General features: G+C 34.1%; 7 protein-coding genes and 2 pseudogenes across 9 annotated transcripts; 7 read left to right on the top strand and 2 right to left on the bottom strand.

Annotated features, from left to right (window-relative positions):
- Positions 1-2941: 2941 nt before the first annotated feature.
- LOC114732260 (DDB1- and CUL4-associated factor 8-like) lies at positions 2942-9570 on the bottom strand (annotated as a pseudogene).
- On the bottom strand, positions 6681-9544 carry LOC114732256 (pentatricopeptide repeat-containing protein At1g62260, mitochondrial-like). Its single transcript, XM_028919554.1, has 2 exons — positions 9460-9544; positions 6681-9016 (listed from the first exon to the last, which is right to left on the bottom strand). Exon 2 carries the CDS (start codon positions 8911-8913, stop codon positions 6913-6915), a length of 2001 nt encoding a protein of 666 aa, XP_028775387.1. The 5' UTR covers positions 8914-9016; positions 9460-9544; the 3' UTR covers positions 6681-6912.
- A 3762-nt stretch (positions 9571-13332) lies between the features above and the next one.
- On the top strand, positions 13333-17637 carry LOC114732257 (xylose isomerase-like). The gene is made up of 20 exons (XM_028919556.1): positions 13333-13389; positions 13503-13601; positions 13773-13847; positions 13929-14058; positions 14144-14235; positions 14785-14835; positions 15022-15095; positions 15168-15222; positions 15318-15419; positions 15697-15748; positions 15923-15968; positions 16052-16107; positions 16208-16259; positions 16348-16427; positions 16533-16603; positions 16718-16758; positions 16888-16987; positions 17101-17172; positions 17263-17340; positions 17584-17637. Exons 1-20 carry the CDS (start codon positions 13333-13335, stop codon positions 17617-17619), a joined length of 1419 nt encoding a protein of 472 aa, XP_028775389.1. The 3' UTR covers positions 17620-17637.
- A 1183-nt stretch (positions 17638-18820) lies between these two features.
- On the top strand, positions 18821-19762 carry LOC114732259 (uncharacterized protein At4g14100-like). The gene is made up of 2 exons (XM_028919557.1): positions 18821-19320; positions 19560-19762. The coding sequence occupies exons 1-2, from the start codon at positions 18852-18854 to the stop codon at positions 19706-19708; spliced, it is 618 nt and encodes a 205-aa protein (XP_028775390.1). The 5' UTR covers positions 18821-18851; the 3' UTR covers positions 19709-19762.
- A 5001-nt stretch (positions 19763-24763) lies between these two features.
- On the top strand, positions 24764-26255 carry LOC114732264 (uncharacterized protein At4g14100-like). The gene is made up of 3 exons (XM_028919561.1): positions 24764-25304; positions 25448-25556; positions 26214-26255. The coding sequence occupies exons 1-3, from the start codon at positions 24836-24838 to the stop codon at positions 26215-26217; spliced, it is 582 nt and encodes a 193-aa protein (XP_028775394.1). The 5' UTR covers positions 24764-24835; the 3' UTR covers positions 26218-26255.
- A 3416-nt stretch (positions 26256-29671) lies between these two features.
- Positions 29672-37547, top strand: LOC114732265 (ADP-ribosylation factor 1-like). Of its 3 annotated transcripts, none has more exons than XM_028919563.1 (9): positions 29672-29872; positions 29949-30090; positions 30192-30230; positions 30631-30693; positions 31454-31472; positions 33147-33258; positions 35804-35851; positions 36020-36150; positions 37095-37547. In XM_028919563.1, the coding sequence occupies exons 2-9, from the start codon at positions 29988-29990 to the stop codon at positions 37126-37128; spliced, it is 549 nt and encodes a 182-aa protein (XP_028775396.1). In that variant the 5' UTR covers positions 29672-29872; positions 29949-29987; the 3' UTR covers positions 37129-37547. The 3 variants fall into 3 exon arrangements, with proteins under 3 accessions (XP_028775396.1, XP_028775397.1, XP_028775395.1); XM_028919564.1 differs by having other exon boundaries at positions 29672-29866; XM_028919562.1 differs by lacking the exon at positions 29672-29872 and having other exon boundaries at positions 29882-30090.
- A 10299-nt stretch (positions 37548-47846) lies between these two features.
- LOC114732263 (probable 1-deoxy-D-xylulose-5-phosphate synthase 2, chloroplastic) lies at positions 47847-50674 on the top strand. Its single transcript, XM_028919560.1, has 8 exons — positions 47847-47928; positions 48024-48339; positions 48437-48708; positions 48878-49151; positions 49257-49564; positions 49669-49950; positions 50115-50399; positions 50495-50674. Exons 1-8 carry the CDS (start codon positions 47908-47910, stop codon positions 50651-50653), a joined length of 1917 nt encoding a protein of 638 aa, XP_028775393.1. The 5' UTR covers positions 47847-47907; the 3' UTR covers positions 50654-50674.
- Positions 50675-56903: 6229 nt separating this feature from the next.
- Positions 56904-57248, top strand: LOC114732261 (zinc finger CCHC-type and RNA-binding motif-containing protein 1-like). The gene has a single exon (XM_028919558.1). It carries the CDS (start codon positions 56904-56906, stop codon positions 57246-57248), a length of 345 nt encoding a protein of 114 aa, XP_028775391.1.
- A 5619-nt stretch (positions 57249-62867) lies between these two features.
- Positions 62868-65753, top strand: LOC114732262 (probable 1-deoxy-D-xylulose-5-phosphate synthase 2, chloroplastic; annotated as a pseudogene).
- Positions 65754-66362: the final 609 nt, after the last annotated feature.

Genomic DNA, 66362 nt, shown 5'->3' on the forward strand with positions numbered 1-66362 from the left:
TTTGATCTTAAATATAAGACTCTAATCCACTTTTGTCTCTTATATTTGTATGTATTTTTTCTCAATGTAATTTTTCTAACAATTATAGTTCTCGCCAATACATTTGATTAGTAAGGATATTTAAGAAAAACAACACCTATTGTTACAAATAACTAACTTAAATTCTTTTCTTTCTTAATCTTTTCAAATTAGTCAACTAGCTCTTATAATTAGGATTGAGGGTTGTAGTAGTAATGGTATTGTTTATCGGCATTGCAAGTTGAGGGACAAAATACGTGTTTGGATGTAGATTCAGAAATTATGGGTTCCAAATGATCCAACAAAATAAGCTTATTTTTCATGTATTATACAGCGGAAAAATAAGTTTATTGTTAATGACTTGTTGATAATCAACCACCTTACTAGAAAAAGAAAAATTAAAACTATGAATTATACCTTAAAAAACAAAAAGGAAAATTTGCATCAACTTTTATATAGGGATAATATTGAAAAAGTATAATTAACCTTTCATCTTATACTCCGTCTGGTCCTATTTATAAATCTTAATTTTTGAATTAGTTTGGTTTTTTTTTTAAGGTCTAATATGCATGGGACTATCAGAACGTCAAATACGTTATCCTCTTTCATTTTTTTTGACACTATTCTCTCTCTCTCTTTTACATATTCTCTTAACACGTGGCATCAGACTAGGGCAATTGAGACAACATGGGATAAGACTCTCGATTAATGCCCGCATAACGTCACAACCCATAATTAAAGCACGAACGTTCCAACTTGCCATTGGAAGACGATTCCTCAGGAAAGAGACACTGCGTCGCAGGTTTATTTGGAACAGGCTTCTTCATCCATGAAAGCACTTTTAAGTTCTTGCGTACACGTTTCTGGTTTCGCATTTACTATTACTTTTCAAACGCAGTCGTCCATCATCGTGTTTTGCTGCTCGTGGATGCATTAATCACTTTTAAAGTTTGAATCAAAGTTGGATTCCCCACACTGGGAAGTAATATTCTTCTCATCTTTAATATAAAACATATTTAACTAATCTGATTAGATTAAAAAAGTTAAGTAAGTTAGTGAGTTATAAGAAATATGACATGTTTTTTTTTTCTAAAATACTATAATTATCTTCCTTAATATCCTCATTCCCTTTTTTTCTTGCTTGATTATGGTTGATAAGTCTTATATTTAGGATCAAAATTAACTCAACAATTAAGTTCTATATTAAAGGCCGGACGAGTATATAAGTATTATGCTTAATTGTCAAGCCAGGATGAACGGATGTTGTATATTTACATCTCTCTTAAATCGAGAGGTCACATCACATTTCGTATTTTGATTTGTCCGAAGGAATTGTTCATAGATTTTAACAGGTTAGATTGCAAGTTCGTAACTAGATGCTCAGTCAACAAAATTGATGACGATAATGAGAGCAATAATTAATAAAATAATACTTTCAAATTATAAGCATTCGTTCAGAGATTTATCTTGATTTTAAATGTAATTTCTTAGCCTATTATATTTAAAAAGACTGCACATATTGAAAGGATGCTCTCATCTATAGGGATAATTTATAATGTAATTGTCTAATTGGTTAATGGGTATTTTGGGGAAATAAAAAAAATTCTTTTATAAATAATTGTTTACTTTTATTTAAAAATTTATTGCTTATCTATAAGGAACAAATCAAAGTATAATTTTGTGGTTTCTAATGTAATTGATTAATGAACTACTTCTTTCGTTCCTTTTCATAAGAAGCAAATTAGTCAAAGACTAATTACTTCGATGCTAATGCCACCCGTTATGTTTGAATGAAGTCCTGAGTTTGAATTCATTATTGACATGTTTATGCGCACACATGTTTAATTGTATTATATATTAAAAAAGGAACAAATTAGAATATAATTACGTTCTTTATTATAAAAAACAGTTTGTTTTTATTTAAAACATTTACTGCTGTTTCTTTTATTGATGCCCTTATTAAAGAGAGGAGACGTTCTCTCATATTACCAACGCAAGAGCTACTAGGATTAGAGAAGGGAGATTTTCTTAAAGGAATTATTGGGAAAAAATTTTTTTGCACAGCTACACATTTGGATCTTATAACTAAATTAACATATTTTATGGCATTGAGAAGGTAGGAGTATGTATTAGTGGAAAGGAAGAGACTGAGTATTATTATAACAATAGCATTAGCAAACCAAGCTTATGTAATAAAGAACAGAAATTAATACATATATGACCTTGATCAAAAAATCACTTTCAATATATTTCAGACAAACCAAAAAAATTTTTAAATTGCATTAACTCTTCTTTAAAATATAACAACTTTTTAATTTTACCTCTATTGAACATATATACCTTTGGGAAAAAAAATAACTATTATAAATGGAGAGCAAAATAGTATATTCATACTAAAATTTAATTAGATGACTTATAAATAGAACTAAGAAAAGCTCTCTTTCTACCTTATAAATAGTATCAGAGAAGTAGATTATTAGAGTATCCAAGTTATAGCAATAAAAAAAAGGGAAGAAATACCAATGATACTCATGAAGGACATTCTTCAGTTACAATTTTTTAAAAGCACCCACCCAAATGGCCCAATACCTTTTACGGCCCAGGACGAGAGGCAGTTGTCTGCCATGACTACAAAGGGTATTCTTGTTCACTCAAATACATTTTTACAACGTAAAAGAACCTTGCGTCTTTAGAAGTATCTTAAAAACCAACCACTGCCTTTAATTGATCACGTTCCCCCACCCCCCCCCCCCCGGGGGGGGTGAGCAATCGCTGATATTTGCCCTGCTATTTGGCCAACACTTCAAGCAATGGAAAACCACCATTTAAGAAGGCGAGGCATATATTTTTGTGTAAATCACTTCACTTTTCATGCCACAAAAAGTGCCGTACTCAGGTCAGAGGATGAACACACATCTGCCTCTAAAAGGCTCACAAATAACCCTGAAATAAGTGTGCACAAATATCAGAGATCGTAAACAAATAAGATAATCTGGAATAAATGTTTAAGAAAACTAGTATATATTATTATGATTTGGCACAAATGTGCAAGATTCCACTCAATCGTTCATGTTAGTCTATGTTAGATTTCAGAAAAGTTTTGATCCTGTGAGCCTCAACTGAGAAAGCCTCTTGGCTGGCTGTGCCACCCCCACCTTCGTCATCAAAACCACCATTGTTAGCATTCAATGTCCGTATCAACTCCCGAGGACCCTGACCTATGGCTGAGTTTTCTTCCATCACACTCTGTGCTTAGTTCTCTTCCTTGGAAGTCAAAACAGATGCAACATCAGATATTGAGGAGACCCTATCTGCTATACCCAGCCCTTTGCCGACGGGTTCTGTTGGACACAAACTATCACCCACAGCATCATTAAAACCACCAGCAAAGTTTCATTGTTGCCTTTGTCAACATTAACACCAGCATCATTGTAAGTATCACCGCTTTCCATTACCATTGTTGATGTGATCATCACTATTGCCGCCGCCGCCGCCGTCATCACACCCACTGTCCTCATCAGAGAAGATATCGTAGAAATCATCATGGTCATTTGGTCAAATATGGGAACCCTTAGAAATCAGTTCCCTCCTGCCGAAGCAGTCCCTAGAACCTGATAAACCATACTTATCGTATCAACAATTCACGCGATACAATTGCTGTTAAATTCATGTTTTTCTCCAAACCTACTGCTAGCCTGTCTAACAGAAGCATCGCCATTCATAAATGCACTCATGTAAAGTAGAGGTTTTCCAACGCCATGAAGCACACTTTTTTATTATTTCCCAAGCACTCCAATTCAATATTAATTATCACTCTTTAAATTGCAGGATTTTATATTCTCACTTTACAAAATGTTCTTGGACAATTCTTGAACTTCACATTGCATTTCACCAAAAAACCATTAGCTCCTCTAAATTTTTAATTGGATCTATTATAGATAGTTTCTTTTAATTTAGTCTTTCCTTCGATGAAATCCTGTGGTCATTATAGATGTATGAAAAATGACATTCCATAACTTTTATTAAAAAAATATGTAATTATTTTTTCTTTTGGATTTTAAAAACAAATTTTATTCAATAAAAAAAAAAGAGAGAGAATACGACTCTTAATAACTAACGCATTTCACATTACTTCTAAATGTATATGTTTTTGCTTGTATCAATGCAATTATATTTAGTTGGCACTATTTTGATTTCATATTTTTTTAATTATTTTTTATCCTTGTTTTTAATAAATATTATCAAACTAATTTAATGAACAACTAAAATTTTACTATTATATTAATCTAATAAATATTTGAATATATAATTTAACAGATATTAATATAAGGTATCAATGGGCCCCCCTCCCCAAAAAAAAGAAAAAAGAGACAAAACACAATTTTCCTGCTTTTGCCCCTGTCCCCCATCATAGAAAATTTTGGGTCTTACGTCCAAAAGAATGACTTTCTTAAAACGGTCCCATATCATTTTTAACTTCAAGGATTTACCTAAACAGTTTTTTCTACACAATGTAGTGTTTCACACACATAACAGGCATTATGCCGCATAAAATCATATCTTGGTGTGCTTAACTTGAAATAATTAGCTCAAGAAGATATTTCATACCTGCTCAATGTTTTTGGGTAAACTAGCTTTCTCAAAGGCCTATGGTGTCCATATCTTGACGTCATGATCATATCCACTGCTCGCAAGAACCATTTTATGAGGATGAGATTCAATGCAGTCTGCCAAATGCTTATCAGTTTTCATGACACGAATAAGCTTTCCACCTTTCTTTCTCCAGATGAAAATCTGGCCACAGTCTGAGCCACTAGCCACATACTCACATTTAGGCCCCAAAAAAGTAACATCCTTCACTGTCTTCGAATTTGTATGGCCCATATAAACTTGAGGAGTCATTTTCTCGCGCATATCCATGTTTGATAGAGATTCTGCAGAGCAATGCTCAACTCCCATTTTACTTGCATAACTGCTCATAGAAACCAGGGACTGAGGAGCTGGGTTGAGTCCCAAGCCCATATCGTGGGTAAAAAGATAGATGAACTCATCATTGTAGGACACGAGCAACTCACTCTTTTTGGAAAAGGCTAAGCTCGATATTTGAACTCCCACATCACCAATCAAGTGTGAAGGGCAAAATAAGTCAATAGGTTGACCAAAATCAGGTGATCCATCCCATTTGTACTTGCGAATGTGATAAAGTTGAGTATACTCATCTGACCCAGCAACCACCAAGTGGTATGGATTCCTTGGATCAATTGCAATTGCAGTTAGATTGATGACTGGCATGAAACTCCTTCTATCTTAATCAACTGGCTGGCAAGTAAAAAGTTGTGTTGCAGCCCCACTTCTCAGATCAAACTGTAATGTTTCCAAGAGCCACTTGAATATGCAAATTCAATTCTAAAATTAAAATTTCAAAAAGCCTACCCACAGCAAGATATAGGCGTCAACAGTGGACTTTCCATTTAAAACAGTACATGCATCTTAGAGATAAGAATCAACCAGTCATCCGATTTACAAGTTTAGGATTTTCATCTAAAACAACAGAAAAGGAAATAGCACCGAGGGCTTCCCAATTGAAGCCCATACTGAATGAAATAAAAGATAAAAAATTAAAATAAGAAAGGGCAAAGAAGATAAATAACTCACATGTTGTACTAATCCATCTTCACCACAAGTATATAATATATGCGGGCTACCAAGGTCAATTGCCAACTTATAAGCCCATCCTTCATGTTCGCCTAGTAGCTTAGTTTTGACTACTCCACACTCCTGAATTAGTGCATGTATCACCTAAAATTGAGTATCCACTCATAAGGAATCAACCTTTTCAAATGAATAACATAAAAAGATTCATAAATATTAATAACAGCATAGAACATCATAGCCATCTCAATTTTCAAGTGGATAAACAAATACGGTCACACACAAACCCCCGGTCCTGTAAGGCTGTAACCATATCATACTTTTCTGGTGCGTAAAGATGAAATACATGCATAAGTTAGGGATACCTGCTAACCATTATAAGATAGTGCTCCTGATATGGCCTGTTCAAATGGAAATAGCCTGGTCTTTTTCAAAATGTAACAGATATGACAGAAAGGACAGAATGGAAATGTTCACACGCATAAATCGGATGCTAGTCTTTCCACAATGTCACAGAATATGAAAGGGAATACCTGTCCATCAGCACCACAAGTCACAATGCTTAGATCATCTGAGTGGGGCATAAACTTTGCTTGGAAAACATTTCTCGTGTGACCAGAATGAAAAGACAACTTCATATGCCCAATCTCCCAGTCCCAGAGGATAACTCTCCCGTCATCAGATCCTGACACCAATATGTCACCATCTTCATTGAAGGCCACACTGCTAACAGAACGTCTCTGCTTTTCCAGCTTGCTGTGTAAATCAAGTTGAAGGACAAGACTCTAAAACATGACATTGATTAGTTCAGAGCTTTGACTCTCTGAGTTTCTGAAATTAGAAGCGTATTCTTTTTCATCCCCCACCTCTCTCAAGGGGGCTCTTATTTGAACGGATAAGTAGGAAGGTAAAATTCAGTGTCACAACAAAAGTGAAAGGAACTGCATGGTGACACAAATTTTATATGGTAATAACATAAAAAGGTTTAGAGTCATATGAGAGGGAAAAAGGAAGAAATAACTGTCATTAAAATTAAAATGTTAATTTCAAACGGTAATAACATTGAAAATTTGCCAGTCAAATGACTAGATAGAGAAAGAAAGATCTGTCATTAGAATTGTCAAGTCTATTGTGACGCAACATCACAATAGTTAGTCCACAAATCTCAATCAGAATGGAGGACCTGATAGCCCACTGATGAGGCATTTCGACAAAATGGAGTCTTCCTGCAATAAAGAACTATCATTGACAATTGGAAGAATCTACCCAACTATAACCTGTTTGCTTCTTGATTGATCTTCTTTCCATTGACACTCTCACTTTCTCTGCATCATCCCATTGTCCTAAATCAGCATACATATTATATAACAATACAAAAGGAGCTGAACTTTTTGGTTCAAGCCTGATCAAAGCTTCAGCTGCTACTTGGGCTAATTCTACATTATTGTGGACTCTACAAGCACCTAGGAGTGCACCCCACACGGCGTTATCTGGTTCAAATGGCATATTATTTATCAAATCTAAAGCTTCCTCAAGTTGCCCATGCCGACCCACAACGTCCACAAGGGAGGCAAAGTGCTCGACTCGTGGTGCAATACCATATTCATTAATCATGGAATGGAATTGCCTCTTCCCTTCTTCAACCAAACCTACATGGGCACATGCATTCAAAACAGAAACAAATGATATATACGTAGGGTGAACTTTAGACCTCTTCATTAATTCAAAAAGCTCTAGAGCCTCTGCAGCAAAGCCATGGGATGCATAGCCTCCGATCATTGCATTCCAAGAGATTACATCCTTCTTTAGCTCCATGTCATTAAATACATTACGTGCCTCAATAATTGCTCCACATCTTGAGTACATGGTGATTAGGGAATTGTTTATTGGCACATCTGGAATAAAAGTCTTTGTGACAAGCTGGTGTACCTGCTTACCAAGGTAAAGATCCACCAAACCAGTAGAGACGCTAAGGACTGAAGATAACGTGTGTCTATCTGGTCTGTGTCCTTCAAGTTTCATCTGTGAGAAGAGCTTAATGGCACCCTTATAGTCTTCATTTTTCTCATAGCCTGCTATTATTGAGTTCCATGAGATCAGGTTTTTGTGAGGCATCCTGTCAAAGAAATCTTTTGCAAGTTTTAAATCACCTATCTGCGCAAACCCAGATATTATTGAATTCCATGAAAATGTGTCAGGATTTGGCATCTTACTAAAAAGGGTTGAAGCCTCTTCCATAGCTGAAATTTGAACATAGCCATTGATCATGGTGTTCCAAGAGAAGGTATCTCGCTCTACCATTTGATCAAAGAGATCCCTAGCAGAAAGAATATCACCCACTTTCACATAGCACATCATCATGGAATTCCAAGAAACCATATTTCGTTTAAATTTATTTTTACCTGCATCTGTTTGACCTTGATAATTTGGTATATGATCAAATAGGCGTCGAGCTTCTTCCACCCTCCCTTTTTGGCCATAGCCAGCGATCAGGGTGTTATAGGCATGTACCAAATCTTCTTTTCCTTCATCAATATTGCCATATTCATGCAGAATTCTAGCAGCCACATCCAATTCACCATTTTGAATGAGTCCTGATATAAGTGCACTAAGAGATGCTGAATCACGCCTAGGCATCTTCTTGAAAAATTCAATTGCCAGAGCCACATTACGATTCAATAAAAACCCAGTAATAATAGCATTCCATGACACAATGTTACGTTCAGGCATTCTATTAAATAGCTTCAAAGCCTCGTCAATCCTCCCATTTTTTGCATATCCACTAATCATGGTATTCCATGAAACACAATCTCTTTCCGGCATTTGATCAAACAATTTTCTTCCCTCCTCAATGTACCGACTAACGTGACATGATATGTAGCCTGATATCATCAAATTCCAAGACACAATATCCCTCTCAGGCATTTCATCGAACAGCTGACGTGCCTTAGCCATCTCTCTCCGTTGAACATATCCAGTAATCATTGAGTTCCAAGTAATGATTTTCCGCTCACTCATGGAATCAAACAAAGCTCTCGCTTCATTTAATCTGCCAGATCGAATTAAATGGGATATTTTTTTGTTTAACTGGTATATTTTTGGTGTTTGGGAAAAGCTCCTGATTAAGGAAGGTAAGCCACAATAACAGAGGAATATATTGTCATGGTTAAGCCTATTTCTTAGGGTAGGCATACAAGGAAGCAGAGGTAATTTGCTCAGTTTCATTACAACCCTAAATAACATTGCCACAATGCTCGGCAAGCACCAAGGTAGGCAGCGAGCAGCAATGCAGGTATATCCAATCTAAGTGAAGATGAAGTAGAAGTACAACAGATGTGCGCTACACCTACAGCAAATAAGGTAAGACAATGCGAGTCCAGTACTATCAATATATTAATACATCAAGGGACAAACTGTCATTAAAAGTGGCACGTCTATTGTGGCACAATTTCAAAATAAATTAGTTCAAAAATCTCAACCAGCTCTTGAAGTGACAAAATTGCTTCTAATCCAAGTTCACTGCCCAATGAGAACGGAGCAACTGCATGAATTTTCCCAAAACCAAAATTTGGTATCTTTATATAAGATAGCTTGTTAATGGAGAAGAGAAATGAACTTATAATACTGATACATAAGAGATACTACTAGTTGAAATAGTTTTATCGTTTTAAAACTACTTTTTTATCTCTTCTAGAGGATATTCGATTCACAAGCAAATAACTAACAAGAAAAAATGCGAGCATGATAGTAAAAGGGAAGCCAACACTAGAGAATTATGGATAGTCAGACCTCAGAGACGCCGAGACTGTAAACGAAATTCCTGCCGGATAGTTCGCCGACCTCTCGCTGCCAGACATCGACCACTGCGTTGCCGATGCTCGTCCTCGGCATCCTATTCATCCTCTGCACCATAAGACAAGTTGAGTAAGGAATTTTTGCCATTAATGCAGTAACCGATTTTATGTATCAATGAAATTACAACCAAGAAAAAAGGAGGAAACTGAAGCGGAAAAGACGAACCAACCCAATGGATATGGGATGTCAGAGGTCGATTAGTTGAAGGTACTATAGAGAGACATCTACAAGGTGAAATCGAAAAATCGAATTATTGTGAGATCTCCACAAATGAATAAGTTTCTACAGAGTTGAATTACAGCCAACAACACGAGCAACACAGCCGTGGCCCTTATGACGTTCTCTAATATCTATCTTTCTGTAGTAAGAAGTAAGAACAAAGAACTCAAGCTGCTGGGTGTGACAGGAGGAGAAGCGGCATCGGGAGGGAAGAGGTACAAACTATAGTACTATGTGCAAAGTGGTTAACGCGAGAACTGTCGGGTAGAGTAAGATAGTTATAGGAAAAATCACAATTAAATATCCTAGAATTTGAAAAATACAGACAGAAACACGTGATAATTTCACTCTGGCTTTTGATAAGACTGCACATGGATAGGGCTGAGCAGGACAGGACCCTTACTCGATGCCCAACCCGAAAAATGAATGGGCTGGAGCCCGTTGCTGGCCCTATCCATGAAAAGCCCTAATAAATTTGGGCTGGGCAGGACAGGCTTCTATACCTAACAAGTCAATATACCATATTAATTAACTAATTATTTATGTCCCTCTAAATAATGTAATGTAACTTTATATTAAAATGGAAACTTGGCTTTAATTTTGTTATTACTAATTAATATACTATGAAATTACTTTTTGTAGTAGCTAAGAAGAGTGGACTATGACAAAAAAAACGTTATTAGTATATTTTATTAAACTTAATTATTTTTTTAGTTTCTAACTCTCAAAATCATTAAAAAATAAATAACTATAATGAATACTGAATATTGATACAACAATGTATTTGATTTAGGAAATAAATATGAGGCAAATAAAATATATATAAATAAAATTATATATATTTTGCGGAAGGGCCAAATGGGCATAGCAACATACCATACCCGATGCCCAGCCCTGTCCAACAGTTTGCTCAACTCAAATATGCCCAATAGTTCTTTTGGGCCATTTTTTGAGGACGGTCTGGGTATTTTTTTGCGGGCTTGGGCGGGCATAGCAAGTAACTGGGCTTCATGAACACCCCTAGCTTTTGGCAATAATATTGCTATAGTGAAACTATCATGGATCCTTATCTACGTTTTTTAAATTCTAGAGTCTTTTTTTGTGATTTTCCCATAGTTATATGCAATAAATAAATACAATTCTTAATATAGGTTTTAATTATTGAGTTTATTTTGATTTTAAATATAAGATCTATTTTTTATATTTATCAATTTTTTAAAATTATCTTTATGGATCTCCCTCAACAATAATCAAGTAGAAGAAGGAGAGAGAATATTAAGGAAGATGATTATGATATTTTAGAAAAACTATGTTATATTTCTTATAATTAACTAATTTGTCTTACTTTCTTAATCTAATCAAATTAGTTAAATAAGTTTTATATTAAGGACCGGATAAGTATTATTTTTTTAATAATATTTTTGCTAATTATATATATTAGATAGAAATATTATCTGATATATGCAACTACTATAAAAATTATTTAAAAAATAAATAAATATAAAAAATAAAGTAAATTAACGTGTTATATTTAAGATTAAATTTAATATCAAACTAATTCTTATAGTATTTTATTTAACCGGAAAACAACACATTCCAGTGTCTTTCTTTCTCATTCTTGCCTATCCCAAAAAGAATTAAATTAATAAAACTTTTTACACTTATGTAAAAGTTGAAAAAATGTTATACATTTCCTCTTATTTATTTTTTTATATTCAATAGGAGTAAAATTAAAAAAAACTAATTATTTATAATTAACTTATATTTAAGAACAATATTTTTCCAATAATTGACTTACATAAAAAATGCATTAAATTAATAAACTTTTTTTACACTTGGGATGTTGAAAAATAATAAATGGTATATATTCTCCTATCTGTTTTTATTATATTCTTAGAAGTAAAAATTAAAAAATACCATTCATTACTTTACAAATGAGTTAAATAAGTGAGTTACACATAATAATATAATACTAGTCCTAATTATAAGAGTTAGTTGACTAATTTGAGGAAGGAAATAAGTTAAGTTAGTTATTTATAATGAATAAGTATTATCTTTCTTAAAATATCCTTACTAATTAAGTATATTAGCTAGAACTATCATTGTTAGAAGGAATTTTTTGGAAAAAAATGTATAAATATGAGAAACAAAGTGAATTAAGGTCTTATATTTAAGACCAAAATAAAAATCAAACAAAGTCTTATATTAAGAACCGGAGGTAGTAGTATAACAATACTAGCCCACAAAGTCAAAAGCAACATCTAGAAAAAGCAACACAAATCAACCCACTCCTAACTCCTAAGGTCACTTCTATAGTTGAAGCACCTAAACAGCATAACAAAATTTTAATGGTGCACGTGCACCAACAATTTTTTCCATAAACATAGGTATTGTCTTATTAAATATAATCCTGTTTGAAATATTATCAAACACTAAATGTAAGTATTTTTTTTAATAAGAATTTGAACCTTAATTCATCATATTGTGAGAAATATACTCTAACATTTAATACATAGCAACGGTCTTTAAAATATTATAACCCCAAGTTAATGAGGAATAAAACTTAAACAAAAATATAATTCAATTCTGACCAATATTAGAAGTGTAAATTATTGGTTATTTTCTGGGATTATTAGATTTTATTGAAGTAAATAATAAGATGGAAAAGTTAGGAAAATATAATAAGATGGAAAAGCAAGATTAGAAATATTAAATCATGCTTAGATTTGATGATAATATTAGATCTCAAATAGTCATATACGTAATTCTTTAATTTCTTTTGAGAGAAAAAGCATCATCTATCTAATATATATGACAATATTTCGAATAAGATTACTTTTAATAAGAAATAAGAAAAATTACAGTTAAAGATCCTGAAATTTAAAAAACACAGATAAGGACCTGTGATAACTTCATTATGGGTTTTCACAATTTCATAACATATTATTATTGTCAAAAGTCATAGTAAAGTTATCATGGGTCCCTATCTGTGTTTTTCAAATTCTAGAGTCTTTTTCTGCGATTTCTCCTAAGAAATGTATATACTCGGTAAAAAATATATGAAAAACTATTTATGTATATAGCATTATTAATGATCCTTAAACATTACAAATGGATATTCAAATTAGATTCAGATTACTTTATCCAACCAAAAAAACTCAAATCCAACCGTATATATCAATATCATGAACATATCAATAATCAAGATCTAACATATAAAGAGGTTCACATTTTATCAACACCAAACCATATGTAGACTATTAACATAATGAATATAAAAAATTTAACCGACATATTATCCTTTATTAATTAATAACTTATAGGAGTACTTTTCATGGATTATGGTCAATATCATGTAACATATACTATTAAACTTAAGTACCTATATAAATATATATATATATATATATATATATAAAGAGATACTGTTTAGATTTTGCAGTCGATATAACTGAAGGTGCATAACTATATATAGCTTCAATCCTGGAGTGGTCATGTTTTCCATCCTCGTTTTTCCTTCTTATCCTCCATTTTGTTAGCTTTCTTCGTACTCTGTATCGCTTTGGTGGATATCCTAAAACTAGGAAGATGAAAGCTCTGAAAATTTTATTGCTTCTTTCTCTGCAAGTCTTTGCGTGTGCCGTGGTATAATAGCTGTCCCTTTTGCTTTTCATGGTCAAATTTGTGCATTTGCACGTTTGGTTTCTGGACCTAATGTGCGAAATCTTTTTCTTTCCTGTTCTTTGTTTCGCGAGCAGATTGCCGATTCGCAGACTTGCCCTGCCATGAATAGTGATAGCTGCGGCGATGGATGGGAAGGGGAATTCTTTCCCGGCATTCCCCAAATTAAATATGAGGTAACCTTAATTACTTATGATCTATTATGATAATAACTTATCAATTTATGTACTCGTTAAATGTAGCTCCTTTGATCTTCTCATAAAAAAATACTCTCCCACACTACAGTTTCTGTATTTTACACCCTAATGGAATTATCGATGTGTCTTTTTGCATATATTGAATAACAGGGCCCCTCCAGCAAGAAGCCACTTGCATTTAAATATTATAATTCGGAGGAAGAAATTCTTGGGAAGAAAATGAAGGTTGGTTTCCCCATAATTTCAACTTTTTTCAATAATCCAGTAGATATTGGCCTCGAACTGAAATCACTGTTATATCTGCAGGATTGGTTTAGATTCAGTGTTGCATTTTGGCATACATTCCGGGGAACAGGTGGTGATCCATTTGGTGCGGCTACAAAGTTTTGGCCCTGGGAAGATGGTACCAATTCATTAAAAATTGCCAAAAGAAGAAGTATGTTAACCCTGATTGATTCTACAAATAATACTCTTCAAATTATAAAAGTTTAACACTGAGGGTATTCTTCTGATTGATCCAGTGAGAGCCAACTTTGAGTTCATAAATAAACTTGGAGTGGATTATTGGTGCTTCCATGATAGAGATATTGCCCCTGATGGTAAAACTGTGGAGGTGAGTCAACCTTGGGTTTCTGTATGGTCATTTACATGAATTCATTGGATGCTAATATTTTTGAATTTTGCAAATTCTGATTCTACAACTTCAATAAGAGACTTTGTTATTGTAATTTGTTCTGAAATAATGGTTGACTTTTTTTTTTTTAATTAAAAATGGGGTTATAACCTATAGCCAACCTTGTGGGACTGAATCCACGACCACCCTATTTGTTTAACACACAAATTAAGATATATGATTAACATGCCAGAATATTTTCAAATTTTCTAATATGCCCTTAATTCATTTTATCTATTCTCTCCATAATTATCTTTTCTTTTACTTTATAATTGAATTTGGTGAAGATAAGAATAAAATTGAAAATAATAATAATGTTGTCTTAAACTTTTAAAATGATAGCTAAATAGGGGGAAAAAAAAAGTTTCTTCAAAAGCAATAGTTAAAAAAGAATGGAGGCAGTAGCTTATTGATGGGAATATAGATTTTTCAGTGATCTTTAAATCCACTTGCTCATCCTTTGGATGGCATATCCTGTGTTCGTTACAGGAAACTAATGCAAACTTGGATGAAGTGGTGGCCCTTGCTAAAGAGCTTCAGGTAATAAGACATAATAAACCAGTTTATATTTTTTTAACTTTTAGCACAAAATCCCAGAGAATACTGGTCTTGTTTCAAGATCATGTTCTTGTTGGTCAAGTATAACCCCAATCAGTTTGAATAAATAAAGTAGCTTTCTAGAAGCACTCCTGATGTATGTAAAATCTGTGTTATATGACTAAACAGGGAAACAAGAAAGTTCTATGGGGAACAGCTCAGTTGTTCATGCATCCTCGCTATATGCATGGCGGTGCTACAAGGTAATTTATATTTGAACTGCGGTATATAATTTTTATGCATCATGCTGTTAACAATTTCATTTTTCCTTACAGCTCTGAATTAGGAGTGTATGCTTATGCTGCTGCTCAAGTCAAGAAAGCCATGGAGGTACTTAGTACATTTCTGTGTGAGCATTAATTAGCACGCGAGTTCAGTTCGCTTCTGGAAACTTTTTAAATTTCTCTGATGTTTACGCACTGCAGGTCACACACTATTTGGGGGGAGAAAATTATGTTTTCTGGGGTGGCCGTGAAGGTTATCAATCTCTCTTGAATACAGATATGGAAAGAGAGCTTAATCATTTGGTTAGCCTATTCTGCCTTTCAACTATTTTGATTATACTACCTTTTCCTTTTCTTGTTTGAGTAAATTGTTTGTCCTTAAAAGTAGAAAAACTTTTTATTCATATATAAAGAAATCCCTTGAAATAAAGTGGTCCACATAAAACAAAGCAATATATATTTTAAAGTTACTAGTTCTTGGTATTCATGTGCTTCTACCAGACATTCAATAGTATTTTATCTATAATAATTGGTTGCGTTTTTTTTTTTTTAAAACAACTATTTGTTTATATGCTTACAGGCTAGGTTTCTTGAATCTGCTGTTGCATACAAAAAGAAAATTGGGTTCAATGGTAAGTTAATATATGAAATACTCAATCACAAGTTGTGATTGGAATCGTATATGAGTAAATAAATTCTACAAACGGTGCTGTTAAAAAATGAGACTTTTATACTCATATTAATTCCTTCTCTGTTTTCTTAAGAAATGGCCCTTGATTAGTGATTTTGTTTTTTTATTGTTTAAGGCACACTGCTGATTGAACCCAAGCCACAAGAGCCTACAAAACACCAGTATGCTTTTCGCTTTTGTAATTAATTATTTTATTTTATTTTTGTTACATCTTCTCTGATATCTGGATTATGTATTCTTTCAGGTATGATTGGGATGCTGCAACCACAGCTAATTTCTTGCGAAAATATGGACTTATAGGTAATAATTAATATTATCCTCTTTTTAACTGCATTGTGCATGAACCTGAACTGACGTAATACAACTTGACTGCATAACTCTGTTTCTTTTCCTTCTGCAGATGAATTTAAACTAAACATCGAGTGCAATCATGCTACCCTATCTGGCCATAGGTGAATGAAACATTGTATTTTGAACTTATAGTAAGGTTTCTTCTCCTTTGCAAGTGTTACTAACTTTTGATGCCTTTCTAAATGGAAGCTGTCATCATGAGCTCGAAACCGCAAGAATCAATGGATTGTTGGGAAATATCGATGCAAATACTGGTGATCCTCAAGTTGGTACGTGTGTTTCTTTCTTATACAGTGGAACTTTCAACGTTGAAAAACAGACATCACGTTGAGATGTGCCAGGATAGCAAGTTAAAAGTTGTTCTATTTACACAGGTTGGGACACGGATCAGTTTCTCATAGATATTGGAGAGGCAACAAACATTATGCTCACTGTGATCAGAAATGTATGATATTCCTGCCTTTTAACCTGCATCACAATGTCCAACATACCTTGTAATTGGTAGTAATGAAATCTCATACCTCTGGTTCATAAATTTTGCCTGTTCTATCTTTGTCAGGGAGGAATTGCACCTGGCGGTTTCAACTTTGATGCAAAATTGTAAGCAGAGTTGGTCTATATTTTAAATATTTTGAAATTGATTGTGGTTATACACATGTAGTGTATAATAATGGTGGCTCTTTCATCCTTGTTTTGCTCAATCTCTTCATGGAACGTACAATATTGCAGGAGGAGAGAGAGTACTGATGTTGAAGATTTGTTCATTGGACATATAATTGGAATGGATACATTGGCCCGTGGCCTCAGAAATGCTGCCAAAATAATTGAGGTAATACATTGTTACTTACCTTGCACCTCTTTGAATTCTTTCAAGTCTTTGTTGAAACTCATCTTCAATTTTTCTGACAAATAATGAACCTTTTCTGTCATATTCGACTCTAGGATGGTTCCTTGGATGAGCTTGTCCGCAAGAGATACCAGAGTTTTGACTCTGAAATCGGTAGTATGATCGAGGTAATAACATCCAACTTTTCTTTCTTCCTCTCAGCATGAAATGTTTTCTGTCGTTAACCCAGTGATGATAAAACGTGTTGCCATATACAGGCCGGTAAAGCTGACTTTGAGTTCCTGGAGAAGAAAGTCAAGGAATGGGGAGAGCCAAAGGTTCCTTCTGCCAAACAGGTAATGCATAATAGCCAAAACTACTTTCTTTGCTTATGACTTACGAGTTGATCTGTACTAGCATTCTTCGTAGACCTGAGACAATAGTAAGAACAGTAAACAAGTTACTGGTCCTATGTTTGGGCAGGTCTAGCTACTCTGTTTAAATTTATTGATTCTTCTTTTGACAGTACTAAACTGTAACTGAGTTTATTTCATAATCTAACTAGCAAATGTCTGATATGTCTTTCTGCAATGTTGCAGGAGCTTGCGGAGTTGATCTTTCAGTCCGCTTTGTAGGAAGCCGTAGCATCATTCTTTCTTTCTTTCTTTTTTTTAATGGTTATTTTTCTAATATTTACGAGCAGTATGGGTGTATATGTCTTTCTAATAAGGACATTATGTGGTTGACAGTTTGTTTCTATCTTCCGCCATTGAGTAAAGAGTTATAACGAGTTTTTTTGTCCTCCTTGTGCTGGCCTATGTGAAACTCGTGTCTTGTAACTTCTATAAATATAATAGTAATATATAGATAGCACGGTATCATTGAGTTCTATCTAAAATCAAATTTTTAAATGTATTTTGAATTGAAAGGACTCCCCTCTACCTCTTTTTAGAGGGCTCTATGCCTCCATGCTTCTCACTGACGTATTCAAAAGCTTTTTGTAAATATACTAATAATAATATTCTTTTTAGTCTTATTAAAGTTTGAGACATTTATGATGATTCTAACTATAAAATCTTAATTTATTTGATTTTCTAAATTTATAATATTTTTAAACTATTCATATTGATTTCACGTGAGATTTTATTATTCACTTTAAAACATACCATACTCAAATATTTTCTAGAACAGATAAGTTCAAGTGAAAAAAAAATTAGTTTTTATTATTGTTTTGCTTGAATTAAAATATGATAAAGTGCACAATTTACTTTGATAACAAAATAATAAATATATATTTTATATAAATAAGATATATTTCAAATCAAACTATTGTGAAATAAATTATTGTAATAATAAAATTACTATAAATTAACCTTAAATCAATTTTCATCAAGCAAATGATCACCAGTACTGTTAATTAATTAATATAGAGCATAAGAAATTACAAGAGGTCGAAAATAATTATAAAAAATAAGAATATATTAGTACCTCCTATCTCTAATCTTAATATAAGAGTTAGTTTGACATTCAATTTAATTTTATATATAAAACTCTAATTTATTTTATCTCTTATATTTATTTATTTTTTTAAGGTAGTTGTTTTAGTAATTGCACATATTAAAAATTTTATAAAATGATAATTTTAATTAATATATATAATTAGTATTTATTATAAATTTATAAATACCAGGGACGCAGTATTAAAATGTTGTGATGGAGAGAGCCCCTTGCACTGTTGTACCCGTAGATATCTGCGATGGAGAACCAAACCAGGTGGCAGCCGCAGATGCGCTAGCCAGCAAATAAAACATCATGCGAAGGAGTTGCTAGACAGAAAAAAACAGAGCCAGGACTCTTCCACAGAGACATGAAATTGGACTTCAAATCGCTATGCTTAACCTCTCTGATCCTCTTGCTCATGAGCTGCCCTGCAAGTTCAACTTCAACCCCAACTCCGACGCCTTGGCCGGAGCAATTCCACGCGCTTCTGTACATGAACCTAAGCGACGCCCGCCTTCAACTCACTGACCTCTGGTACGATTGGCCCAAGGGTCGTAACGTCAACATAATCCGGAGGCAGCTAGTCGGCCACATCCTGTACGACGTCGAGTGGGACAACGGCACGTCGTATTACTTCACGCTGGGGCCAAACCCTACGTGCAGAGTGGTGGATTTCGAGGTTGGGATTCCGAGGCCAAATTTTCTGGACGACGCTAATTACCTTGGAACTCAGGTCACCGACGGCTTCCTCTGCCACGTGTGGGAGAAGGTCGACTTCATTTGGTACTACGAAGATGTTCTCACCGGAAGGCCCGTTCGCTGGGACTTCTACGACGGTATCGTTCGGAATTCCAACTTCACACAACCTCTTCTGGTTTTTTTTTTTTTTTTCTCTTGAAAGAAATAAAAAAAGAGTAATGTGGATTTATACAAAGGAATCACAGAAAAATACATTTCCTTTTTCAAGTTTCAAACAAGTTTTGTTTAAAAAGCCAATAATAGCGTATTGATTTGAGATTTTGAACTTTAGAGGTGTTTTTCTGAGATTTTTACTGGTATAAATGTGATTTTGCAGGAATATCGTCGCACGTTATAACCTATGAGGTTGGTGCCGTTTTGCCAGATTCAGTTACCCAAGCGCCTGCTCATTGTTTCAACCAGGACAAGCTTAAGTCCAAAACCACGTCGTTTAATAAGTTTGGGCGCCCTGATTTTGATTCATAGTGTAGAACGCAGATCATGGAATTCCATGTTCTTTGCCAGAACTTTTAAATGTAAGCAGACATGTTATATTTTTCAGCATATTATATGTAGATGCGGACGTACCAAAGGAGACTAATTTAGGAGTGGTAAACCAAATTCTCCCTATTCGTCCTCCGGGGAAAAAAACAGGAAACATGTTTTTGATTTGGATAGTTGCTGAATTGAACCTGAAATTTGTCTAGAAAATTAGTTACAATTTATTTTCATATATAAAAAATTGAATCTAATATGGTTTTAATCATGTTTAAAATTAAAAATACTTATATATAATTAAAGATATGTTGTGTGTAATTTAAAAAATTATATTTGCTGGAAATGATTCACTCAATTTAATTTGCGGGGAAAAAAATCATTTTAGGTAGGTTCTTCTGATTAATAATCATGAGCTTGGCATTGAAAGGTGAGAACCCATGGTGAAGGGCTCAATGACCGTAGAAACGAGTTGTGTGGGGATTAATCTGCTGGTACCTGCCACATGTCAGAGCTGTTAAGCTACGTTTGTGTGATTTGCTTGACTTGTATTTGGTTGGAACTTGGAAGTGAATGAAGCGATTGCGATGAGATTTTAATTAGATTAATTTAAGAACATAAATAAATAAATTTATAAAGTTTTTAAGGGAAAAACGTTTAATAAAATAATGATAAAAATTAATTAGAAAGCATTTTTTTCCATATTTTTAAAATTGAACTTCTTAAATTTTTTTTTTTTGGTCTTCATTTTTCTCCAACCAAATATATTTAAGAAACAATGGCGAACTATGAAAGGAGCAAAGAAGAAAAATCAAACCAAACTGAAACTTGCTCCCATCACTAACGTTATTAACATCATTACTTAAAAGACACGATCCCTTCTTGGATAATTTGTTTTTCCCCCCCCCCCTTCATATGTATTACGAGTATATAATGACACTCAATACCGTGCCATCCATGTTGATTCTATTTAGTAGGGTAAGATTTTGCTGTTATTAATTGCATATTAATAGCTAGATGACTGATTTAAGGATATAAAAAAATTAGTTAAGTTAGTTATTTGTAATAAATGACTATTATTTTTTCTAAATACTTTATTAATTATGTATGCAGAAACTACCTTTTAGTGAAAATTTCTTAATATGTGTAGTCATTATAAAATTTATATATAGGCAAAATGGATAAATATTATTGGGGTCTTATATTTAAAATAAAATTCAATCCATAACTAGTTTTTATTATATCAATTGCTAGAGATAACATATAATACCGCACACAAGCAATTTACTTATATATAAAGTGATGGGATTGTTGGCGAACTTTTATTCCAAGAGGAAAAACAAAGTCACTGGATAGAGAATAATTTTTTTTAATTTATCCTTGCATCATCGCAGTGAAAATAGCAAGAACAGTGATATTTCATTGATTCTTCTGAGTTTTGACACTGCTAACTCTAATTGAGCTTAATCGTTTGCAAAGTTGATCTTTCAGTCTGTTTTGTAGGAAGCCGAAGCATCATCATTTTTATAAAAAAAAAAACTATTTTAATAGTGATTTTCTTGTATTTACGAACAATACGGCAATCGAATACGCGCCACCTCCCCACTCCTTGGTCTCCTTCAAAGCAGATGTCATTATCTTTTCCTTAATCCAGGTACTCTCTCTTTCTCCACCATCATCAAACCAACCGACGTAATGAATAGGAAACCTGTTCTATTCAGGACACCAAGCTGTGCTCACTCTTCCTCCTCCATTCTTGCTAACCTCCCATGGAGATCCATCTATCTCTATGCAACTTCTGTGGCTTCTCCTTTTCCAATCTACCAATATACTTTTTTCATATGCAAACTAATCAATTCCATTCTTGTGCAGTATCGCGGTTTGCACTGGACCACACTCTTACTTCTAGTGTCATCGAGTGTGAAAACCTAATCAATTGACTTTTTTTTTTTGGTTGAAAAAACGAAACCCTATTCTACCTAAATAATCAATTCCCAACTATGACGTTGTACTTTGAATTATGCATCTCTTCTCCCCTCACCATCGTCATTAATCTACGTATGAACATTACAAAAAAACAGCGGATTAGCGACGGAAATTCCGTCGCTAATTTTTTTGACGGAATTGCGACGGACTTGTCACGGAATTTAGCGACGGAAACATTCCGTCACAAATTCGGTCGCTAAATGACGAATACTGACAGAATTTGGGACGGAATGTTTCCGTCGCTGGAAAAGAGAAAAATAAGAAGTCATAGAAGTTACGAAAACATCGATCGCAATGGGAGGTAAGCTGAACAAAAATGGAAGAGGAGAATGAGGATGCTATTACAACTACAAGAAGGAAATGGTGAGTCTGAACCAAAGTAAATATTCATGATGGTGGTCGAGATAACAATGGTGTTCACTTTGAAGGTGACGCATGGGAAGGAGGTGGTTTTTTTTTTTTTGGAATGACATATGAAAATCATTACCTCAAGGGAGAGGAAATAAACAAAATTACAGCAAGAAAGGAAAAACTTTTGAGAAAATCCCATATAAATACCATTTGAATTCTAAAATTTCATATTAGTCATTCTAATTTCACAAAGGACAAATAGGTCTAGAGATATTAAATTGGGATTTACAAATTTTAGCAAATTACCTCAATATCCTTTCTCTCATCCTTTTTTTCCTCTCTCTCACTTCATGTTCAGATAGCTCTTCTCTCTCTCTTTAGATCCTCTTCTTCTTTAAAGGGCAGCTGAATTGAAAGGCTAGTCATAAATTGTCAAAAGGTTCAGTGAAGAAGAAGAAGATGTGGTTTCTCCTACAGCGTTCTGGTATATTTCTAATGAATATTTCATAATGTTTGGGGTTTGAGACTTGGTATCTCCTGTCTTTTGTCTTGCCTTCTCAATCTCATCACCAACACTATGAGAGAGAGAGAGAGGGAAATAAATAAAGTTCAAAGAAGAAGTAGAGAAAAAACGAGGAAGAGAGAAAGGAAGAAGAAGCACCCATAGAATCAGGATATATATTTTTATGCAAGGTTTGAAAGTATATTGATTAACTTTTTATTATCTTCTAATAAAATTTGTTCTTAAAATCTGCTATTTTGTTAGTTTTTATTTTCTGCTATGTTCTATTAAATCAGGAATGAGTAATAAATTTTATTACTTAAGTGGCAAATTTCGATACTTAAGTAATAAATAGTTCTAGTTGGTTTGTGGTGAAATGACAACACTTATGATGTGAATCACTACATTTGTATTAGTAGTAATAACTTTTCCGTAAAGCCAAGAAGATTAACTGGTTATTGAAATTGAACTCATTTGTTAATAGAACTAATCAGATTTGTTATGATAATAACTACATTGTTGTAAAGCAAATTAAATTAAGTGGATTGTGGGATTTACTACACTTTGCAATGGAATTGACTATGTTTCTTTTGATAATGATTAGATTATTATGAAGAAAATATAGTATAGTAGATCACTATAAAGTCGTGTTTTTGCAAGAGGGAAAAATGGTATTAGTAGGAGAGTCAAGCAAAGAAGTGAAGAGTGGACGCATATTGTTTCGAAAAGAATTTCCTAGGCCAAAGAAGAAGTTTAAGAAGAGTTTTGTATACACAAATACATTATCCAACTATTGTTATGATATTTAAGTTATGATTGTAGATAGAATCTGTTTACAAAAATATATTTAATCACTATTATAGATAGAATTTGTTTACAAAAATATATTTAATCACTATTATTGCACATTTATTGATAACAAGTACAAATTATGTTTACCTTGGGGTGTCGTTATAATGAAAGTAGCTTTTAACAGCATTTGCAAAGTGATTGACAACTTTTAAAATAAATATACCAATTTCCATATTGTGTTTCATAATCTCTTTATTTGTAACCATTTCTAATTCATTTACACACAATTTTACTAAATATATAACGAGAATAACAACTTGTGAAATAAAAATGACTATTTGTATAAAGAGTTTTACAATCTGTTATAAGCTATTTGCAGATAGTTTTACAAAACAAGTAAAAAGAATCACAATTTGTGTAATGAAAGCTGCCATTTACATTAGAGGATTTGCAACTTGTTTATTTATAACTATTTTTAATGCTTTTGCTGACAATTTTACTAAATATGTAACGAGAATAACAATTTACGAAATAAAAGTAGCTATTAACGTAATGAGTTTTGCAATCTATTTTAATCAACGTATTAGTATGTGAAAGTATTCAATTGCCTTTTCTTTTTCTTACTCCAAAGGCGTATTAGTCATTCTATCAAAATCTACACATCCCAAATTCATACCTCTTGTCTATTTGGTTATTTCATTTATTTGGATCACTTCTTATCTTTTTTAATCTCAGTAAGTATTTTTTTTGTCATCTTTCCAAAGCTTTTTTTATCACCGTCCATCTTAAAATTAGAGGAAAAACAGGGTGTGATTAAAAATGCAGTACTTCCTTTCAAAATTGTGAGACATTTTGACAAGGTAGTTGGCCTAGGCTATAGGTTATGTTTGATAGGAAGCATTGAAAATGAGGGATTCGGATTGTGATTACAATTAAAAAAATCTATTAAAAAAGTGTTTAGTATAAGAGATTGTTTGTTATATGGAATTAACCAAACCCATGTATGTGAGATTAGAGAATACTATGGGGGGAAGTAGTATTCCCCAATCTCACCTCTATGGATTTGTCTAATATTATATAATAAGTAATTACTCATGCTAAATACTATTTTAATGATTTTTTTCAATTCTAATTCCAATCTCAATCTCTCATTTTCAATGCTTTATACTAAACGGGACTATAGAGTTTTCAACTCTAAGTCCATAGAGTTTTCAACCAGGTGGTGAATTTAAAATTTGGTAAAATTATAAGGATTGATAAATTAATTATCCCTGATAATTATACAGATAATTATAACTTTAAAATATATTAAAATCCTGTAACGGAGAGATTGGGCAACGTAGATATTTGTGATAGAAAATCAAACCAGGTGGCAGATGCGCGCTAGAAAAGAAGAAAACATTATCTGAAGGAATTTGCTCACTGACGAGAGAAGAACTCCGTCCCAGCAATACACAGAAAAACAGAGCAAGGCCTGTTCCAGAGACATGAAAATGAACCTCAAACCGCTGTGCTTAATCTTTCTGATCCTCTTCCTCATGAACTGCCCGACAAGTTCAACTTCAACCCCAACTCCGACGCCTTGGCCGGAACAATTCCACGCGCTTCTGTACATGAACATTAGCGGCAAGCCCCTTCATGTCGCTGACCTCTGGTACGACTGGCCCAAGCGTCGTAGCTTCTACATACACCGGCGGCAACTAGTCGATGACCTCCTGTACAACGCGGAGTGGGGCAACGGCACGTCGTATTACTTCACGCTGGGGCCAAACCCTACGTGCAGAGTGGTGGACTACGGGGTTGGGATTCCGAGGCCCGATTTTCTGGTCGACGCTAATTACCTTGGAACTCGGGTCAGCGACGGCTTCCTCTGCCACGTGTGGGAGAAGGTCGGCTTCATTTGGTACTACGAAGATGTTCTCACCAGAAGGCCCGTTCACTGGGACTTCTCCGACGGTATTCTTCTTAATTCCTACTTCACACAAATTCTTCTTCTTCTTTTTTAATTAAATTCAAAAAACAGTAATGTGGATTTATATAAATGTGAATTTGCAGGAATATCGACACACGTTATAACCTATGCGGTGGTGTTTTGCCAGATTCAGTGGTTCAAGCACCTGCGCCGTGTTTCAACCAGGACAGGCTTCAGTCCAAGACCACGTCGTTTAATAAGTTTGGCTGCCCTGACTTCGATTTGAATTTGATTAAGGGTATGATTAGATTGGCGTTGGGTAAAACTGACTTCTAACCCAACTGACTTTTATAACTGAAGTTAGAGTAAAAATCAGTTAGTATAATGCAATTTATGTTTGGATAGATGCTTTTAAAAAGTCAGTTGAAAAAGTTAAAAGTTGTTTGAATGATTAATAAAAAAGTTAGTTTAGTTGTAAAATGACTGAAAAGGATATGGAGTAGTGTTTGAAATTTTATATTTTTAATGTGATAATAATTTAAAAAACACGTGAAATTATTATGATAAAATATAAATAATTTATTTGTAAAATTATAAAATAAAAATATTTGTTACGGAGAAAAATTTGAAAATATATTGTAGATAATTAATTAAATATACATAATGAACAAACATGAATATAAATTAAAATTTATTTGGTCTCTAATTAAAGTAAATAGAATCACATAACTAATTAGATCGTAAGCTTTGCACAATTTTTTCATAAGTCAGTTAGAAAAGTTGATCTAGATTGCGTTGGATAAGTCAGTTAGAAAAGTTACTTTTTTTCATAAGTCAGTTAGAAACGAAGCTTAATCCAAACAATCTTCTAAGCTGCAATAAGCCACAAACCTCAGTTTCATGCTTTTCCGTGTGCTTTTGACATTCCAAATGGCAATCCAAACGAGCCCTAAATAGGGTAGATCATAGAATTCTATGTTCCTGGCCAGAACTTTCAAAACCATGGTTTTGGGAAAAGCAGAAATTTTTTGCTTTTGGAAAAAAAAAAGGAGAGTGTGAGAGCCTATAGGATATGTATCTTTTTTTTTTTATAAACGTATTTTTTTATAAATATATTTAATCTTATATCTTATAAATATATATACATTTAATTAATTATTAATTATATTATCTTATGTATTATTAATTATGTTAATAAAAATATATTATTAACAATTTTATTCTTTCAAATTAAAATATATCATAAAATATATTTTTTCTGTAATTATCATATTAACTTATGTTTTTTTTAGTAATTTGTACATGTAAAAAGTGTTTCTGGTAACAACTATCCAAATACTCTCACTTCTCAGAATCACTTTTTCACAAAATCTATTCTTCAAAAAACTATTCTCCAGAAGCTATTCTCCAAATCATGGTTTAATTATATCCAAACATCCCTTAATTAAGGAGCGGTGAACCCATATCTCTTTGAACGATTGTATTTATATGCATCATACTTGTGAGGAAAAAAATAAAAAGAAGAGGAAACATGTTTTTGATTAATCATGTGATCGGCGCGCAGTAAAAGATGCGAGAACCCGTGATGGTCTCTGCCCATAGAAACGACTCCCATGTGAATTAGCCTGCGGGAACCTGCCATATGTGAAAGCTGATAGGTGGTGTTTGGATTAGGTTGGCTTATAAGATCTGTTTGGATCAGCGATTAGAAAAGTAACTTATTAGAAAAGTAATTTTTAAAAAAGTGAAATTGGATAAAATTAAATTGGATAAACTGAATTGTATTTGGATTGGAGTTTAGAAAAGTTAGTTTGTAAAAGTGAGATTGGTAAAAAGTTATTTGGATTATGATTAAGTAAAAATAAACTTGTTTATAAAATTATCAAATGACTATGAGTTTTAATAAATAATAAAACATTATTAAAAAAAATAATTTTACCAAATTTGTTTATATTTTCTTTTATTTTTATTATTTATTATAAGGACATATTTGAAAATAAAAGTATATTTCTAGGAGCATATTTAAAAACAAAAGTATATTTCTAACTTATTTATTACTTTCAACTAATTTTAACTGATTTTTTATCTACAAATTAGTTATTTGAGATTTATAATAAGAATCAAATAAGATAATAAATTTCTTAGTTTTTCTCTTTTCATGTTTCAAAAGCTATAAGCCATAAGCTATAAGTTATAGACCTCGTTTAGGATCACGTTTGGACCTCCCAATGTGCATTCCCACCTGACTTTTAACAGGCTGCGTTTTTCAGCATGTTTGGATCCATATTGAGGCAATCTGACTTCTGAGGTGTAGATGGACTTTTAAGAAAAGCTCTTTTTCGGTGCTTTTTTTTGCATGCCGCTGGCGTTGAGAAAACCGTTAGAATATTTATTAGGGTGTTAAAATTTTTTACCTACCTGACCCTGCATAATTAAATTTTTCTTATTTTAATAATTTTATTTTCATTACTTCATTTAAAATAGTCACATTATATATATAATTTCTTTCTAATAATAAATTAAATTTCTTTACTTTTAATAATTTTATTTTCCTTACTTCTTAAAAAATAGTCACATTATATATATATATATATCTAATATTAGATATGTACTATTTAATAAAATTTATGTCCTTTTAAGTCATTTTATATTCAAATTTACTTTTACATTTATCATTCAAACAAGTTTTAGCTTCTCAAACTGACTTTTTTCCAAAATCCAATTCAAACATAAATCACATTATCCTATCTAACTTTTACTCAATCTGACTTCTGTAAAAGTCAGATTGAAAAAAAGTTACTTTTGTCACCGCTATCCCAAACACACTCATAAGCTGTTAATTTTAACTTATAGATTATTGTAGCTTTTTATACAAAACTCATATTGTCGAATCGCTAAGCAAAACAGCACAAATTCTTCACTTGGGTTTACGCTTAAAAAAAAGCTACTTATTACCCTCCAAACACTTGGCTAAACTGGCTGATAAATACCTTTTTATTCATAGTTTATGAAATATGAAGTAAGTATATAAGAAAAATTTTGTCTTGATTTATATAAAATGTGTTCATATAAGTGATGGAGGTTGAAACCAAAATTAATTAAAATGCCAGAGCAAAAACTCTTGAATATAATAATCATTATAATTATTTATAAAACTAAAAATTAAAATGATTATTTAAGTTTACAAAGAAAAATTAAAACTTACTACTTCCGCTAACATCATTAAAATTACTTAAAATTAAAGTTACTATCCCTAGTATTCTTGTAAAAAAAAAAAAAACTCATATATGTTAATATAAGAGATATTAAATTTTTAATTTGGATAGATTATAAAAATTAGTTAAACTAATTATTATTTGTAATAAATATGGGTTGATTTTTTTAAAATACCCTTTTAATTCATAACTATACTTGAATGGAAATCTCTTAATATGTGCAATCAATAATAATACTTTAGATAATGAATTATTAATTTATAAGACAAAACGGATTGAAATTTTATATACTACCTCCGATCCTTAATATAAGACCCTGTTTGACTTTTAGTTTAGTCCTAAATATAAGACCCCAATCTACTTTGTCTCTCATATTTATTCAATTTTTTCCAAGATAGTCATTCTAATAATTATAGTTCTAATCAATACACTTGATGAGCAATGATATTTTAGGAAAGACAACACCTATTTAGGACAAATAACTAACTCAACTTATTTTCTTAATCTCCTCAAATTAGTCAACTGACTCTTATAATTAGGATCAGAGGTAGTATAAAGGTAAATCCTACGCTTAATTAATTTTATATTAAAGATTGGAGGTAGTATATAATAACACGCACATACAACTTACTAATATATATGATGATGGGATTTGCTTGCAACGTTTTATACTTTTATCTCCAAGAGTGACAACAAAGTCACTGGACCAGTGACCCAACCCCATTGCTGTATGATTTTTTTAAAAAATATTTTCTCACAAATCAAGATAAATTTTTAAAATTATAATTTAGTTATCCAAACACTTAAAATATAAAAATATTTATCTTTAAAATTCTATCCTTGCATCAGCGGCGTGAGAAGGAAAATTAGAGGTAAGGAATACAGATTCATCGCTTTCTTACGCAATGATTTCTGTTTTTTTGTTTGTTTGTTTGGCCAACAATTTCTTGTTTCTTCATATAAACAAATATTCCACAGTAGTTTTCATATTGAAGTGTATATATTTATTAAATATTTGGGTCAAATATAAGTATCTCCCCGAAGGGACTGGAACCCAAAAAGGGAGGAAAAAATAATATTCTCCCTGAAAAAAAATTCAGGCAGAAAAAGGGGGAAAAATGAGACATCCCCTGTGCTTAGTCATGGTCCTCGTCACTGGTAGCTTCCCATTCCATTTTTCTGATTCGATTTTTTTAAGGGAGCAAGGTCGTCACTCGGTCCTCCTCTCGCTTTCTATCTTCCTCTCCTCTGGAGTGTTTCTGCTTTCAAAATTCAATCACCGGCGCTCCCGTCCTTCTCAGGCACGCAGACGCATGCGTACACGTTTTGAAGCGCACTTCAGACTCACACTGACATTGACATTCATTCATATCCGTGGTTTTTGCGGGAACGTCAGGGTCCTGCTCTGAGATCTGATCTTGGTTTTCTCGTAAATCAGAGTTTCTTCTTCTGATTTGATTACTATTGATGCAGTAAGTGCACTCTGCTTGTCCTTCTCGGCGCAATCACAGCATGGGTTTAGTGTTCACCAGATTGTTTTCTTCCCTCTTCGGTAACAAGGAAGCTAGAATCCTTGTTCTTGGCCTCGACAATGCAGGAAAAACCACAATTCTCTGTATGCATCCAAACTCTCTGCTTACCATGATCAAACCTTTCTGTCTTCGTTTCAAGAATATTGACCTTTTTTTTATTGTTATTGCTGTCATACCTTTTCAGATCGGCTTCAAATGGGCGAAGTTGTCTCCACCATACCAAGTTGGCACCCTTTCTTGTTTTATGATTATCAAATCTAATCATCTCCATTCTGTGTGTTTAATAGTTTTCATTTATTGCTGATCTGCTAGAGCTTCTGTGAAGATAGCAGGCTATATAATTTTGACTCTTAACTTCTGCTGTTTTGGTCGCCGTTGGATCTTCTTGGAAGTCATTTTGTATAAGGCAAATCACTCTGTTGGGAATATCGTGTGATTATATTGTGTTCCTCATATTTCATTGTTCAAGATATTGGAACATTTCTGAATCTGAATTTTGGTGTGAACATTTGGATGTGTGCACTGCATACTGCATACTTGAAGTGTTTACAGCACTAACGTGTTTATGCTCTTTGATATTTCCTTTATGGTAAACGACTGATTGATTTAATGATTGGATGCAGCAATTGGGTTTAACGTTGAAACAGTGCAATATAACAACATTAAGTTTCAAGTTTGGGATTTAGGTAAGCACTCTACCTAGACCTAGTTTTGTGTATATTCTGTGGTGGCATCTAATTTCATTGCAATTGTCATACCACACGTATTTAAAATAAAAGAGATAATCTAATATCATTGGTTGATAACGGAAAGTTGTGGAAATTACAATTGCTCTGACATCTTTACATCATTTAACCAGTGATCCCTCAGTTACTACATGTTCACATATGTATCTTAACGTCTAAATGAATGGTTAACACAATGAATAAGTCATATGGTTTTCTAGCTCCTAAATTTGTATCCTAATGAAATCTCCTGGTATTTCTTTACCTAATTGACTATATCACATTTGTATGGCATTTCTCTGTATGTGGTTAATTCAAGCAAGCACACAGGGACCCATGTTCGCCGCAAAATCTTTTCTGCTCTTAAATTAAAGCTCACAAGTTTAGCACCAAATACAGTGAGAAGATGAGATAATTTTGCTCTCTTTCTATGATGTTTATGCGCACTTTTGTGCATATGTGCTGCCACCTTTGAATGTTAAAGGAGTCATTTTGGCACATTTCTATCTTGATTCATGTTGATCCTTGAGGATTTTCTTGCATCTATGCACTGAGGAAATAAACCCCCTCTCTGAGTCGGTTTAGGGACGTTTGTACCTCCATTTGTTATATTTTATCCTTCCCAATTTGTGAGCTTGCAATTGCTGGGAAATTAACATGTTTTAATCAAATAGCAGTTATTTCAATTTCTTATACTGATAGTGTATCTTTGTTGAAACAGGTGGGCAAACAAGTATCAGGTAACACTTGGCTTTAGATTTGTTTAAATATATTGATTTAAGATTTGTTTTTCTTTTCATATCCCTGCTTCGTCTTCTTCTTCTTGGGTTTTTTTGCCCCTCCCTCTTATAAGATAATAGTTTGTAAGCTTTGAGATTTGTTTCCACTCTATACTGCTGTGCTCTTTTTCTTTTTCCCTTTCATTTTATGTACTATAATCATGCCCAACTGACATATTGTTGTGACTCTGGGTTAGTACGTGAAGTTATTTTAGAGGATTTTACAATTTATTCACATTCATTGCTATGATATGATACAATACACGATGCAACTTCTTTGATTGAGATAAAAGACATGAGGGGCTGTAAGGTTGTTCCTGATCACTGGGCAATACAATAAACAAACAATTTTAGGAAAAATTAGGTTTTAATGAAACATGTAAGATATTCAGACCTACTATATATTCTTACCAAGCAGCAACTTTAAATAAACAAGATTATCACTCATCAATCTATTGTTTGGTTGGTCCCGGCATTATTATGATGTCAGTATATGTGTTGGTTGTGGTCAATGATGTTGGCATTATCTGAATACTGAACTAAAGCTCATTTTGCTGGGATAGATCAGATGAATCCTTATGCGGCAATAAACATGTATGCTTCCTGCAATGTAAATATCTAAACAAATGAATAATAAATGAAGGAAAGCATTTCAAAATGGAAGGAATGGTAGGTTATGCTCACTGTTGTCAATGTAGTTAACAATAAAGTAAATACGTCCAATTCCCCAAAGGCTTATAAAACCTCTATCCTCACCCTCAATGGTTTCAAATATTAGCAGCTGAATATGGTGAAACACCATTTTGCATTTTGATGGTCAGAGATGTGCAATTAGAGCAAGAGTGAGGTGGATACAGCTTCTAGAGATGTACTAAACCAACCACCATTTTCACTGCCCTGGGACGTAGTTTTGATGAAAGGGAACCAAATTAAAAAATTTTATGACTATAATTGACCAATTAGAACTTTCAAATTATTGGGGCCTGATCAGAAATTAAGAGGGTGTTTGGGTAAGAACAAAGCCATAGTTTCAGAAATGCTTTTACGGTATACGAAGTAAATATGTGGAGGAGTTTGTCTTGATCTGCGAAAAAGTGCTTCTGAAAAGTGATTATGGGGTGTTCCAAACACCTCCTAAGTAAACCTTCAAAACTCAATTCACGATTCTTCCAGTGTCTCAGGCCTGTAGGCTGGAGTAGCTTGGACATTTTGGAAGAGGTATAAGGTCTGTTGGTAATCTTATAACACGGAAGATTAAGATTCTGAAACCAAAGGAGTTTGCTTAGAAATTTCTGGGCAGGGCTAATGTAATTTACTCTTCAAGATTATATGTATGAACAAGAAAGAGGAAGAAACTTTGGTTTACGACCCAATGTCACACATTTATAATTTCATTGGAATTGTAGACTAACCCTTTTTGAAATTAAAGTAGCAGAAAATTTAAAACAAGCCTACAATTAATACTGAAACGCATTGCGGATTTAATTTGAGTTATGAATGGGTTAACAACATACCAGAGAAAATTTATCTTTTACACGTTTGCATGCGGTCTTTTATTCCTAAGCTCTTGATTGTTGAAAGTGAACTTTCTATTATTTTAATGTGTTACAACTTTCTTTGATTTCCATTGCATAGGCCATATTGGAGGTGCTACTTTCCAAATACTCAAGCAATAATCTATGTTGTTGATTCAAGTGACACTGACAGACTGGTGATAGCTAAAGAAGAATTTCATGCAGTTCTTGAGGTATGCTATACTTGGTTTATGTTCCACACGTGCAGCATTTCTCTATGATGTCAACTCTTGCCTTCAATCTTCTTATCAGTATTTAGTGCTAATGGGCTTAAGAATTCTGGAAAATTTGTAGTTCATGGAAGTAGATATTCGTAGTGCACAAAAGTAGCTGTCTCTATGTGTTTATTAGTGTTGAAGACGCTGAAATTCTTATTTTATACCAAAACAGATGCTATGATACGTAGCGGTGGTAGACGACAGAAAATTAAATGATCAACTTTACCATAAAAGGAAATAAACATATAATTAAAAAGGAAACATGAAATAACATGCTTAAAGGTGATGGCAACACACTGTCTCAAGGAGTAAAAAAAATCATCTTCTTAAGAACCGGAACAAATATTCCATAATACTTGATGTGGAATTTTGGCATTCCATCCCGCCCAATTCCTATTAAAGGATAGTAGAGCACGTTGAGTGTGAAATAAACATGCTGTAATACATAGTCTCAGGAAATATGAAATAAAAAAGGAACATAATAGGAATTGGGCGGAATGGAGTGCCTAAGTTACACATCAAGTATTATGGAATGTTTGGAGTAGTTCTTGAGATGATTTTTCACTCCTTGAGACAGTGTGTTACTGTCGCCTCCTTGAGTCTACCAGTTGATTTCAGAGCTGGTTAGTCATTGGCACTTTATAATGGAGGTGATCAACAAGAAGCTAGAGTGAAGAGTTGCGCTAAGACATCATCTCTTGAGGGGCAGTTCTATGCTCGTGACTTGGTGCTTAGTATGGGACATCTAAGTTTCACATTGAGTAATATGTAACTATGAAGTGTTCGGTGTGGTGCTCAATGAGAATGGTTCAACGTTGTTGAAAATGCGCTTTTACCAGGAAGAATTTCACCATGAAACTTCTTTCTCCAAAACACAAGTTGCAACACATAGACGAGCAAGCCACAAAAGTTGACCTAATCAATCCTCAACTTAAAAAAGAATAATAAACATGCTACATAAAGCCTGATGAAACAGGAATAAAAAAGGGAAACAAAACACTTCGGTTCCAACCACGATATACAATCATGATTGGGCCAGAGAATCATGTCTCATTAACAGCGCATATCCGATTGGTTCTTCCCAAGAATTTTAGGATGCCAACAAGTGGAAATAGAGTCTAACAAGCATGAATAGGAGTTGTGGGTGCATCCGTATGTGCATGCCTACATGCACGCCTGACTTTTATGGTAAAACTAAAACAAACATTGCGTATCCAAGTAATTTTTCTAGACATTTTCGTTATAATTTGTCATACTTTAGGTGGTTAAAAAAGAAAAAAAAATTATTGTGCATTACCATGTATTCTCTCTCCCACTCTGACATAGGCTCTTTCTTTTCCCCCCTTCTCCCCTCCAACCCCCCCCCCCCAAAAAAAAAAGAGGGGAAAAGAAAAGAAAAATTACCAAAACCAATTTCTTAGTTTCTTCTTTCCCCTCCCGTCTAATGCTTGCTTAATCTTTGTGCATGAAGGCAAATAGCAACCAAACTGGGCCATGGTACGAGCATAAGAATGGGATTCTGTTTTTGTACTAAGAAGCTCTGTAGTAATTGACGTGGGATTTTCTGGTTGAGTCTATTTCTGACAAGAGCTCAAGGATATTATTAATTGATTTGTGTGCTTGATTAACATTGTTACCCAAATATGATATACATGACTTCTATTAGTAATTTAGTCATTTACATTTGAAGTGTTGGAGAGATCACTGGTAAGGATCTTAGCAGAGCATCATGTGGTATGATATGAGATAGAGAGTTTGCAAAAAGAATATTTATATTTTTTCTAATAACAGTGTTCAAGAGTTATCATCAAACTTTGTGCCCCTTTTATATGGAAAAAATGGGTAATGAGTTTATCCCCCTCTTATATGGAAAAATATGGGTAATGAGTTCTAACTTCAAATGTAGAGATTGTTACCTTTACTGCATCAATGAGTAGGTTAGCAATCCCAAGACATGTATTAACAATTAGAATGAGAAATTTCAAGCACTAATATCAACTTCTTCTTCAACTATCACATTATGCATCTAAGCTTGGAGGAGTCTTATAGCAGTATTTCCCCCTGTAACATGTGTTACTGTCCTGCTTATCACTTTTATTTATTCTATTTAACATTAGCGACTATCACGAAGGAGTGCTCGTTCTTGGTTGAAAGACTATCAAGCAAATAACAGTACTGCATGAGTAATTTCAGCTTGGCAATATTGAGTGCTATGGTGCTTAGTTTGTGTAGCTGAGAAATGCAATACCGGTACACAATTACATTCACCGCACTGGTCAATATCATCTTTAAGTTAATGTGAAAATGTAAATTCATACATTTTTTAGTGGATACTCTTTGGACATAATTGTGGATTATAATTCCTATGTTGGGATATATTTTTTTCTTGTTTCCTGGCGTCCTTTCCCACTAGTCTACGTGACTGGTTAGGTTGCTTGTGGTTGCAATTTACAAGCTTATTGAAGTATGACTAATCACTTTATGGGATCATTTTTGTCAGGAGGAAGAACTAAAAGGTGCAGTTGTTCTCATTTTTGCCAACAAACAGGTCTGAACTTCATCTTGGTCTTAGCTTGTACAACTCTGCTATCCAAGGAACATAGAAAACATTTAAATGGGTTAGAAAGCTGATAGTATTGGTGAAAATCCTTGCTTTGTTAAAAATATATTTCTATTAAATTCTTATTTTCTTTTCTAATTTTCTCTCCCTGTACAGGACCTTCCCGGTGCCCTTGATGCTGCTGCAGTGACTGAGGCTTTAGAATTACACAAGATCAAAAACCGCCAATGGTCTATTTTTAAAGCTTCTGCCATAAAAGGTGAAGGGCTTTTTGAGGGCCTGGATTGGTAAGTCCAATAAACTTAAGTAATACTCCCTCCGTACCTTATTATAAGAGACAAATAATCGAAGTACGTTGATAAAACAGTTATTAGTTAAGAAGAATTTGTGTAAAAAGTATAATTTTTTTCCAAAAACGCCCTCATTAATAAAGAGAGAGAGCATGAGAGAGAATAATAAATTATTAAAGAAGAGAAGTGGGAGGGAGAGAGAGTGTGAGTTGGAGATAATAAATATGGGTAAAATAGTAAACCAACACAAAAAAATAGAGACAACATGTAAGTATCTCTTATATATAGGAACATACCATAAGCATCAAATGTCTCTTATAATAAGGAACGGAGGGAGTACTATCTGTTTTGATTTTTTTTTCCTTCTTTTTAACCAACAATAGTTTGTAACTTGCATTAAGTACAACCTGTTTTGAACTTGTAAGATACAAATTGATAGAATTTAGTCTACAAGTCTGAGTCCTTCTATGAGTTGAATTTGGAATTATGAATGGAATGAGATACCTGGTAATATGTCTTGTACCACCCCGTTGAAAGTACTGTAATTGGCATCTTGAAGGAGTATTCAAATACAATTTGCTTATAGATGAAACAAATGGTTTATGGATAACATACATTCCCTGGCAGAAAATGTAAGGGCAAGTTTACCTTCTTCAGAAAATATCGTAGCGCTTGCAGGGAGCATATCAAATGAAAGTAGTCTGTCTTAAATGAGAGGAGTAAGTACCATTAGGGTGGTTTGTTGAATTTAAGGACGATAAAAAAATAAAAATCGTTTTGTAAGATAAATGGAAATGTCAACTTGAAGAAAGATATGTCAATGACTTAATTTGCTTTATTTATTTATTTTCCCTTCTGTTGCTTCTTTCTTTCCTTTTTCTGGTTGCACTTTTTGGCTTGTTATCTCGTGGTGTTAATGTATGAGCTGCCTGTGTGCGTAGGTTGAGTAATGCGCTCAAATCTGGAGGTGGCTAAGCTTCAAAGAGTCTGATGAACTTGGACTCGAGAATTAACGGAAAGGTTGACATATGCACTCGGTATGACTTTCACATGAGCGATCGATTTCTTGACACTACGATGGTCATTCATTACTCGTATACATGTATTTTATCATCTTCCCTATTTTATCTACTTGTGGTGAAGCCGTGAAGGTTTGGACATTGATCAGTGGTTTATTTTTGGGCCTCTTAACATAAATTCTTTTCTGACATGCGTAATCGACATTTGTGGAACCGTTACTTATGCGCTGTTCTGCACCGTATCCCTACTGGAGAACCAAAATTCATTTCATCTTTACTTTTCTTCATTAAATTTCATATGGTGTTTGCCATATGCCCAGGTAATCCATACGAAACTGTACAATGTTTGGAAAGATGTTTTTTGTTTATGGGATAGAGCCTTTTATTTTATTTTTATTTTTTTTTTGCTTTTTCTTTTTCTTTTCCCCATTTTGTACCGAATCATCAAGTATGGTTAAGCCAGCGAAGATTCCAAATATTTAGTCAATTTTTTTTTGTCCAAAAATATGAAGCAATTTGGCCGCTTTAGCCATACGGTTTGATTCTTGTGGGTTATTCTTCGTTCATGGAGAATAAACAAATATAGTACGCTTTGTCCTTGTGTCAAACGCAATTAAATTGTATGCCATTTCATGTCGAAAATCAATGAATATGTATTACAATTGACCGATGATTTACCCTCTTCCATTCTTTTTATAAGAAACAAATAAGTAATTCATCAAAATTAATAAGATATAATCCATTTCAACTTTTGTATTTATTATTATTTTTTGAACTAATTTAAGGAATTTATAAATTGATATAAAATTTAATGTTATATAGAAGTATTTTAAGTAGATTATGTTACATTTATGCCATTAACTATTTTATTTGACTTTCTTGATCTACTTAAGTAGATTTTTATATTAAAAACTATAGATAATAGTTAAAATCAACAAATTTGTTAGGAATGTGAATTTCTTTCCAAAAATATCCTCATTTTTGTAGTTCACTGGTTACTAATAGAAAGTGAAAAAAAATTGTAATAAAATATCGTAAACAAGTCCTCCAAAGATTTTCTTATATTGTTGTATCAAGAAAAAATTATTGTTATTTCTGAAGCTCAGGCCCAAATATTCATTATTAGGGCGAGTAACTTTTCCACCCTTAGACCAATATCTTATTCAATTCTGCCCTTCCAGAGCTGCATATGCAATATGTCTTTTAACTTCTAATCTAATAAATTTAGACAACATGTTTAAAACAAGACAAATGAAAAGAAAATAAGTAAAGGATGAGGCAGCTGAGTGGGAGACCTGATTCTGATTCTGATTTAGTTTCTAGATTACACATGAATATAATAATATTTCATCATCTTTTCTGCTTTCCTTTTCCCACTTCTATCTTTTGCCTTGTGCATGAATCTTATGCTTCTGGGGCCCTTTAAGAACTGCTGACATAGTCAATTTGGAGCCTCCACTCAATGGAAAATGAAAGTGCAATTATATACTAGCTTCGGTCTTAATTATAAGAGCCAGTTGACTAATTTGAGGAGATTAAGAAAGTAAGTTGAGTTAGTTATTTGTCCTAAATAGGTATTGTCTTTTCTAAAATATCCTTACTAATCAAGTGTATTAACTAGAATTATAATTATTAGAAGGACTATCTTGGAAAAAAATTAAGTAAATATAAGAGATAAGGTGGATTGAGGTCTTATATTTAGGATTAAAATAAAAATCAAACAGGGTCTTATATTAAAGATTGGAGATAGTATTTTGATAAACATTCTCATTTTTACCTTAAAATGAGATCTCAGCCGCTCCATCCATCACAATACGTAAAATGAATCCTACTTTCGTTATAGCAATATACCCCATTCATACTGTCGTTTGTTATTCACATTGGACGAGGATAGGTATCACATCGCTCTCATTTTGACCCCATGGTATTGTATGAGTAGAAGGTTATGAATTTGATCCCCTTGTTACCCTATTATATTTGTAACCTTGAGCCGTTATGTTCCATTTAGATGAGAGAAAAAAGTTGGAAAAAAAGGAAAATTGGAGTGATAATATTATTACTCCTTTTATTTGAATAGACGAGAGAAAACATTAGAAAAAGAAAAAGAAAATGAGAAGTTATATTTTTGAAAAATATTCCCATTTTTATTTTAAAATGACTCATGTTTGTTATAGGAATCCCCTCCAACCCATATCATACAATGTGTCATTTTAAAATGATTAGTGTCCATTATGGATATCTACTCATGTGCATGGTCATTTGTCATTACATGGACGAAGATAGGCATCCCATCGCTCTCATTTTATTAGTAGTTATGTGGTTAGTAACATGGAAACTTTTTTATAAGGGAGATGTCACGGGTTTAATCCAATATATGAGTTTGATCTCATTTATAATTTTAGGTTCTCTCATTTTCCTCTCTCTGCTTTTTTTTTTTTTCCAAAATCTCACATCCATATCTAAATAAAGAGTGGATGATTTAGATTTAATTTTTTTTAAAATTATAATTATAAACAAATATAAAATTAAACTATTAAAGTTTGAGATGCACGGTTCAAAATTGCATTATGAAAATATATTTAAAAAATAATTCATAAAATATTATAATGATAGTTTTATAAAATATTAAATCTGAACTTCTTTTTTTTTTTTTCAAGTTTTAAGAGAGGATGAGATTCAGCAGAAAGAAGAAGAAAACACGGTCTGCTTTTTCATTAAAAAATATGGGGAAGAAATTAAAATGTGCGCGGATAAATTGAGAGGGCTGAGACGTGCAGGATCGTATGGTATTCACTGTGTTTGTTTGCCAATTAATTTTCGGATTTAAGATTAACAATAAACGTGTTCACATGTGATTACTTTATTTCATACTATGTGAAAACGTGAATTAATAGCTAATTAAGATTCGCATTGAATGATGATGACGTGATTGCTTGTTGTTGGAGGCCACTGATTAAGTTGTGTTTATTATTAATCCAAGTGATTAATCTGGGATTGTATCTCATCAGAGTCATCAGAGGTTTCAGTCAGCATAAGAAATTGTGTCGAAGAACCCATGAGTTTCAGAGACATTAAATTAGCGGGTCACATGTGGGTCCCAGTGGTACGATGAGATTGGGCCAAAACTTGTTTATCACGTGGAGGAAGATAACTAATTTATTAATATTTAAAAAATTAGTTAAGATAATTATTTATAATAAATAAATATTATTTTTTTAAAAAATAATTTTGTTAATAATGTGAATTAAAAATCCTATTTTGAAAAAAAAATAAATATGTCAGATAAGGCTAATTAGAATTTTACTCTTCTGATCCTATTTATAAGTCATTTCCAGTATGTTTGACACAGATAAAAAAAAACTTTAAACTTCATTAACTCTTATTTAAAATTCAACAACTTTTTAACTTTATTTCTATTTAATATACATTATACCTTATATAAACAAAGTCAACGTAATAATAAATAAAGTATAAAATTATACATCTATATAAAAAATTTCTCTTAATGCCCTATAAATAGGATAAAAAAAGTCTTCTTTCTCTACCTTATAAATAGGACTAGAGGAGTATACTCCTATGATCTCATTTATAAGTTACTTTCAACATATTTCATATAGACCAAGAAAAACTTTAAACATGATCAACTCTCTTGTAAAATTTAGCAACTTTTTAATTTTATCTTTATTTAATATATATAATATCTCATATAAATAAAAATCAACACAATAATAAATTAAGAGTAAAATTTTACATCTATATAAAAAATTTCTTTTATTACCCTATAAATGGGACCAAAAAAATATCTTTTTTCTATTCTATAAATAGGATTAAAAGAATATTTATTTAGGATTAAATTGAACATCTAACTAACTCTTTAAACAAGAGTAGTATTCTTTCGGTACTAAATATAAGATACACTTTATAGTATAAATTACACTATAAAGTAAATCTTATATTTAGTATTTAGTATATTTAGCAGAGACAAAAGAGTATTACTCCCTCCGTCTCTTATTATAAGATTTAATTTTTTGAATATGTTTGTCCTTTTTTTATAAGACTTTTTTTTTAGTTTTTTCTGAAAATTTAATACATTAGTACTTATTTTACTCCTAATTTAATGCATTTAATACATTATCTTTCTTCATTTATTTCACTATTACTCCATCATATCTACCTGTTTATATATGGATATATTTAAAAAAATTATATTTGTTACATATTAATTATTTTTAACTAATTTTAATTATTTTTTAAGTCGTAATATAATAAAGATAGAATGATATTTTGTTTGTATATTTTAATTCTCATCCCCCCACGTAGAAAGGAAACCAGAACTGTTCCTTTCAAGGCATTGGTACATTTATTTGCGCTTGGCGTGTTCTGCGTTTGCCCAATTTCAGTACCTTCATATGATAGTTCCCACGTGCCACGTACTCACATCGCTTCCTTCCTCCTACCTTCGTTCTACAAAGTCTTATTCATACTTGTTTGGGATGATAATTAGACCCTTCAAAAATATATTATTTTTTTATAAAAGCAAATAGTATTATTTAATTTCATATTTTTATTTCTCCGCTCAAACGGTAAAATTAGGAATTGATTAAAAGCACCCTACAACTTCGCAACGCTTTTTTATTCAACCAAATGATATCCTTGTTATCATAAAATTTAATACTTCCATTGAATCTCATATATAAGATAATTTTCCTAGAAATAATAATAACTTGTCTGAAATTTTTAATATTTTTTATTTTTTTCCTTTTTGGTTATTAGTTAGTCTTATTGCATTATTCACGCTCACCTTTTCACTCTCTGTGAATAAGAGTGTTTCTGAAAAATGAGTTACATTTTTTTTTTTACACATGTATCATTTTTAACTAATTTTTTTATCCATCTAATTTAGTTAGTTTTGTCTTATTAATTAAAAGTATAAGTGTTGTGATCATGAGAATGCATGTGTGTGTGTCAGTGTGTGCGGGTGATAATTACATGGGCGTATGTTTACGTTTTTCGCTGAAAAAAATGCTTAGGTCTTTTATATCAAGTTGGCAAGATCAATCCATCTTCTTCTGTATCTATGCTTAAAAATATAATATTTAGATAACTAATTTAAAAATATTAAAAAAATTAATTATGTTAATTATTTGTCATATAGGTGTTGTCTTTTCTGAAATATTTTCATTAATCATGTGTATTAGAATAAAAATCATTTAACATGATTATCAGGAAGACTAATGTGAAAAAAATAAATATAAAAAAAATAAATTGAGATTTTGTATTTAAAGTTAAATTAAATTTTTAATTAGTTTTTATATTTAGGATGGAGGTAGTAATACTTTTCAGCAGCATAGAAAATTCAAGAATTGCTGGAATTTTAAAGGTAAGCGAAAACAAAAAGAAAATATTAGAAATAAAAATGATGAGACCAATTCATATTTTAATATTTTATCCACTGAAAGGCGCATAAGGGTTTTTTTTTTTTGGGGGGGGGGGGGACATAACACTGTAAAACGTGTAATCTATGACCGTATTGCCCAAAAAAGTGAGGACGGTATGAGAGGTCGGAAATTTCTTTAAAAAAGCGAAAAGAAAAACCACTCATTGCTATGAAAATGAGAAATATAAGTGAGATTTAGAATAAAAAAAATAAGTAAGATAAGAGAAAAATTGAGAAAAAGAGGAGTGTATTCTTATTCATTTAGATCATCAAAATATACATTACATAGCTTTTTATTTATAGACTCCCAAACTCAACCAAGGGTTACATAAAATAAATAACAATATTAATTCATATAAGTGCGGGGTAAACCGCTAAAAACTATTCAATAGAGAGGTTATAGATTGTAGAATATGAAAGTTCAAGAGTTAAGAAAATCTATGAACATCCACATATTTTAATATTTATAACACTAATCAATATATCTGTGATAATTTAATTTTTCATAAGATTTTATTTTGACTTAAATTTTTAGAATATTTTTAATTCTTTAATCTTAAACCTATTGAAGTCATAGGACATTAGGACAAAAAAAATAGTTAATAAAATTTAGAAACTGAATTGAAACATTATATTAAATTACATAACTAAAAATATACTTATGGCTAACTATGTTTTTTTTTTTTTTTAAGTCTAGGGTATCCACTTCAATGGCAGTGACTAATCTCCTTACACCGCAGACTTTCTGAAGAAGTTTTAGTGCTGATCATGAGACCCTCTCTATGCACACGACCAGGGATTAAACCCCTAACTAAGCTAACTATGCATCCACTTCAATAGCAGTAACTATTCTTTTCGTACCATAGGCTTTCTGAAGAAGTTTTAGTGTTGATCATGAGACCCTCTCGATGCACACTATTAGGGATTGAACCTCTAACTAAGCTAACTATGTATCCATTTCAGTGGCAATGATTAATCTCCTTATACTGTAAACTTTCTGAAGAGGTTTTAGTGTTGATCATAAGACCCTCTCTATGCACACTACCAGGGATTGAACTCCTAACGAAGCTAACTATGAATTAATAATAACAAGTACTCGTCTGGCCTTATTTATAAATTACTTCCAATATGTTTCGTACGGACAAAAAAAAAAACCTTAAACTTTATTAGCTCTCATTTAAAATTCAATAATCTTCCAACTTTATTCCTATTTAATACTACCTTCGATTCTTAATATAAGAGCTTGTTTGACTTTTATTTTGGTCATAAATATAAGATCATAATCTACTTGGTCTCTCACATTTATCTTTTTTTTTAAAGGTAGTTCTTGTAATAATAATAATTTTAATCAATACACTTGATTAACAAGAATATTCTAAAAAAAGACAACACCTATTTATTACAAATAACTAACTTAACTAGTTTTCTTAATATACTCAAATTAGTCAACTAACTCTTATATTAAGAACTAGAGGTAGCATATATTATAACTTATGTAAACAAAGTCAACACAATAATAAATGAAGAATAAGATCGTACATCCATATAAAATTCTTTTTCCAGTATCCTAAAAATAAGACAAAAAAATGTCTTCTCTTTTTGCAATAGAAATAGAACAAGAGGAGTAAGCAACATAATTACATAAAATGGATTTTGCATTTTCACCTAAACTTGACACAGTTTTTAATTAAGTAAAAATATATTTTAAAGAAATTACAGAATTTGAAAAAAGACTATATGTCTGAACTGTAAATAGGATTATTTATTATATACATTGAAAGCTATGCCGTTGCATCCGTCTCTCTAGTATTATTACTTCAAAGAGAAAAATATTGATGAGGGACAAATTCTACCTAAAGATTGGACCAAATAATATTTTAACACCTAAATTTAAAATTGGGATTAATAAGACTAGAAAACAATTGAGAATGACTTGAAATGTTTTCAATGTTATGAATAAATATCATCTTTGTCTTCCCACTACAGACACATGATAGGTAGTTGATGAAAGAGAAAACAAAGAAATAAAACATACTCCTCTCGTCTTATTTATAAGTAAAAGAAAAAAGTTTTTTTAGTCTTATTTATTATTTATAAGTCATTTTATTAAATTTTCAACATAAATGTGATATTTTGTCCTTCATTTATTATATTATTCCTCTTCTTCATAATACAAGACTTAGTTAACTAATTTAAATGGATTAATGATATTAGTTAAATTAGTTAATACCATATGTTTTTTTTTAAAACATCCTAAACATTTTTTTAAATTCTTTCACTCCCTCTCCTGCTTGATTATTGTTGGAGGAATATCAATAAGGTTACTTTAAAAAAATTGATAAATTTGTAAAATAAATTTTACATATAATACCAACTTCACTCCCCAATTAAAACCTACATTAAAGATCAAAGGAGTATATATAGTTATTTTTTTTAGAGGTGTATATATTAAATAAGAGTACAATTGAAAAATTATTATATTTTAAGAGAAAGATAATATAATTTAATATTTTTCTTAATGCATGAAATATGCTGAAAATTTCCTAGCACCACCGTCACCATAGGAGTCCATCTCGAAGGAGGACCATTTATGAAAATAACACTTCATCGTTCATCCTCTCCTTATTACCAACAAAAAAACAACAATACGAAAAAAAGGGCATTTGTTCCGGCCCCCAAAAAAAAAAAAAAGAAGGAAAAAAAGGCATTTTTTTTCCTTAAATTCTATGTACGCTATTGCAAGTCTTAGATTTTTTTTCTTTTTTTAAGAAAAGGATATTAAAGTATGTCACAGAATTCTTGAAACTTAATGGCTCTAATTAACATTATCCTGATCAAGTTTTGAATTACAAGATATACGTTTTAAAAAACTTTTTTTAAAAGTATATGCATTTCAAAAAAAAAAAAAACTCCTCATTTCTCCATAGAGAATTAAATACAACAAGAGTATATCAATATGAAAAGTAGATTTGTCCATCAAGCAAATAGTTATATGAAAAAAATACGAGTCAGCCCCTCACACATGAGGCTAACTGAAAATTGGTTGGGTAACGATAGAGTTCACATTTAAATCATCTAAGAAAAACAATGATAGAACACAAAGTTGAATATTTCATACAAGTATAAAATTAAATATTGTTACCAAATTCAGAAAACTATAATACATTAATGATTTTTTAAGATAACATTTGATTTTTTATTTTTATTTACAGTGCAATATATTAACAATTTTATTGAAATATATAATTAAATATAAATTTAATATATTGCATGGAGCAAAACAAAACTACTTATTCCCTCCTGTCTCAATTAAAAGCACAATTTATCTTCCTTTTGTCTTAATTGTTATAAGTAAAATGCCCAATTTCAAGTGCAATGAACAGATCCATGCTTTCTAATCAGGTACCTCATTCAATGTCGAGGAGGAGCAATTGACATTGTTGTAGACACTTAAATAAAAAAAATCAATTTAAAAAACAATTAAAAAATTGTGAAATAATGATTTTTTTGTTTTTTTGTTTTCGTAAATGGGACTGGAGAGAGACAGGGAGTAATTGCTCATAAATAATAATAATAATAAGAATTCCCGCACTCTTAATATACCAATCCGATACTTATTATAAGTTACCTGTAATTCATTATCATGTATAAAGAAATATATTAAATTGAAAAAAATTCTGAATTTATTCTTACAAATTTTTTTTTCTTTCTTTGAATTTACAAATTATATCACCTTTTTCTTCTCTTTCTCTATTTACAATGAAAAATAAATAAAATTAAAATTAAAAATGATTATTAAATATTTTATAAATGACTTATATTTAAGACAAATTCTTTTTTATAAGTGATTTATAATGTAAGCACATGAGTGTTACCATTATGATGATTTTTATTAAAATTTGAAATGTGATTTTTAACCCCATATTATTATAATAAATAAGCAGAATTGTATGACCTAAAACCGCGTACGATTATTGTTAGCAGTTTATAAATAGTGATATTTGCACATGCCTTCCGTATTAATATATTGTTTCTTACCTAACCTGTCACAATCTGTGCTAAGCCTCATGGGATCACATCGAAGCCATATGGAAATTCACTCTTCAAGTCCCATATAAGAGAAATAACTACTAAAAAGTTCAATAATAACCTGAGTAGTTTGTAATGACAAGTTCTAAAGTGGAGAACAACAATCTTTATGACTTATTTTGTAATTTTTTTCTTACATGAAAACTCATTGTAATTCTTCCAACAATCAATCTACTTATTAAAACTTTTATAATAAATGAGTATGTGCCTATTATGTAATTTCAAGAAATGAATGCAATCACCAAAAACCCTCAGAATAATATGTATAGCATATACTAAAAAATTTTAGGATAAAAAATAACATAGCTATAATAATCATTTATTGTTGAGATTTTTTCATACATTGCTGTTTTGAAACCTGATAATAATTCTTCTATTTGAACTGATCTTGTGCAGCATATGATAAATATGCAGGGTTAGTTTTGTCTCATAACTTACAACAACAAAAAAAAGTGATTTTATTAGCAATCCAAACACCACATATACAGAATTGTGAAAAAATAAATTAAAGCTATAAAAAAATATTTATTATTGTATGTTCTTTAATTGTCAATATACTTTAAAATAATTAAATTTTTTTATGGGATGATTGTAATTCCCAACACTGTAATTTTGGATATTGAAAATTCAAAGTCTTACGCATGACGTTAGTCAAACGGTCATAACATGAACAGTGCCAGAAAACGAAAGCTGAGTTCTATAAATACCACAGAAACTCGACTTCTTCTGTTCAGACCTTCAGTTCAACCTTAAGCACCATCTTTCCAGTCTTCTTCTTCCTCCTCAAAGCATAGCATAACACAAGCTTTCTGCTCATTCTCTTTCTCTCAACCACTCAACAATGGCTTCCTCCCTTCTCAGCACTAGTTTCCTTCCCTTATACCATTCTCAGGGCAACACCTCCTCCTCCTCTACTCTTTCACTCCGAACAACCAAAGTTTCTGCGACTAACCCCCAAAGGGTATGATTATGATGACATCAGTAATTTCAAACCAACTTTTCGCCTTGTTAATGGAGTCTCAGACGCTTACATTTTTTTTGTTTCTGTTTGATTTTCAGACGAAGAAGGTGATGACGGTGGCTGCGGGAGGAGGCACCGTTGGTGAGGAGGAGAAGCCCTTGGAATCAATCAAGTTGAGGAAGCCTCTGAATTTTTCAGGAGAGAAACCTTCTACTCCCATCTTGGACACCATCAATTACCCAATTCACATGAAGAATCTATCGCTTCAGGTACAGGTCCTTCTTGCCTTTAACTATTCCAGATCACTCTCATTCTTCTGCAACATGTGGGCTGTACTGAACATGATCGATCTGCTGGGAATCAGGAGCTCGGTGAGCTTGCCGATGAACTGAGAGAAGAGATTGTTCACACGGTCTCGAAGACGGGAGGCCATTTGAGCTCAAGCCTCGGCGTGGCGGAGTTAACCGTCGCTCTCCACCATGTTTTCAGCACTCCTCAAGACAAGATCATTTGGGACGTCGGACATCAGGCGTACGCTCATAAGATTTTGACTGGAAGAAGATCAAGCATGCATACCATTCGACAAACCGGTGGACTCGCAGGATTCCCCAAGAGGGAAGAGAGTGTCCACGATGCCTTTGGAGTTGGTCACAGTTCTACTAGTATTTCCGCCGCCTTAGGTATGAACACTTTTTATATATAATCGTTAATAAGACTCATAGCTATCATTTGCATGATCTTATTAATCATAAACTGTATATTTTGGGGGTAATTCAGGGATGGCGGTTGCGAGGGACTTGATGGGGAAGGAGAACCAAGTGGTTGCAGTGATAGGTGACGGCGCAATGACGGCGGGACAAGCGTACGAGGCAATGAACAACGCCGGTTTCCTTGATACCAATATGATCATAATCTTAAATGACAATGAACAAGTCTCCCTTCCCACCGCCACCCTCGACGGTGCCGCCCCTCCGGTCGGCGCTCTAAGCAAAGCACTCACAAGACTACAAACCAGCAGAAAGTTCCATCAACTGCGTGAGGCTGCCAAGGTATATCCACACATTTATTTTCTGGCACCCAGTGGGATCCACACATGTTATGAGTCTTTATCACACTCCCCTCCCTGTTTACCACGTGCTTGGATAGGAGACGACCGACCTTTGAGCGTCCTCATAGGATTTATGCTCTACAACTAATGTTTGCCGACAAAAATAACAGGGAATTACCAAGCAAATCGGAGGCCAAACACACGAGTTTGCGGCAAAATTGGATACGTATATGAGAGGAATAGCGGGTGGCTCAGGCGCTTGCTTGTTTGAGGAGCTTGGGCTGTACTATATCGGTCCAGTGGACGGCCATAACGTAGGAGACCTCGTGCATGTTCTGAAGAAAATCAAGGGCATGCCCGACATAGGACCTGTTCTAATTCATGTTATCACTGAGAAAGGAAAAGGCTATGCTCCCGCGGAAGCAGCACCAGACAAGATGCATGGTATTATGTTGCGTCCTAGCCTGTAAAAGTTGATCTGCATATAACTTTGTCCCAGCAAATTCAAACAATAAGCTTCATGGTACTGTTATATTTATATGTATGCAGGTGTTGTGAATTTTGATCCCAAGTCAGGGAAGCAAATGAAGTCCAAAACAAGCACACGTTCTTACACTCAGTACTTCGCGGATTCTCTAATAGCAGAAGCTGAGGCTGATGACAGAATTGTTGCCATCCATGCTGCAATGGGAGGAGGCACTGGACTCAACTTATTCCAAAAGCAATTCCCTGAAAGGTGTTTCGATGTGGGGATCGCAGAGCAGCATGCTGTTACCTTCGCTGCGGGCCTTGCTGCCGAAGGACTCAAGCCTTTCTGTGCAATTTACTCTTCGTTTTTGCAAAGGGGTTTTGATCAGGTGACAAAATTATGCTAAACTACTTTTAGAGGACTATTGACGCCACAAATTCTTATAATTTTGTCCTTGTCATCAATTTGTTGACTCGTGACTTTAATTTGCAGGTGGCACATGATGTGGACCTTCAAAGGCTTCCAGTGAGATTCGCAGTAGATAGGGCTGGGCTTGTGGGTGCTGATGGCCCAACTCATTGTGGAGCCTTTGACACGAGTTTCATGGCTTGTCTGCCAAACATGGTGGTCATGGCCCCTTCAGATGAAACCGAGCTCATGCACATGGTAGCCACGGCTGCGGCCATAGATGACCGCCCTAGCTGTTTTAGGTACCCAAGAGGAAATGGCATAGGATCCCTTCTTCCACCAAACAACAAAGGCACCCCGCTAGAGGTACGGATTAGCTTTAATAAAAAAGAAGCATTTTTATGCTGCGTGAGATAAATCTGTGAAAGAGATTTTATATCTCGTAAAGCATGACCGAGAGACTTGAAAGTGAATGTGTGAAAGCCATAACTCAATCATTTTGTGCTGATGGAGACTTGAAATGGATGTAGGTTGGGAAAGGAAGGGTACTGAAGGAAGGAAGCAGGGTGGCACTTGTGGGGTATGGAACCAAGGTTCAAAGCTGTATGGAAGCAGCAAATTTACTTGAAGCTCAAGGCATCTCAACTACTGTGGTTGATGCCAGATTCTGCAAGCCTTTGGATCGGGAACTGATGAAGCAGTTAGCTAGAGAGCATGAAGTTCTTATCACTGTTGAAGAAGGATCCATCGGAGGATTTGGCTCTCACGTTTCTCAGTTCCTAGGCTTGAATGGACTCCTCGATGGAAATCTCAAGGTACTCCCATAAATCAATCTTTTTTTTTTTCCTTTTCTTTTTCACACATTCTCATTCCATAACTCAGATTAAAGGAGAGTGTTAAATTGTTGCAGTGGCGAGCCATGACACTACCAGACAGATACATTGACCACGGATCTCAGACAGATCAGATTGAAGTAGCAGGATTGAGTTCAAAACATATTGCAGCTACTGCTTTGTCTTTGACAAATACTCAACCTGATAATCGTTATCTGTTTAATCTTCGTATGTGAGACTTTAGCATAAGATGAGATGTGATACATTTGAATATGCCTCCTTTAAGCTTTGTAAATAATCGATGTCAACTATAGAAATGAAATAATTTTTTTCTTAAACCATTCTTATTGCTCCATTATAACTTTTGATAAACTTGTCAAACATTTTACATTTTAATTTTCTACTAACTTTTCATTAGAACCAACTATAAAGGTGAAGAATGAAATTATAAAGAGTGTCAATTTGCGTCCTTTTAACAGTAGGCACAGCATTGCAGCGTTGGTTTAAATCTATTCAAGTTTAGAGACACCATTACATCACCTATCTGATTAGACCGAACCTAAGGTAAAACGTACCTAACCTAATTTTGGCTCTTTCAGTACATCCAATATTCGAGGGGAGAAGAAGGCCTAAATTCCTGTCTACTCTTTTTTTAATCTTTTCCTTTTATTTTTTTTCCATCATAACACAGGTTAAGAGTGTTGAATCGTAATATCCTGTTCTTTTCTCAGTTATTTTGAAACGAGACAAAATTGTCTCGAGATGGGATAAGACAGGACGTGTGATATATTATCTTACTTTTTAATTTTTATAAATTTATTTTATTTATTATTATAATAATATTATGGTAATAATAATAGTGATTATTATTTTGGTTATGTTCTTTACATCATGTTCTTTTTAACAAATATTTAAGTTTGTTTATATTTTGTCTCTTGAGAATACAAATAAGGTTTCTTCTTTTCCAATTTCTAACTAATTTTTTTCCTAATTTTTATTTTTTTTAAGAATTCCTAATTTGATTTAGTGATTCTTTTTTTTTTTTTGGATTTTCCTAAGTGTTTATCATGAGGTCTTAAATACCCCCGGTATATATAGTTAGTTTTTAAATTAAAAAAAATTTAGGACATTCCTATCTCATCCCTTTTTTGTCCTGTCCAGACAAAAAACATCTCATCCCAGCCGTCAACACTCCTAACTCACATACTCGTAATACTCATTGAAGCTAAGTTACGATTTTACCGCCTATACCATTCTCTTTCCCTGTTACGATCCCCACCCCCCGGGTCCCCCCCCCCCCTTTTCTCCCCCACAATAACCTCAAGTCTGTCCTGCGGCCTGTCCAATTAAATCTCCAACTGTTTGATTTTTCTTAGCCTCAATTCTAATTGGTTTAACGGAATCCTCCCCCATTTGAATCACTCCTCCCATCAAATTTTCAAGTGCTTGCTGGAGAAGAAGGCAACAATGGTGGTTGGTGGGAGGGGGTTCTTTTTTTCAACCTTTCCTTCATTCTTCTTCGACTTCCATTCCATCCGGTGAGAGCTTCCCTTCGTCCATTTCACTTTGGAGATTGATTTGCTTTGTTGGATCGGTTTTTGGGTTTGCTGTAATAATTGTATTTGATTACAACTTCAACCATGATGCCAACAATTAAGTTTGTGATTATGTTATTCTTATTGTAGGATCGATTCATTTTTGTTGTCCTCTAAATTTTGAAGTTCATAAATTCAGGCAGATAATATCTTCTGAAGTAGATTTTCATGTTTGATTTTCAGAGAAATAGATTAAAAAAAGTACACTCTTATATGATCATTTGTTTAGCTTGGCATAGAATTATGACTTTTAAGTGTTTTGCAATAACCATCTTGTGACCCAGACACAAGACATCCCAAAGATTAGGACGTTAACTTTCACATTTTACCAGTTTCCTTTCGTAACAAAACTTTTGCAATAAAATTTAAGTAGAAGACAACTTTACAAATTAACATGTTAAATTTTTCAATTTAAAATTTTCATTCTCAGTTCATAAGTTTTCATTTCACAACAACCACCTTGTAACTTAAGCATAAGACATCCTTAGTAGCGGAACAAGACATTCTTAGAAATTAATAAGTTAAATTTTGCAAGTCACAACTTCTCATTCGCAACAAAACTTTTGCAATAAACATTTTTAAACTCAAGCGCAAGTCAACTGTAAAAATTAACAAGTTAAATTTCATACTTCATAAGTTTTTTATTTGCAATTCACAATTAATAAGTTCTCATGTACGATAGAAAATTGAAATTGTCTTCAATTTCCCTTTTTTAACAACTCAAAGGCATTAACGTAAATTGATAAAATTTCTAAATGAAATCCTAATTTGGTCGTTTAACAACCCAAATTGAAATATGCGTAATTCAAGTATCTTTTAAAGAAATTTTCCGTAAATGTATAAAATCAGAGGGAGTACGTGCGTAATGTGGTTATGTATTTATATAGAACTGAAATTATATAATACATTCGGACTTTCGAAGATATTAATAAGTGTGTCGCACATGATAGATAGGTCCCAGTGGCACGATGAAGATGTGCAAAATATTGTTTATCACGTGAAGGATTGCGATCTCTCAAATTATTTTGTTTGGATATCTTAATTCTCACCCACACAAACCACAATCGTTTCTTTCAACTATTAATTTATGGAAAAACTATATTTGAACTACCTATACTTTCTTTTAATTTTTAACGTGATACTATGCGTTTGTTTTCACTTAATTAAATCACTTAATTTTACTTTTTCAGTAACATTAGTTTTTATAACTTTATTCGATTACTATTATTAGTCTCTATTCAAGAGTTAGTGATGTTAATAGAGTAAAATTAAAGATTTAATTAAGAGAAAAAAATATATAAATATCAAATTTAAAATTGGGAGAAAATATGGTACGTCTAATATGGCTTGCATTAGGCGTGTTCCACGTTTCCCAATTTCAACACTTATCATATAAATGATCAGTGCCCACTTGCCACGTACTCACTTCGCACGCACCTTCGTTCTATATTCATTCTCCTCCTGCGTATGTTCATATTATTTCTCTTTCTACACTCAGTCACTTAATCATCCATAAATTTTTTATTCACATACAGAGATGATGAAGAAATTAATTAATTAAGAAGGTGATTAAAAGCATTCTATAACGTTAACTTAATTCGTGACCCTTTTTTATTCACCTAAACGATATCCTCGTTATCATAAAGTTTAATTTGAGAGGCTGATTGTAAGTATAATTAAATATATTGTGACCGTGAGAATGTTAATGCATATGATAATTATGTAGGCATATTCAAATATAAATAATTGTATATTTAATATTAAATGTTTATGTCTTTTATGGTCAGGTTGGCAAATCCAATCCATCGTCTTCTTCGTGCCTGATACTTCCAAGTACAAAAGTTGACCTTCGAGACATACGCTGACGAATTCGGAACTGAAACACTATCTCCAGTCTTATTTATAAGATTTTGTTTACTGACTAGAGGTCTTATAAACAGGACAGATGGTAGTGAATGCTGACTTTTCAGCAACCCAAAATTCAAAGAATTGCCGGAATTTTCAAGGTGAGCAGGAAAAAAAGAAATACTTCCTTACTCTTTTTTTTAAGTCATTTTCAACATGTTCTATACAGATGAAAAACTTTAAATTTCATTAACTTTCATTTAAAATTCAATAATTTTTTAACTTTATTCCTATTTAATATATATTATACTTCATGTAAAGAAAATCAACACAATAATAAATGAAGAATAAAATTGTAGATCCATACAAAAAATTTTTCTCAGTGCTTTATAAATAAGACCAAAAAATATCTTTTCTTTTTGCCCTATAAATAAGATCAAAGGAGCAAAACTTTGGTCATGAGACCGATTTATATTATAATTTTCAAAAAAATTAATTTTTTAGTTCTTTATTTTTTTAATTCACTTGTAACCCAGTTTTTATAACTCAATGATCAACTCGACTCACCTATGACACTTTAGTTTGCTCACCCTGTATCTCCTAGTTACCCGACTAACTACTTCCTCTTTTTGACCAAAAAAACTTACTACTTCCTCTTATCTTTATTAAAAGAACTCACTAATTAATTCATACACATTAAATTTGTCATAACATTTAAGAGATTTTTCCTACTCTGGTCCTATTTATAAGGTAGAGAGAGAATGTTTTTTTGTCCTATATATAAGACGCTCTTTATTAAATTTCAGCGTCAATGTACTATTTTGTCCTTTATTTATTATGGTTTAGATAGTTATTTTTTCTTGAAAGATATATATATATATTAAATAAGGGTAAAATTGAAAATTTGTTATATTTCAATGAAGAGCTAATGCATTTTAAAATTTTTCTTGTTCTGTATGAAATATGCTGGAAATACCTTATAAATAGGATCAGAGGGGTATATTATCCTCAATAATTAGTCTGAATTCTAACATCATAATATTAATTTCTATTTTTTTTTTCTTATCCTCATTGGATATGGGCATATATGAAAAAATATATATTTAATACTTATTGAAATTATTATATTATTACTCTTAATATATAGTATTTCTGATTATTGTTATTAAAAATTCTAAATGTGATTTTTATCCACCTATTATTATAATAAATAAACTCATTTTTGAATAATGATTTTGGACACGCCCGGCAACATTGGCAAGGAGGCATGAGTATGACTCTACTATAAATTTATTATTATTATCTCTTACGTAACCTGTCACAATCAGTGCTGATCCTCATGGATAACTATAGGGGTGTTCATGAGACACGCATGCCTAATAAACCTGTCCAAGTCCACAAAAAAAGTGTCATGCCCAGCCCAACAAAAGGCTGCTCAATAAAAATGGGTATTTTTTAGCCGGGTAGATTCATGGGTAGGGCAGGGCCATGGGCAAGGTATACTGTCCTGCTCCGAAAAAATATATAATTATATATAATGTAATATTATTTTAAGCAGGTATTCCCTTTATTTTGGCTAAAAAAATTAGTTAAAATTAGAAAAAAAATGAAAAGAACATAAAAATTATAATTATATAAAAGAACCAACTATCAAAATATAAGATTAAATATGCTAAATTACTCCAAGTTAAATTTCCTTCTTTTCCTCTTACCTCCAATTTTTTAAAACAAAAAATAAAATAAAACTACCTTTCAAATCTTGTGCTTTCACATAACTATAAGAATCATCAACTCTATGAATAAACTACAAAATTAGATCAATTATTAAATATTTTAATTATTAAATTTTTTTTACCTCTTATAAGAAATCGAAAGCTGAAGAACAAGACTATATAAGTCTTATATAAATATATATATGAGTGATTGAGTTATTCGTGATTAGTATTTTTCTCTCTCACTTGTCTCAAAACATGATAATTAAATTTTTTTTTTTACATATGATACGGGCAAGTTGTTATTAAATTTGACAGAAAAGACTACCCTTACCCAGCCCAAAATAGTTAGGGCTTTTACCAGGTAGGGCCAGACAACGGGTTGCAAAACACAGCTTGCCCATCTTTCAAATTGGGTATCTGGACTTTGAATAAGTTTTCAACTTGAAAAGGAAACGCTCAGAGAGATGAGTGAGAAAAGTAGAGAGAAGAGCGGTGGGCACGAGAACTCGACGGTGAGCGATGAGGTTCAGATGTCGGAAAATGGCAAGAAATCGAAAGAAGAGGATGACCTGATGGGAAGAAACATAAAGAAGATGGATGGAGATATCCACATGGAGGAGCAAGACCTCGATGGTGAAGACGCTGCAGGGAGGAAAGAGAAAGGAAACAAGAATTTAGACAGGGAAGGGGAACAGAACGAGACCGGGAAGCAGCGAGAGGAGAAAGGAACTTTTAAATCTCCTATATCCTACAAGGAGAAACTAATGGGAGGCGAGACACAGCACTGTGAAGACAGAGACCTTGATGGACTGATGATACAATGGTTGAGAGAGGAAGAGGAATCAGCCCCTCTACTGATAGAAGCAGAAAAGGAACTCTTAGGAAGCCTACCTAGACTCAATATCAGCGATGAGAGACTGAAAGAGCTGTGCAGACCCTGGAAAAATGCTCTAATTCTAACCGTGTTAGGCAAGACAACAAGCCTGCAGGTAATGAAAGACAGAGTAGGATGGCTACTGAGAACAAACAAATTCAAACTCATTGATCTTCCAAACAATTATTTTGTGTTTCGCACTGATAATCTAGAACTAAATCGAAGATTGCTATTCGATGGACCCTGGCTTATTCAAGGGCATTATTTGGTAGTGCAACGTTGGAGTCCTAACTTCAACCCCTACTGCAATAGGGTTCACAAAGTTGCTATTTGGGTAAGAGTCCCTACATTACTGATGCACATGTATTCGGAGGAGTGCATGTGGGAGCGGGGTAATCTGATCAGAAAGTCGCTGAAAGTGGATATGAACACCTTAGCGTAGTGTAACACGAGGAATATGGCTACGGTGGAAAGAGGGAAGTTCGCCAGAGTAAGTGTAGAAATAGATCTGAACAGGAAGTTGCAATCGAGATTTATGCTTCGAAAGAGAATGTTCACAGTAGAGTATAAGGGGCTAGAAGAAATTTGCTTTAAGTGCGGAAGATATGGTCACAAGCTGGAAATCTGTCCTCTGAACATGGAGAGACGAACAGAGCCTAAAGAAGGAAAACAAAACCTGCCGGAAAACAAGGAGTCGATGCCGGAGCTGAAGGAAGACGGCAAGCAAGCCTTGTTTAGCATGCCAGGGGTGACGTTAGAGGAAGAGTACGGAACATGGATGAAAGCAAAACACACTTTATGATCAAAAACTCAAAAGGGTGAAACAGACAGGGGCAATCAAGCTAAAGGGGGAATAGGCATTCACAAAAAAGGGAAAGAGCCTACCAATGCTCCAGGGTCACATTTTGACATTCTTAAGGAACAAGAGGGAACGGTCAAATCAACAGACAACTTACCAGCACGTAAAAACAGACCTGGCATGATAGAATAGAGGAGGAAAACTGAGAAGGCCTCTAAGATAGATGATAAGTTAAAAAATGTAGGGAAAAAGCCGGCCAGTGAGCATACCATTATGGAAGAAGGAGAGAGTAGCAGGACGGCTAAGTAGATGCAGGACACAGACGACCTTATGACAGAAAGGGAAAGACCAGAGGTTATAGTGGAAGGAAAAAAGGAGATGGGTCCCACCAAAAACCCTAACGGAAACATTTTGAAGCCCAAACCAACAATGAGAAACAGTGGGAAAGAGAAAAAGGCCATTGGAGTCAAAAGAGGAAATCACCAACGGCCCAAGATTATCTCACCTATCCTTAAAAGAAAGCAAGTATCTAGAGCCCATAAGTTGATCATTGGGTCGATTACTGGAGAGGGCCCAAATGTGAGTATTAGGCAAGGAACAAACATACCCCAGTCACTCCCAGCCACTTTTCATGATATGTCACCTGTTTCCTCAAGAGACCACCGAGAACTATTAAATGTAAATTTGAAGGAACACTTAATGCCTCAACCTAGAGAACCACCAGATATAGTTCAAATATCTCGACAGTTGGAGTTTGAGGAAGAAGCAACTGAAAACCATGATTATTGGTATGAAACTTCTGAAGCAGTTGGAGAGGAAAGTGGAGGTGGAATCATGGAAGATGGTGGGACTGCGAGACAGTAGGCCGCCTTATCCCATTTCTCCTCGTGTCACTATTATGAATTTAATAGCATGGAATTATAGAGGCGCTACCTCCAAGTCTTTCCCTATTAGAGTTAAAGACTTAGTTAGGGGTCGTGAGGTGCAAATTCTTATACTCTTCGAAACAAGAGTAAGTGGTACGAAAGCTGATACAATGATTAGGCGTCTTGGCTTCAACAATTGGATTCGACTTGAGGCTACTGGATATGCAGGAGGAATTTGGATGCTGTGGAATGAGGAAGAACTCACAATTGAGTATGTTCAATCTACTACTCAACTCCTCCACGTCAAGGTAACTAGAAAGAACGATGGCACCTCTTTATTGCTAACCAGTGTTTATGCTGAACCCAACCACGCCCTTCGAAAGTTTCTCTAGGAAGATTTAGAGAGCTTGAGCAAATCTATACAGGGACCTTGGTTAGTGATTGGGGACTTTAACTCCTATCTAAATATGGAAGATAAAATAGGAAGTAAATGCCACAATGTTGCTTCCATGAGAAAGTTTAATGAATGTATCTTTAAGACCCAACTCTTGCAAATGGACACTGTTGGAGACCACTTTACTTGGGAGAGAAATGGAATGAAGGAGAAAATTGACTGGGCATTCACTAACAAAAGGTGGATTCAGATCTTCCCTTTTGCGAAGGTGTATCATTTACCCAAGTTTGGGTCAGATCATCGTCCCCTATTGGTAAGGAATGCTCATAAACAGCCTAGGAAAACAAGAAAACCAGCTTTCAAATGCCAAGCAGGTTGGTGTTTAGAGGAGGACTTCTCAGAGATCATCAGAAATTCATGGGCTCATAAGGATTGGAATGACAATGTTGAAAACTTTACAAAACAAGCTGAGGAATGGAACAAAGGAAAAATAGGGAATTTACCGAGGAAGAAGAAAAACCTTATGAGGAGAATAGAGGGGATTGATAGGGCCCGAAGTAGAAGGGACAACCAATTCCTGATACAAACAGAGAAGGAGCTTTGGAAGGAGTACAATAAGGTAATAGCTCAAGAAGAACTTCTTTGGTATCAAAAGTCAAGGTGCAATTGGCTTAAGTGGGGAGACAGAAATAGCAATTTTTTCCACGCCTCTACCTTGACAAGAAGAAGAAAGAACCGAATTGATGGGCTGCAAGATTCCAATGGAGAGTGGGTGTTTAATCAACAGCAACTGAAACAGATAGCTCTTACCTTCTATAAAACCCTCTTCACCAGCAATGAAGACACGGCCAGAAATCTCCAAACATCTTCATCCTTTCCTCCTATTTCGGATATGGATAAAAGATGGTTGGAAAAGGAAGTGGATAATGAAGAGATAAAAGCAGCAGTTTTTGATATGGGTGCCTTTAAAGCTCTAGGTCCGGATGGTATACAAGCATTTCTATACCAGGAATTCTAGAACATCCTAGGGAATCACATCTGCCAAATGGTCAAGAATATGTTCACTAATCCTCACAGAATACACCTTCTAAACAAAACAAATCTGATTCTCATTCCCAAATAGGAGACTCCAAGCTGCATAAAAGATTTCAGGCCAATATCCCTATGTAATGTGAGTTACAAGATGATTACAAAGGTTATTAGCAAGAGGCTGAGGTCTATTATGGGAAAAGTAGTGGGTAACCATCAATGTAGTTTCATAGTAGGGAGATAAAGCAGTGACAATATCATCGTAGCTCAAGAGGTGATCCATGCGATGAAAGCTAAAAAAGGTAGGAAAGGCTGGCTGGTGGTGAAAGTGGACCTTGAAAAAGCTTATGACCGGCTAGAATGGAACTTCATCCATGACACTTTAAGGAAAGTGGGATTAGAGGAAAAGATGTGTACGTTAATCATGATGTGCATTACCACCCCTTCCTTCAAAGTCATGTGGAATGGGGAGGAATCAGAAGAATTTTCCCCATCAAGGGGCATAAGGCAAGGGGACCCCATATCCCCTTATATCTTCACACTTTGCATGGAAAGACTTAATCACATTATTCATGATGCTATAGAAGAAGGGGAGTGGACACCTATCTACCTAAACTCAGGTGGGCCTCCCATATCACACCTATTCTTTGCTGATGACCTTATCCTCTTCGGGCAAGCCTCCACTAAATAGGTAGAAGTAATGCTGGAATGTATTGAAAATTTCTGCACAGTTTCGGGTCAAAAAATGAATAGAACTAAGACGAAAATGTGCTTCTCAAGAAATGTTCATTATTCCAGAGTGAGCCAGCTGAGCCAAATAATAGGAGTTGGATTGACAGGAGATGTAGGGAAATACTTGGGAATTCCCCTTGTTCACAGGAGGGCCTCCTTCGCCCTTTTTGCACCAGTTTTAGAGAAGATAGTGGGCAAACTTTCAGGGTGTAAAAAGAAAATGCTTACCCTTCCAGGTCGAGCCACTCTGATCAAAACAATTATTAGTACAATTCCCTCTTATCATATGCAAACCATTTCACTGCCTAAATGCTTGCTGAACGAAATAGAGAAGATGAGCAGAGGTTTTCTCTGGGGAGATAAGGAAAATAAAAAGAAGCTCTATTTGGTGGCTTGGGACCAAATTACAGAGGAAAAGAATGAAGGGGGACTGGGAATAAAAAATCTGAAAGCCCAGAATGAAGCTTTCATAATGAAGCTGTGCTGGAAAATGATTCAAGACAAAGAAGCCTTGTGGGTTAGAGTACTATGAGCAAGATATGGGTGCGGGACAGATATAATACCGAAGGTGGAAAAGCGGCAAAACTCATCCCTCACTTAGAAAGCGATCAGCAACGTTTGGATGAAATTTAAACAGGGGCTGGCTAAGAAGATAGGGAATGGAAGGAATACCTCCTTTTGGTTTGAGAACTGGTCAGAAATAAATGCTCCACTAATTCATTATATTCCAGGAAGAGAACCATTTATTAATAGAGATGATAAAGTGGTGGATTATCTAATGGAATAGGGAGACTGGGATAGAAGAAAACTCAATGTCTAGTTCCCTCATGATATCATTGATCAAATTACTCGTGCTCACCCACCCCGTGAGCAGAGAGGGGAGGATAAAATTTTCTGGAAACCATCCACGGATGGTCTTTTTTCTGTTAGGTTTGCATATCGTTTTATCCTTGCAGGTACACAAGAACGGGCGGATAGCGTGTGGTGACTCATATGGCAATGGCCAAGACCGGAGAAAATTAAAACCTTCCTCTGGTTACTAGCTCACAACCGAGTGCACACAGCAGAGATGAGAGCGCACAGAGGGATGCTAGAGGAACCATCATGTCCATTTAACTGTCGCAACAGGGAAGATGCCATGCATATGATCAGGGATTGTATCAATGCTATAGATTGTTGGAAATCAGTAGTAGATGATTCAATGTGGGAAGACTTCATAAACATGTAGGGAGAGAGATGGATCAGGTGGAATTTAAAACAGAAGCTGGAAAAGAGCACACTAAGAAGCTTCAATAGAAATATTTATTTGGTTACATCTGCTAGGACATTTGGGTATCAAGATGTGAGAAACTTTTCAATCCATCACAGGCCATCTTATAGACTACTGCTAATGATAGCTTCTTCAGAGCCAGTTTGGACAAGGAACTAGTGGAAAGATGTACCTTCTTCAGCAACAACAAACAGATACCTCCAGAGGTCAATACTAACAATGGGGAATGTGCTTACTTGGAGGTGGATGGATTAGTTCTTCGGGATGGAAGAAGCGTGTGTGGAGGGGTCCTCCGAAATAAAGAAGGGAGCTGGTTATGTGGTTTTCAATGCAAGACTGTCTCAGTTCCCTCAGCCTTGGCGGAAGTGTTTGCAATCTTGTATGGCTTAAATGTTTGTTGGTCTAAGAATCTCAAGAAAATAATTGTTAAATCTGACTGTATAGAGGCAATCAATCTGATCTTGAGAGGATGCAATGTCGATTATCCTTTTAAAGATTTGATTGATGATACTAGATTATTGCTCCATCGAGACTGGCAGGTTAGTCTTAGTTACACTAGCAGGGAACATATAGGATTAGCTGATTTTTTAGCCAGAACTTCTCATGATATGGATGATGTCTATTGCTTCCTGGACCAACCTCTACCGGGAATTTCTGGAGCGGATGTTGAGCTAGGAGGTTAGATCTTGTATTTGTAAGTTGATCTTCTAAGAAGAGATTTCAGTTTCTACTCAAAAAAAAAAAAAAGGGTATCTGGCTAGGGCCATGTCCAGCTCAACCCTACCCATGTGCAGCTCTAGATAAGTATCACGCTGATGTCATAGAGATTGCAGAGTAACTTTAAGCATTGTCTTGGGGGGTGAGGGTGTGGTAATTAAATATTTTAGTTCTCGATATTGAAAATTCAAAGTCTCACTGCTGACGTCAGTCAAACGGTCATAACATGAATAGTGCCAAAAAACCGAAAATTGAGTTCTATAAATTCCACAGATATCCGCCTTCTGCTCAGCACCTTCAAGCACCATCTTTCCGGTCTTCTTCTTCTTCCTCCTTCTCTGCTCATTCTCTTTATCGCAACTACTCAACAATGGCTTGCTCTCTTATCAGCACTAGTTTTCTTCCCCTACACCATTCTCAGGATAACACCTCCTCCTCCCCTACTCTTTCAATCCGAACAACCAGAGTTTATTCTGCAACTAACCCACAAAGGGTATGTGATGAGATCAATGATTTCAAGCCAATTTTCCGCGTTGTTAATGGAGTCAGACGCTAACATTTTTTGTTTCTGTTTGATTTTCAGAGGAAGAAAGCGACGATGATGGCAGCAGGAGGAGGGCCCGTTGGTGAGGAAGAGAAACCTTTGGAATCAATCAAGTTGAGGAAGCCTCTGAATTTCTCTGGAGAGAAACCTTCTACTCCGATCTTGGACACCATCAATTACCCAATTCACATGAAGAATCTATCCCTTCAGGTAAATGTCAATTCTGCCACTAATTATTCCACATCGCACTCTAGCTCATTTCTCTGCGATATGTGAACTGTACTGAACATGATCGATCCGGTGGGAATCAGGAGCTCGGTGAGCTTGCCGATGAACTGAGAGAAGAGATTGTTCACACAGTCTCGAAGACAGGAGGCCATTTGAGCTCAAGCCTCGGCGTGGCGGAGTTAACCGTCGCTCTCCACCATGTTTTCAGCACTCCTCAAGACAAGATCATTTGGGACGTCGGACATCAGGCGTACGCTCATAAGATTTTGACTGGAAGAAGATCAAGCATGCATACCATTCGACAAACCGGTGGACTCGCAGGATTCCCCAAGAGGGAAGAGAGTGTTCACGATGCCTTTGGAGTTGGTCACAGTTCTACTAGTATTTCCGCCGCCTTAGGTATAAACACTTTTCATATATAATCGTTAATAAGACTCATAACTATCATTTGCGTGATCTTATTAATCATAAACTGTATATTTTGGGGGTAATTCAGGGATGGCGGTTGCGAGGGACTTGATGGGGAAGGAGAACCAAGTGGTTGCAGTGATAGGTGACGGCGCAATGACGGCGGGCCAAGCTTACGAGGCAATGAACAACGCCGGTTTCCTTGATACCAATATGATCATAATCTTGAATGACAATGAACAAGTATCCCTTCCCACCGCCACCGTCGACGGTGCAGCCCCTCCGGTCGGCGCTCTAAGCAAAGCACTCACAAGACTACAAACCAGTAGAAAGTTCCATCAGCTGCGTGAGGCTGCCAAGGTATATCCACACATTTCTTTCCTGGGAGCCAGTGGGATCCACACATGTTGTGAGTCTTTATCACACGCCCCTCCCTGTTTACCACGTGCTTGGATAGGAGACGACCGACCTTTGAGCGTCCTCATAGGATTTATGCTCTACAACTAATGTTTGCCGACAAAAATAACAGGGAGTTACCAAGCAAATCGGAGGCCAAACACACGAGTTTGCGGCAAAATTGGATACGTATATGAGAGGAATAGCGGGTGGTTCAGGCGCTTGCTTGTTTGAGGAGCTTGGGCTGTATTATATCGGTCCAGTGGACGGCCATAATGTAGGAGACCTCGTGCATGTTCTGAAGAAAATCAAGGGCACGCCTGACATAGGACCTGTTCTAATTCATGTTATCACTGAGAAAGGAAAAGGCTATGCTCCTGCGGAAGCAGCACCAGACAAGATGCATGGTATTGTGTTGCGTCCTAGCCTCTAAAAGTTTATCTGCATATAACTTTGTCTCAGCAAATTCAAACAATAAGCTTCATGGTACTGTTATATTTATATGTATGCAGGTGTTGTGAAGTTTGATCCCAAGTCAGGGAAGCAAATGAAGTCCAAAACAAGCACACGTCCTTACACCCAGTACTTCGCAGATTCTCTAATAGCAGAAGCAGAGGCCGATGACAGAATTGTTGCCATCCATGCTGCAATGGGAGGAGGCACTGGACTCAACTTATTCCAAAAGCAATTCCCTGAAAGGTGTTTCGATGTGGGGATCGCAGAGCAGCATGCTGTTACCTTCGCTGCCGGCCTTGCTGCCGAAGGACTCAAGCCTTTCTGTGCAATTTACTCTTCGTTTTTGCAGAGGGGTTTTGATCAGGTGACAAAATTATGCTAAACTTTTATAGGATTGATGCCGCAGATTCTTATATTTTTGTCCTGTCATCACTTTGTTGACTTGTGACTTTAATTTGCAGGCGGCACATGATGTGGACCTTCAGAGGCTTCCAGTGAGATTCGCAGTAGATAGGGCTGGGCTTGTGGGTGCTGATGGCCCAACTCATTGTGGAGCCTTTGACACGACTTTCATGGCTTGTCTGCCAAACATGGTGGTCATGGCTCCTTCAGATGAAACCGAGCTCATGCACATGGTAGCCACGGCTGCGGCCATAGATGACCGCCCTAGCTGTTTTAGGTACCCAAGAGGAAATGGCATAGGATCCCTGCTTCCACCAAACAACAAAGGCACCCCGCTAGAGGTACGGATTATCTTAAATTTAAAAAAACGAAGCATTTTTATGCTGCATGAGATAAAGATGTGAAAGAGATTTTACATCTCGTAAAGCATAACCGAGAGACTTGAAGATGAATGTGTGAAAGTCATAAATCAATCATTTAGTGCTGATGGAGACTTGAAATGGATGTAGGTTGGGAAAGGAAGGGTATTGAAGGAAGGAAGCAGGGTGGCGCTTGTGGGATATGGAACCATGGTTCAAAGCTGTATGGAGGCAGCAAAGTTGCTTGAAGCTCGAGGCATCTCAGCTACCGTGGTTGATGCCAGATTCTGCAAGCCTTTGGATCGGGAACTGATGAAGCAGTTAGCTAGAGAGCATGAAGTTCTTATCACTGTTGAAGAAGGATCCATCGGAGGATTTGGCTCTCACGTTTCTCAGTTCCTAGGCTTGAATGGACTCCTCGATGGAAATCTCAAGGTACCCCATAAATCAATCTTCCTTTTTCCTTTCCTTTTCACTTTTCTCATTCAATAACTCCGATTAAAGGAGATTGTTAAATTGTTGCAGTGGCGAGCCATGACACACCAGACAGATACATTGACCACGGATCTCAGACAGATCAGATTGAAGTAGCAGGATTGAGTTCAAAACATATTGCGGCTACTGCTTTGTCTTTACAAATACTCAACCTGATAATCGTTATCTGTTTAATCTTCGTATGTGAGACTGTAGCAATAGATGAGATGTGATACATTTGAACATACGTCTCCTTTCAGCTTGTAAATACTGGATGTAAACTATGGAAATGAAATAATTTTTTTTTTCTTAAACCATTCTATTTTACGTAAAGCTCCATTATAACTTTTGATCAATTTGTCAAATATTTTACATTTTAATTTTCTATTAACTTTTCATTAGAACAACTATAAATGTGAAGAAGATGAAATTATAAAGACTGTTGGTTTGCGTCCTTTTAACAGTAGGCACAACATTGCACGCGTTTGTTTAAATCTATTCAAGTTTAGAGATTCCATTACATCACTTGACTGATTAGACCGACACTGAGGTAAAATGCACCTAACCTAATTTTGGCTATCTTTCAATATATCCATTATTATGTTAGAAGTGTTGAAACTATCCTGTCTCCCCCGTCCCAGTTATTTTGGAGTAAAACACAATTGTCTCGAGACGTGTGATATATTATCTTCCTTTTAAATTTTTATAAATTTATTTTATTTAATACTATAATAATATTATGATAATAAATTAGTAATTATTATTTTGGTTATGTTCTTTTCATCATGTTCTTTTTCACAAGTATTTTAAGTTTGTTTATATTTTGTCTCTTGAGAATACAA

The sequence above is a fragment of the Neltuma alba genome, unplaced genomic scaffold, assembly GCF_004799145.2.
Source record: "Neltuma alba isolate B1F8T4 unplaced genomic scaffold, ASM479914v2 tig00012897_pilon, whole genome shotgun sequence".
Lineage (NCBI taxonomy): Eukaryota > Viridiplantae > Streptophyta > Magnoliopsida > Fabales > Fabaceae > Neltuma > Neltuma alba.

Bases quoted from the DNA above. Each gene is read 5' to 3' on its own strand.
- LOC114732265 (XM_028919563.1), top strand. From the start codon at position 29,988: ATGGGTTTAGTGTTCACCAGATTGTTTTCTTCCCTCTTCGGTAACAAG. The intron at 33,259-35,803 runs GTATGCTATACT...CATTTTTGTCAG, and splicing joins AATTTCATGCAGTTCTTGAG to GAGGAAGAACTAAAAGGTGC. The intron at 35,852-36,019 runs GTCTGAACTTCA...CTCCCTGTACAG, and splicing joins TCATTTTTGCCAACAAACAG to GACCTTCCCGGTGCCCTTGA.
- LOC114732264 (XM_028919561.1), top strand. From the start codon at position 24,836: ATGAAAATGAACCTCAAACCGCTGTGCTTAATCTTTCTGATCCTCTTC. The intron at 25,305-25,447 runs GTATTCTTCTTA...GTGTTTTGCCAG, and splicing joins TCACTGGGACTTCTCCGACG to ATTCAGTGGTTCAAGCACCT.
- LOC114732261 (XM_028919558.1), top strand. From the start codon at position 56,904: ATGGCTACGGTGGAAAGAGGGAAGTTCGCCAGAGTAAGTGTAGAAATA.
- LOC114732263 (XM_028919560.1), top strand. From the start codon at position 47,908: ATGAAGAATCTATCGCTTCAG. The intron at 48,709-48,877 runs GTATATCCACAC...CAAAAATAACAG, and splicing joins AACTGCGTGAGGCTGCCAAG to GGAATTACCAAGCAAATCGG. The intron at 49,565-49,668 runs GTGACAAAATTA...TTTAATTTGCAG, and splicing joins TGCAAAGGGGTTTTGATCAG to GTGGCACATGATGTGGACCT.
- LOC114732257 (XM_028919556.1), top strand. From the start codon at position 13,333: ATGAAAGCTCTGAAAATTTTATTGCTTCTTTCTCTGCAAGTCTTTGCG. The intron at 15,969-16,051 runs GTATGCTTTTCG...GTATTCTTTCAG, and splicing joins CAAGAGCCTACAAAACACCA to GTATGATTGGGATGCTGCAA. The intron at 16,759-16,887 runs GTAAGCAGAGTT...ACAATATTGCAG, and splicing joins TTCAACTTTGATGCAAAATT to GAGGAGAGAGAGTACTGATG.
- LOC114732256 (XM_028919554.1), bottom strand. From the start codon at position 8,913: ATGTTATTTAGGGTTGTAATGAAACTGAGCAAATTACCTCTGCTTCCT.
- LOC114732259 (XM_028919557.1), top strand. From the start codon at position 18,852: ATGAAATTGGACTTCAAATCGCTATGCTTAACCTCTCTGATCCTCTTG. The intron at 19,321-19,559 runs GTATCGTTCGGA...GTGATTTTGCAG, and splicing joins TCGCTGGGACTTCTACGACG to GAATATCGTCGCACGTTATA.